At 52.5% G+C, this 53062-nt stretch overlaps 2 protein-coding genes across 2 annotated transcripts; one reads left to right on the forward strand and one right to left on the reverse strand.

Moving 5' to 3' along the window:
• Nucleotides 1-10092: 10092 nt before the first annotated feature.
• Nucleotides 10093-32430, reverse strand: SPMIP7 (sperm microtubule inner protein 7; the record flags this gene model as incomplete). The annotated part of the gene is made up of 9 exons (XM_081102280.1): nt 10093-10239; nt 12353-12460; nt 19987-20094; nt 20811-20852; nt 21587-21654; nt 24085-24223; nt 24750-24826; nt 26005-26102; nt 31872-32430. The coding sequence occupies 9 exons, from the start codon at nt 32428-32430 to the stop codon at nt 10119-10121; spliced, it is 1320 nt and encodes a 439-aa protein (XP_080958406.1). The 3' UTR covers nt 10093-10118.
• A 1100-nt stretch (nt 32431-33530) lies between these two features.
• ZPBP (zona pellucida binding protein) lies at nt 33531-48359 on the forward strand (the record flags this gene model as incomplete). The annotated part of the gene is made up of 8 exons (XM_081101670.1): nt 33531-33672; nt 37069-37149; nt 40519-40644; nt 42732-42881; nt 43335-43553; nt 43888-43964; nt 45834-46011; nt 48265-48359. Exons 1-8 carry the CDS (start codon nt 33552-33554, stop codon nt 48357-48359), a joined length of 1047 nt encoding a protein of 348 aa, XP_080957796.1. The 5' UTR covers nt 33531-33551.
• Between the last annotated feature and the right edge of the window lie 4703 nt (nt 48360-53062).

Genomic DNA, 53062 nt, shown 5'->3' on the forward strand with positions numbered 1-53062 from the left:
TCTCTCTCTCTCTCTCTCTCCCTTCCACTCTCTAAACATTAATGGGAAAATATCCTTGGTTGAGGATGAACAACAGCAGCAAGAACGATACACAGTCTGTGTTTTAACAAGTGAAATCAGTTAAGATTTATCTCCGACCAGAAAACAAACCAACCTCAGGAATGACCCCACCACGGCACAGGAGCCCCGACTCAGGTGAAGTTGTCCATGTGGCCGAGATGTGTGTGTGTGGCACCCGGGACCGGGGGCAGCTCTCTGTGGGCAGTGCCCCCTGCATGTCCACACCCTGTACCGGGGAGGGGTCGGGGGGAGGGGGTGAGGGCAGGCAAGTGTGTGATGGGCGGGCATCCGGGACAACACAGGCCACACGCTGTGGCCGTGGCCGGCTCCCAGACCCGCTCTGACAGTGACGAGCTGGGTACTTTTGGGCAAAAGTACTCAAGTCCATGAAGCTCCTTCTCCTCTGAAATTTTAGCAAAAAACTACCGGCCGGCGTGGCTCAGGGGTTGAGTGTCGACCTATGAACCAGGAGGACACAGCTCAATTCCCAGTCTTGGCACAGGCCAGGGTTGTGGACTCCACCCCCAGTGGGGGGCGTGCAGGAGGCGGCCGATCCATGATCCTCTCATCATGGATGTTCCTCTGTCTCTCCCTTCCTCTCTGACATCAATAACAAAAAGTGAAAAGAAAATGCCGCCGTGTCTCCCGGGGTGGCTCCTGGTGGTCACTGGAGGCAGCTTCTGGAAATCTCCTTCGCTCCCAAATCCCCAAAGCCCACCGCTGCTGGTCACTCTGGGGTTGGAGGCGGCTTCCTTTGCCGTGCGGGCCGCTCCCGCTGCAGGGGAGCTGCGTGGCCCACTCCCGCGTCGTGTGAGTGTGTAGTTGGGGGGCCAGGGCGGGCGGCCCTTCCCCTGGTCCTTCTGCTGTGGACGGAGCTTGGGGCGAGCCCACCGCTGCAGCTCTGCTGGCGTCGGCTGAGCCTGATGGTACTCAGCCTGGACGGCAGCCAGGTGGCCCGAGGACCCTGGCAACGACAGGGTTAACGCCCGCCCAAGCTGCTTCCAGGGGCCGAAGTCAGGAGCCGCAGCCTGGGAAGCGCCTGCAGGAAAGAGGAAGCTCTGGCTGTGCTTGAGGTCGGGAGGGGCGGGGACGGGGAAGGAGCGGCTCCAGGGACTCATCACAGCTTCACCCAAAGAGAGAGCATGGAGCCTGGCCCTGGCCCCGCAGCCGGGTCTGGTCTCGGGCAGGAGCGCGAGGGCTGCCCTGAGGGCGGTTCCCTCTGCCTCCCTGCGGTGCTGGCCTCTGGGGCGCATGGCCTCTGGGGCGCATGGCCTCCGGCACGCAGCCCGGGCTGGACGCGGTGCACCAGGCCTGGCCGAGTGGGATGACTGAACAGGCAGAACCCTGACCGGGACACAGCCACGTCCGTCCTCCAGGCCGTGGGCAGATGGCGGTGGCCTGGCCTGGGTGCCCCGGTCTCCCCTGCACAGCCCCGTGGTGCAGACCTTGGCACAGACCCAGCCTCCTGGGTGCAGACCCAGCCAGGCCGCTGGTTGCGGGAGACACAGTGTCACTAAACTCTCAGCGCAGGTTCCGCGCGAGTGAGCTGACATCCCCTCGGCCACCACAGCTCTGCTGTGACATCGCGGAGCAGTAACGGTGCCATAGCAGCACACTGTGCACGTGTGAGCGTGTGTGTGTGCCAGTGTGTGTGCCCACGTGCTGTGCATGTGTGTGTGTGAATATGTGTGGGAGAGTGTGCCCATGTGTGCATGTGTGTGTGCATGTGTAGAGAGTATGCATGTGAGTGTGCATGTGTGCATGTGTGTGTGTGAATGTGTGGAGTGTGTGTACGTGCATGTGTGTATTAATATGGTGTGTGCGCGCGTGCGCATGCATGTGTGGAGAGCATGGATGTGCATTTGTGCGTGCATGTGTGTGTGTGGAGTGTGTGTGTGGAGTGTGTTTGTATGTGTGCATGTGAGTGTGTGAATGTGTGGAGAGTGTGTACGTGCGTGCGTGTGCATGTGTGGAGTATGTGTGCATGTGTGGAGATTGTGTGTGCATTTGTGCATGTGTGTGGAGTGTGCGTGCGTGCGTGTGCGTGTGTACATGTGTGTGCATGTGAGGGTGTGAATGTATGGAGTGTAAATGCATGTGTGTGCATGTGTGGAGTGTTTGTGTGCATGTGTGGAGAGTATGTGTGTATGTGTGTGCGTGCATGTGTGTGTGTGGAGAGTGTGTGCGTGTGCGTGCGAGTGTGTGAAAGTGTGGAGAGTGTGTGTACATGCATGTGTGTGCGTGTGTGGAGAGTGTATGTGTGTGTGAGTTGTGGAGTGTGTGTGTGTGTGTGTGTGTGTGTGGAGAGTGTGTGTGTGTGTGAGTGAGTGTGCAGTCATTTTGTGGGAGATGCGTGGCACCACCTTGCACAGCGCCTGGTCTCCCGTCCCGTGACCAGAGGTGGGCGTTGGCGCTCACGTTCCCGCGTAGGGAATGGCTCCATGGGACCGCCACGTCTCTGATGAAATATCACATTTTTTCTGGGAATCGGTGCCTCTGGAACACCAGTGTCCGCCCTGCGATGGGGAGGGAGGGCAGGCAGCGGCCTGGTACATTCCAGAAGCCCCCTGGGCGGGACCACCACGGAGGTCAGCCAGCCCAGCTTCCTCCGCGAGGGACTGGGGGACTTTTCAGTCGGGACCCTTGGGCAATCCCCTGGCTGTTAGCAAACGGTCACAGGACCGGCGGGCGAGGGGGGCGGCTCTGAAAGCCTCCAAGGGGAAACGGGCGCCGAGGTGCTGGAGAGGGAACTGCTGCGCCCGCCTCGTCCAGAAATTTCCTGTGGGTGTTTCACTTCGCGTTTAGGAAGGATTGAGGAACTCTCGGGAATCCGGTGCACGGGGGTGCGCTCCGTGGACAGAGCCGCAGCCAGGCCTCGGGCCTCGGGACTCGGCTCGCCCAGGGCAGGGCAGCCGCCGGCCCCCTCCTCCCCTCCCCCGGTGCTGGCCCGGAGCGGGCACGTGGCACTGCCTGCCTTCTTTTCTCTCCGGGTCTGAAACAAAGAAAGAGAAAGAGGAAAAGAGGAAACACTGACAGGCCGCCTCTCAGAGCTCGTCCCGGGCGGCACAAAAGGCGGGAACTGGCCCCAGGGCCTCCGCCGCCACCAGCAGCAGTAAAACCAGGCAGGCCAGCCATCACTGCATCAGCACCGCGCCCATCACTGCGTCAGCGCCACGCCCATCACTGCATCAGCGTCCCGCCCATCACTGCGTCAGCACTGCGCCCATCACTGCATCAGCGTCACGCCCATCACTGCGTCAGCGCCGCGCCCATCACTGCGTCAGCGCCGCGCCCATCACTGCGTCAGCGCCGCGCCCATCACTGCTTCACGCCCATCACTGCATCAGCGCCGCGCCCATCACTGCGTCAGCGCCGCGCCCATCACTGCGTCAGCGCCGCGCCCATCACTGCTTCACGCCCATCACTGCATCAGCGCCGCGCCCATCACTGCGTCAGCGCCGCGCCCATCACTGCGTCAGCGCCGCGCCCATCACTGCATCAGCGCCGCGCCCATCACTGCGTCAGCGCCGCGCCCATCACTGCGTCAGCGCCGCGCCCATCACTGCTTCACGCCCATCACTGCATCAGCATCACGCCCATCACTGCATCAGCACCACGCCCATCACTGCATCAGCATCACGCCCATCACTGCATCAGCACCGCACCCATCACTGCGTCAGCATCACGCCCATCACTGCATCGCGCCCATCACTGCTTCACGCCCATCACTGCATCAGCATCACGCCCGTCACTGCGTCAGCGCCGCGCCCATCACAGCATCGGGGAGGCGCCTCCTGGCAGGGATCTCGGCTGCTCTGCAGGCTTTGAGCATGGGTTTGGGAAGACGGGAGAAGGGAGGCCGCGGGATTCCCTTTCATTTCATGGATCCTTAACCCGCACTGAAGGCGGCTCTGGGTTTTAGACACAGCCGGTGCGCCAGTAATTATTTCAGACACTTAAAAAAGCTAGTTAATGATGTTCAACATAAGTAATCATGTTAAATAGTAAAATTTAATTTCTTAAAAACTTAAATCCTCCTATCTCCTGGAACGCATTGTTCGGCGGGATGTCTGCGTAAATTAAATTCTCTCCGCGCTACAGCATCAGTTCCGTATGGTAATTACCTGCAGATTGGATCTGTCAGCGGCCGGGAAGCACGCCTGACATTATACCCTCTTCACAAAAACGATTACAAAAAATTAAGACGAATGAGGAAAATTACGCCGCGGCCGGTGAGCCCCCACAAAGCCCTCATGGATCACGGGACGGAGCAGCTTTGTGTGGGGCTGAGCTTTAATGACTCGCCGGATAATCAGCGCGTCCATTACAGGCGGCAGAAGCCAGCGATCGCGGAGATAAGGGCCAAAGTGATTTTCCGCCAAGTGGAAGCAATTTATTAGACACAAAACCCCTTTCTAACGGCGGCCGGGAGAGCAGGGACTTGGGGAAGTTGGACAAAGCGGTCAGGTCGGGTCCCGGGATGGCCTTGGCCTCCGGCCTCCCTCTCGGGCTGCTGGCTCGGCAGCCGGCCCCACGGTGTCCTGGGGGGCTGCTGGGACAATCCGCTCCGGGGCAGGGGTCTCCCGCTGCTCCTTGGCGCCTGGGCGAGTCCCAGGCACTGCTCACCTGGGCGGCGGGGGCCTGGCCACGGTGGCGCCGTCGGGCGTGGTGAGCAGGGCGGCCAGGCGCTGGGCGGGTGGGGAGGGCTGTGGGCTGCGCAGAGGCCACACGCCTGGGCGGGGAGCCTGGGTCTGACCCCAGGCAGGTGACTCAGCAGCAGCGGTGGTTCTGCGTGGATCGTTGTCATGTGGCCGGGACTGCGTGCTCTCTCCTCATCGCGGGCCTGCGTGGGATGCCCGGCTCCCATCCGAGGCGCAGGGGCGCCTCCGTGGCTCTGGGGCCAAGAGCTGAGCTCCCGGCACAGAAGATCAGAGCCGCCCAGGCCGGCCAGTGTCCTCGCGACACGGAGTCGTCCGTGTGCCGCAGGGGGTCCCACGTGGAAGTGGCCCCAGACAGCCCCTTGGGGACAGAGGGAGGCCCAGGTCCCCTCCAACGCTCCCGCAGGAGCCGCTGGCTGTCATCGGGCCGGTGAGGCTGGTCACCGGGCCACGCCTGCTGGGCCACCGCTGGCCCGTCCCGGTTCTCAGGGGCCCCGGGAAGCCCGACCCTGTGTGCTCCCACTGCTCCGGGGACGGGATGAGGCCGGCTCCGGGCCTGGGCCTGCGGCTGGTCAGTTCTGCAGGAGGCAACTCGGGGAGAGACACAGTCCACTGGGCCGCCGCCTCCCCACCACACTCTGCGCCGCCGCACACTGCCTCCCCCACCCCTCCACCCCGCGCACTGCCCTCCCACACACTGCCCTCCCACACACTGCCCTCCCACACACTGCCTCCCCCACCCCTCCACCCCGCGCACTGCCTCCCCCACCCCTCCACCCCCCGCACTGCCTCCCCCACCCCTCCACCCCGCGCACTGCCTCCCCCACCCCTCCACCCCCCGCACTGCCTCCCCCACCCCTCCACCCCGCGCACTGCCTCCCCCACCCCTCCACCCCCCGCACTGCCTCCCCCACCCCTCCACCCCGCGCACTGCCTCCCCCACCCCTCCACCCCCCGCACTGCCTCCCCCACCCCTCCACCCCGCGCACTGCCTCCCCCACCCCTCCACCCCCCGCACTGCCTCCCCCACCCCTCCACCCCACGCACTGCCTCCCCCACCCCTCCACCCCGCGCACTGCCTCCCCCCCCTCCCCCGCACACTGCCCCACTGAGGCTCTGCCCGCCGCTCTAACGTGTATTAATAGTCTGTGACCTTTACCAGGTGGCAGCTGACACGTCCCTTTAAACAGCAAAACCATGAAGCCGGAACCTGGGACGCATGTCGCACCGCAGTCAGGGGCAACTCGGAAGAGGCAGCTGGGGCAGGGTCTGCGGAGAGCGGTCCTCCCTGATCCCAGTCTCACAGACGGTTCAGACCCATGTCTGCTGCGCCATAGCGAGTACCCCCTCCCCTCCAATCCCCACTCTCAGGTTGCCAGGGCGACACAGCTGGCATATCTGACCACAGGTCAGGGAGCAGACACACCTGGCAGGGCACCCGCGTTGGTCTCGTGGTCTGGGGGGGGGGGGCACGCTCCCCGCAGGGCCTGCCTGCTTGTGCAGACGTGACCCTCCCCGCTCACCTGCTGGCACTATGCGTGGAGGTCGGCGCGGGTGGACACGCAGCCTGACCCTGGGTCCGAGTGAGGCCAGTGAGTCCTGGGAACAGAGGGGCCAAGGGCCAGGGTTTCCTGACACCGGGCTGGCCCCCAGCGTGGGAGGTGGCTGTGGACTGGGAAACTCAGCGTGGACTGGGAAACTCAGCGTGGCCTCGGAACCGGCGCCATCACTTGCAGGGGCCTCCTGACATCCCGGCGAGCACGCAGGACAGCCACTCACAGCTGTGACTCCGAGGACCCTCAGGGAGATGTGTTGCTGTATGCCCTCAGGTGACCGAGTACAGAGGGGGTGGCCCTGACCCGCTACTGCAGGGGGCGCACACCCAGCGTGTCGAGTGGGGTTTGGAAATGCCCCCTTCCCTGCAGAAACAAACTAGTACCCAGGTCGCTCAGCGGCTCTGGCTACCCCCAACCCAGAGTCCCATTGTCTCTCCTCGAGGCTACTCTCCCAGCACCTGCCCCTCCGGCCACCTGGAGACCTGGCCTGCAGCTCCGCACTGGGGCTCCCTCCACACAGACCCTCCCGGACTCTCCAGGCTGAGTTCCCCGCCCGCCTTCTGTCTGCCCTCAGCACACTGCCCACGGACACGCCCCCTCAGCCCAGGCTCAGTCTGCAGAGCGCGAGAGCCAGGAAGTCAGGCTGCTCCGTCCACAGGTGACAAGTGGGACCACTCGGGCGGCCGCGGGCAGGCGGCTTGGCACAGCCCCTTCCTGGGCCTGGGGACGCAGGAGCAGTGGCCTGGCTGGTCGGCCTGCAGCCGGGCAGCTGTCTGTCGGGGACATGGAACCGCTGTGAGGACAGCAGCTGTGCGTCCACTCAAAACCAGGCGTGAGCGAGACAGACAAGCGCCTGAGCAGCAGCCACCACAGCCTCGGTGTGTGCCCGCCCGGAGCCCACAGCCTCTGGTGCTGGGACCTCCGACAGCGGAGCTGCCGGCCAGGGCTCGCGGGGCCTTCCTAGTACAGGTGCTGCGCCTCTGCACACGGTGCAGCAGTGGGCTCCTTCCTCCTGATGAGCACTCGCTCCCCTCCCTCTCGGCCGTAAGGCCTGTGCCTCTGCTTCTTTAAGCAAACACACGTGCTCCCTGGGGAGGCTGCTTGCTTGGTGAAACCCTGGAAGTCAAGTTGCGAAGTCTGAACGCGCGCTCCTGGCAGAGTGCAGGACACGTCGGCGTGACCCTGGGGCAGGAGTGGCGTCTGTGGGGATGAAGCCGGCCCTGCTCCGGCCCCACCACGGGGCAGGCTTTGCTCCACGGCTCCTGAGGTGCAGCAATGCTGCTCGCCATTCCTGTTATCTATAAAGGTGGTTGTGGGTATCCTTTGCCTTGTTTCTGTTGGTGCTGTTTTTTAAATCATGGGCTGTTTTTGTAATAAACACTAGAGGCCCGGTGCACGAATTCGTGCACGGGTGGGGTCCCTCATCCTGGCCGGCAATCAGAGCCGATTGGGACCATCTCGCCCAGTCCCGATTGGAGCCAATGGGGGCCAGCCGGCCGGGGGAGGGTCCGCAGGAGATTGGCTGACTGTGGGAGGTTGGCTGTGGGAGCGCATTCCTGCACTGAGCAGCTGCCCCCCTGGGGGTCAGGGCACGTCATAGCTATTGGCTGATCGTCCAGTTGTAACAGTTGCTTAGGCTTTTATATATATACTAGAGGCCCGGTGCAGGAAGATTCCTGCAAGAATAGGGCTTCCTGCAGCCGGAGCAAAGCAGAGAAGGGAGCAAAACCCCCCGAGGCAGGCTTCACTCCCGCCTCTGCCGCCCTGCTTGCTTTTCCGCAGCTTCACTCCCTTCTGCAGCACTTGGCTTCCTTCTATGTTGTCTTCAGTCTTCACTCCCTGCCTGCATATGCAAATTAACCACCATCTTTATTGGGTTAATTTGCATACTCATCTGATTGGCTGGTGGCATAGCGGAGTGACACCAATTTGCATGTTTCTCTTTTATTAGTGTAGATAGATATGAATCTTTTGTCTGATATACTTTCCCAACAGCTTTGTCTTAAAATTTGGGTGGTATATTTTTTATGTTAACAATATATTTTTTCTTCATGATTTCTTGCTTCCTTGGAAAATGTTCTACTCGCACCTATAAACAGATTCTCCTGAATTTCCAGGTAACCTACGGAAAATTCTCCACTAAAGCTGTGTCTCAGGAGCAGTGTACTTTTGTTGTCCGAGGGAGGCCAGCATCTGCCTTTCTGTTTATTTCCAAGTAGTTGTCTCCATATTATCTATTGAAAAAGATCAATACTGTGCTTGGAGGTTTAAATGATCTCTGTATCTGCTCAGTTCCTCCTCCCTTCTATCACGGGGAGTGTGCTGTCATATTGTTGCACATGCGCCATACTGCTGAACAGATACCGTGAAACCCTTTGTTGCTAGAATGCACTTGTGAGCTTGCACTTTCTTGCCGGGGTCCAACCCCAGCAGGTCCAGGGGTTCCCAAAGGTGTAGATGGAGTCAGCGAAGAAGGAATGACACGGAGACAGCGTTCAGTTGATCAGCAGCCTACCAGGATCTCCAGCCAGGATCTCCAGCCAAGTTCTGGTCTGGATCTCCAGAGAGGTTCTGCTTTGGATCTCCAGCCAGGTTCTGTAGCCATGTTCCCTCGCTAGGTTCTCCAGCCAGGTTCTGTCCAGGTTCTCCAGCCAGGTTCAGTCATCAGGTTCTAATCAGGTTCTCTTGCCAATTTCTGTAGTCAGGTTCAGTCCAGGATCTTTTGCCATGTTCTCTCCAGCGAAGTTCTTCTGTCTCTAGGTTCTGTGTAGGTTCTGTCTTCTAAGTTCTGTGTGTAGGTTCTGTCTTCTAAGTTCTGTGTGTAGGTTCTGTCTTCTAAGTTCTGTCTTCTAAGTTCTGTCTCCAGCTTCTGTCTCTAGCTGTCTTGTTACATCTGTATTTATACCAGTTGATTCAATCCTATCAATCTCTATTATAAAGGTTAGGGCGTTTCTTATCTCCATTCCAGGGAGTAAAGATTATGTAGCTTAAGCATGATTGTTCGTAGTTAAAGTGATTAATTACCCGCCTGGCACTTAGTTGAGGGGTTTTATTCCCTCCCTAACTTCAGGGGAAAATCCCTACCTGGGGAAACAACCTTTCTCAGAGAGGAGACCTTGGTTAAAACACATAGTGCCAAGAAGGTGAGCAAACATATTAAGAACAGTATGCCATATATGCCAGGTCCTTTGAAACAGCAAGGATGGACCGGCTCCTGGCACTTTCTCTCCCAGGTGCTGGTACTCCCTGACACGGCCTGATTCTGTGTCATCCTGGAGGCACACGTGGAGAGGAGAGAGCAACGAGTGGGGAGACTGCGCGGGGGAGGGCCGAGGGCAGGAGGCGGGCGTGCGGGTGCTGCTGGAGCAAGTCTCAGCCAGGCCACTGGCTGATGCCACAGTGGACGTGCCTGGCATTTCTGCGTGGCCTCCATGGAGCCTGAGGGCCTGGCCAGGGAGGCTCGTCCTTCCTCAGGGCCTGTCCCCGCGATGCGGCACCATCGCGGCAGGAAGAGCACTGCTTCCCTCTCGGTCAATAGTGACAACAGTTGACAATAGTGGACTCTGGTCTGGACACTGTGCCTTCACGACCACCCATGATCTCTGCCGTCTAAAACCCACATTCACCGGTCAGGACAGGACCCTGGAGGCTGGGCAGCCCCACGCGAAAAGGACTCTCCTTACACAGAGCTTGGCCGCCCACGGCCTCCGTCCCGACCCTCTGCCCGGTCAGAGAAGGGCATCAGACCTCACTTGCCGTCAGAGCGCACGCGGTCTTTTATTCCCAGCAGGGCCCAGCACAGCCCTCCCACGGCCGAGGGGGAGTCTCCCTGGACGGCAGCTCTTCAGTAGCCTATAGTCTGCTTCCTGTTGTTGAAGGGGTTGTAGGGCTTCACCGTTGAGACCATCCGGGACAGCGGTGCCTGGCGACGGAAGAGGGTGACGGCCATGTCTCTCCTCAAGACGCTGAAACACACGGAGGAGAAAGAAAACGAACACATCAACAAGCATAATGGACACAACCTCGTCTCTCTCAACTACAGGTGCCCACGTACCAGAGAGAGGATGTCGAGAAAGAGAAAGTAGGAGTTATTAGTCATTGTGTGCATTGTTTTGTTAATTTTGTTTATTGCATTTTTCCATTTATCACATTACATGCATTATATTGCAATCAGTTTTGTTTTTCTAATATTATTTCTATTGATGTCAGAGAGGAAGGGAGGAGAGAGAGAGAGAGAAACATCAATGATGCGAGGGAATCCTCCATCGGCTGCCTCCTGCACGCCCCACAATGGGGATGGAGCCTGAAACCCGGGCATGTGCCCTGACCGGGAATTGAACCATGACCTCCTGGTTCATAGGTCAGCACTCAACCACTGAGCCACACTGGCCGAGCTGCAATCAGTTGTACTGATTGAGGATCTGTGTCTAGATTTACAGTAGGTGCTAAGAATACAGAAAACCCAGCTAAAAGGAGGGGAGGCTGTCGAGAGGCAGCGGAACAGCCCTGGGATTCCCCGTCTCTGTGGGGGGCTGAGGGTGGGAAGAACTCAGAGGGGTCACCTCTCTGGGCCTGGCGTCCATCCTGTCTCATGTGGACGTGTGTCATGCTGACTCCCTTCAACCACTGCACCCACCTCAACAGCCATGCCCTCGGCCGAGGCCGTGCTCGGCAGGGACAGTGACCAGGTGCCCACGCACTGTGGCACCGGGGCTGCAGGGCTGACAGTGTCCTCCAGAGACCCATGGTTTGGCCACAAGCACCCAGAGGTGGGCTCCCTGGAGCCAGGATGCCCTGTCCATGGGCAGCCCGGCCCCGCACAAGTGAGACCACGGCCAGCCCCAGAGTTCCTGTGGGAGCCCCTCCCCTGAGGCCTCCTGGGCCCTTACAGAATCGACCTCATCTGCAGTGGGAGGTGCCCTCACGGGGCTGCGTCGGTGCTGGAGGAGCACAGACTCCGTGAGCCTGGCGGCAGGAAGCACTCGGCAAGGGAGGTGGCGGCCAGGCTAGCATTCACCGTCCCCTCCTGCAGATGCTTACTGCTTGCTCCCTGTTGGGCTGTGAGCTCCTTGCAAACTGGGTCTGGCTCCTGTGAATTCCCAGCCGCAGTCGACGCTGGCTGACCCGTGGAAGAGTGTGAGGATTAGCCAGCGAATGCCTGAGCCCATGAGAGTGAGAGCCGTGTGGCCCGCACCCGGCCCAGCACCCCGCCCGCCGCTGCCTTTCTGAGGGTCCCAGGAGCCCCTGGGCGGCGCTCGGACTCTGCGGCCCCGCTAACCCGCACCGGCCCCTCCAGGGGCTCCATGGCATCGCCGGCTCCAGCACCACAGAGGCTCCAGGGACTGTGCCCTCCCAGCCGTCTGTCTTCCCATCAGGCTCAGCTCCGGGGAGGCGGGACTGTTTCTGCTCAGCCCATGGGCTCAGTGCCCAGAGCGTGCCCGGCCCAGAGTGGACGCTCCTGAGTGACGGACGGACAAAGGACTGGTCTGCCTAAAGGAGCAGAGGCCCCTGTGCCGGAGAACTGCCGTCCTGTGGACACACACACCCAGCGCCCGAGAGTCCCTCTGGCCGCCGGGCCGCAGCTGCCCTGGTGAGGACGCATCTGCGTTTTCCAAGCCGTGTCGTCTCGGGGCGAGGCCGTCACCGACGCTCAGATGCGGTTTAACGAGTGACCATGAGCTGCTTCTCCAGCAGCCTGAACAACAGGGTTGGTGGCCCTCCCCTCCTGTCTCGTGTTTGCAGTTGGCAGAATGTCTGAAATGTAGGGCTTTGACCAGAGCCCCCCTCCCGCTGGCAACGCGGGTGCCACCCCAAGGAGCGGAGCGCAGTGTCCGCAGCTTGCAGTGTCCGCAGACCAGGGTGTGCAGCGCGGAGCCCAGGGGCGGACACCCGCTGCGAGCGCTTGGAGCTCCCGGCTGCTCCCGGCACAGCCGTGGGGACGAGCTCTCCGTGCCTGGGGACTGGCACCCCATTCTTTACACCACGTGACTCGCCTGTTAGCAGCTAATTGCTCTGTAATGGCAGAGCCATCGCGAGGCGCCCTGGGACCCGGCACATTGACGGATGGGCCATACTCACCGGTGCACCTCCGAGTCCAGCGAGGGGACGGCGGCGGGAACGCGGGTGTTTGCCGGGTGGGTGGCTGTGAAATGGACCTTCCCCGTGTACCCCGGGATGTTGGCAGAGCTGCAGGCAGGTTGAGGGGGGGGGAGCGAGAAGGAAGATGGTGGTGAGTGGCGCACCGTGGCACCAGCACGCGCGCTCGGAATGCAAAGGCGGAGGCCGTCTGAGGCGCCGTCTTCGGGAAGGGGCAGGCGTCTCGCCGGGACTGAGACGCGTACCTCAGGTCCAGGTTTCCTTAGCACCGTGGAACCTGTTTCTCGAACTTAGTTCCTCCCAGAAGGCTGTTCGAGAAGCGATTTGTTCGAAACAGAATCATTTTTCCCCGATAGAAATAATGTAAATTGAATTAATCTGTGCCAGACCCCAAGCGATTCCTGCTCCACCGCGCTGATCTGCCGCGCATGCGCCCTGTGCTGTTTCACCGGCAGATAAGCACTTGGCTCAAGTTGGTGGAACCGCCCCTGCTCGCGCTAAAGGCTCCTCCAGGTGCCACCGCCCTGGGCCCGGGGCTGCCCGCCTCTCCTCGTGCAAATCAACAGCCCTCTCCTCCCTCTGCAATGGCCGCACTGGTCCACAGCCCTTCCCGCCCCAGCAGCGCCAGCTCCGCCTCTCCCCGCGGTGAAGCTGCTCCCCTCTCGCCCCCTCCCCCTCCCCCACCTCCTCCCCCCTCACCCCCTCACCTCCCCCCTCCCCCCACCCTTCCGCCCTCCTCCCTCCCCCCTCCACCCCGTGGCCAGCGGCCTGCCCAGTGCCCTCCGTCCTGTGAGGCATCAACATGAAAGGTTGTCAGGTCGGAAACTGAAGTTCCGGTCGACACCCGAGACAGTTTTTTCTGTGAACGACTCGGTCCAGAACCGAGGGGAGGCCTTCGAGAAATGAGGTGGGCGGCATTTGCGAGTTGGCAGTTACGTGGCTCCGATTCCCAGTGAAGGCAGCTGGTTCCTTCAGAGCAGCCGCCGCCACGGCCTGGTCCTGCCCCACTAGCCGCGGGCACACACCTGCCTCTAAGTGACGCCTCTCTCGTCACCATGAATGCTCTGCACCACGGCTTTCCCTGATTTCCTGAAACCGCACACCTGTAGCCTGTACAGCCCCCTCCTCTGCTTCCCCCCATCCCGCCAGCCGGGGGTGGGGGGGGACGAGCAGAGCACGTGCGGAACCCCCTCTCCAAGCCTCCCCTGCGCCCAGGGGCACAGCCTGTGCCCTGCAGAGGCTTCTGCACCTCTAGGGCATGTCCTGGGGAGGCGGCTCGGGGCCCAGTGCTGCCCCAGACGGGGGTGGGGGGGCTCCCCTCCAGGGCCGGGGAACGCGCTCCAAGAGGCAGGAACGCACAGCGATTGGGCATGAGCGTCCCTCCCACACGGCACCCCCTGCACTCAGTCCACATCCTCGGGGCTAGGCCTCCGCCTCTGGGGGCTGCTCTGGGGGACGCTGCACCCCCCACCCCCAGCATCAGCCTCCGGCAGAGCACTGGGCGTGTGCAGGGCCAGAGGTCAGAGAAGAACGGGTCCCTGACAGGCCTCATGTGTCTCCTCCCAGGGGGCACTGTGACTACTCGCTGACCTCCCTGCTGGCAGGGACACGGCAGGAGCACCAGCGCTCACAGGAGGGAGCTCGCACCCGGGGCAAGAGCAGAACACACAGAACCAGCCAGTGGATCTCACGAGGCCGCAACAGGGAGCTGAAGGGCAGGGCCCCCACAGGAGCCGGCCCCCCCCAGCCCTAGGCAACGCCCTGAGCAGCTGGGAGGCTACTGTGCGGGCAGCCCATGGGCCTCACTCAGCCTGGGCTCTCGGGAGCGCCAGTGGCAGTGGCCACAGGGACTTTGTACTTTGGTGCTCAACTACCTTCAGTGGAAACACACAGTATTAAAGAAATCAGAGATGCACAGAGAGCCCAGCCCAGAGGGGGAGGGGAGGGGAGGGGAGGGGAAGGGAGAGGAGGGGGAGAGTGCAGACAGCTGTCCAGATGTGGAGACGTGCTGCCAAATGCTGGGCACACTGCACTTCGGGGCTTCGGGAGGCCCTGTGATCCCAACCCCCGTGGCCTGGGCTCCCCGTGGGCGGTGTAGTGGGGAGCTGTGGAGAGCCACAGTCTCGGGTGGGCTGGCAGCACCTGGTGCAGAACCGGCACCGCCGATTCCGGGCCGTGCCCCTCGGGGCTTCTTGGAATCTTCTTGAACAAGCTCAGGAATGTCAGAGAAGTACCCCAGAGCGAAATGCTTCCTGTGTGTCTCCCCAAACACGCACGCTTCCATGCGGTCGCAGGAACCCGCCTCTGTGACGGGCTTTCCCCCCCACAAACACCTGCAGAGCCGGGCCCTGGAGGGTCAGCAGAGCCGGGCCCGGAGGGGAGAGCGGTGGGGAGCCGGGCAGCCGGCTGTGTCCTGGGAGGGGCCGGGTGAACAGCGGCACCCAGCTCCCTGGGGGACAGCTCCCCGTGAGCACAGCACAGGGCTGCCCACGACATCATGGACGCGCTATATCCCACTGCGTCGTCTCTGATGATAAGCCAGGAGCAAGGAGGCCGAATGGAAGACCAGCTGTGGGCTCGAGGGACGGATTCAGTCCCACAGGGAACTGACGTCGTCTGGAAGGGCCAGTTGTCCCCGTGCGGCTGCTCCTCCGACCGCTGGACCCTCAGGGTCCGCAGGGCAGGCTCCGTCCACCCCGGGCATCGCAGGCCGGGCGCAGCTCTCCAATGGGGGGAACTGAGACCACCCCCTTGAAGGCGGACTTCAGGGGAGGGGCGCCGTCAGAGCCCCAGCTCAGGAAAGCAGAGAAGAGTCCGCATTTTCCTCTCTCAGTTGTCAGTTCTTTGAACACCGCCTGTAACCAGTTCCAAAAATACACCCGGACTTCTCACTACCAGGTAAACTGGCAGGAGTCACTGCCTAAGTCAGTGGTTCTCAACTTGGCTGCACATTAGAACCACCTGGGAATCTTTGTAAAATCCTGATTTCTGGGCCTCATCCTCCAGACATTCTATTTCTTTGTTGTGGGGCGGGGCCACAACATTAGCAACAAAGAAACAGAATTTCCGGAGGGTGAGGCCCAGAAGTCAGGATTTTACGAAGATTCCCAGGTGGTTCTGATGTGCAGCCAAGTTGAGAACCGCTGACCTAAGTGTACACCCAGCTGGTTTGTTCAGCAACGCAGAGCAAGCTGGAAGCTACTCACTGGGAGGTAAGGCAGTGTGGTGAGCGGGAAGGAGAGCACAGGTGTGTGCACTTCAAGGCCAACCAGGCTGCAGAGAACACGGAACAAGCATGCTACCTGGGGAACGCAGGCATGTCACACGGTCAGAGCCCCGGTGAGCACACGCCTCTGGATACACGTGTGACTGATATCGCAGGGAGGGCCGCGCCCAGGCACCTCTAAAGGCGCCCGTGAATCGCCTGTTTAACCCTCACGTGTGCCGTGTCGCTGTGGGTCTGGGGTCAGGCCCCTTTCACAGACGTGGGCCTGGGGCGTCAGAGCGTCTAAGTGCTGTGCCCAGAGCTAACTCGGCGCAAGTGGCAGGACGGACCCCAGGCAGAGGCCAGGGCGGGAGCACGTGCACCGGCCCCCGGGCTGAGCCAGGAGAGCCGTCCGGGGACAGCGCCGCGCGGGGGTGGGTGCGAGTCCAGTCACCTGGCCTGTCCATGGAGCGCCGCTGGCAGGTGCAGAGCAGGCGGAGGGCGGGCGGGCTCCTGATGGCCTCCAGCTCAGGACTGCAAATGCCCACGTGGGGCTTAAAGAGCCCCAGGGGCCAGAGACACGCACGCAAAGTTAGAGGGTGAGAGCCACAAAGGGGCGTGGGCCCGGGCCCGGGCCCAGGGCAGCTGCATGTACCTGCAGGGCCGCCCTGCCAGCTGCGTGCCCTCACACAGGGCTGGAGGCTCTGAGGTCCTCTGGGAGCCATGCCACCCAGGTGCAGAGCTGGTGCAGGGCACGCTGGGGGGTGGGGAGCAGTGGGAGGGGCACCCCACGAGGTCCAGGCTGGCTTCGGGAGGCCTGGGGTGGGGCGCAGCAAAAGGGAGGAGAAGGGAGGCCATGAGTTGTGGCTCCTCTGCTGCCACCGTTGCTGGAAACCCGGGCAAGGCGAGCACCGTATGGTCCCCGACTGTCTCTCTGGATGAGAGCGACGCAGGCCTCAGGGCAGTCAGGAGCCGACCCGCCGATTCTTCCCTCCTGTTCTGGGGACCTGCAGCTGCCCTGGCAGCAGGGGCACCCCATACCGGGAGGGGGAGGAGGCTGGGAGCAGGGTGAGGGAGGAGTGTGCTGGCCTGGCCCGGCTCTCCCGCCTCAGCGCCCTCACCCAGGCGCCCCTCACACAGGCGCCCCTCACACAGGAGCCCCTCACCCAGGCGCCCCTCACACAGGCGCCCCTCACACAGGCGCCCCTCACACAGGAGCCCCTCACCCAGGCGCCCCTCACCCAGGCGCCCCTCACACAGGCGCCCATCACCCAGGCGCCCCTCACACAGGCGCCCCTCACACAGGAGCCCCTCACACAGGCGCCCATCACCCAGGCGCCCCTCACACAGGCACCCCTCACACAGGCACCCCCTCAGAAAGCCTGGATGAGACCGAGAGGAAGAGCCGTGCTCCCCCCAGCAGGACGGAGCCCCCTGCACTCAGCTCCCCAGCTTGCCGGCCCCAGGACCGGACTGATGCAGCTGCCATCGCGGGCGCTGCTGTTAGCTCCATGTGGTTTAGAGAAGCAGCACGTTCTGTTTAGAGACCCCCATCCATGCACTGAAGTCACCAAGAGGGCGAGCAGGGCAGGCGCAGTCCGGTGGAGATGGCGTCCGTGGGAAGGGACTGGTGAGGCGGTCGGGAGGAGCGCAGGTGGTTAGAGACATTCCTGAGGTGCTCCCTCTCTAGGGAGAGGGGCGGGGGCGGGGGACAGCGCTTGCTTGTTACTCTACTTCACACGGAGCAGGGAGCATGTTTGTATCCGTATTTCCTAATGAAATCGGAAGCACTTCTTTGTGAAATGAGGGACATCCACAAAACAACAATAAAGATAAATTTTTTAAAAAGGTTAAGAATATGTTCAGGTGGAAACCTAATCTAAGGAAGAAGCTCTGCACCTCGCGGGCCCTCTAGTGCCCAACCTGGGTAACTGCAGTTAACGTCCTGATCCCTCGCTGATCTCCGGGGCAAGGGAAACCACACACACACACACACACACACACACACACACGCACACACACACACGCACACGCACACCGTGACGTCACACCACACAGGCTGTGCCCAGGAGGAGAGCACCAGCAGCCGGAGACACGGCCGAGGGGGAGGACGCCCCCCGAACCACCGGACAAGGGCCCAACACCCGAAGTTTATAAAGAGCTTAACACCACTCAACACCAACACACACCAAACCATGCAACTCAGAAATGGGCAGAGGCCTGGACAGACGCTTCTCCCAGAGGACACACCGACGGCCAGCAGACACCCGAGAATAGAAGCTCAGTGTCACCGACCGTCAGAGAGAAGCCACTTAAGCCAGGTGGCATCACCGCACACCCGTCAGCAAGGCCGCGGTGAACACACCAGCAAACAGCGCGGGCGAGGACGCGGAAGAGAGGTCCCCTGTGCGCTGCTGCTGGGCTGCAGGCTGGTGCAGCCGCCGTGGGGGACAGCGTGGCGTTTCTGGAGAAGACTGGACACGGAACTGCCTTATGACCCACGGTCCCACTTCTGGGAATTTATCCAAAAACCCGGAAACACTAACTGGAAAGCACATGCGCCCCTATGGTCACTGCAGTGTTGCCCACAACAGCCTCGCTGCGGAAGCGCCCAGTGCCCTCGGCGACAAGGGACGAAGAAGCCGGGGCTGCGTGCATGGAGCCCCTCGGCCACAGGAACAGGGACAGCTGACCACGTGTGACAGCATGGAGGGGCCTGGAGGGCGTTACGCTCAGTGAGGTCCGTCAGTCAGAGGAAGACAAGTACCCTGACTTCACATACATGTGGAAGCTGGAGAACAGTATCAGCAACAAACCAAATGGAAACAGACTCACAGATGCAGAGAACAGATGCAGAGAACAGACTCAAGCGGGGGGGGGGGGGGGGTTGGGGGAGGGGTGAAGGGACTGAGAAGCACAGCTGGGAAGTCCCCCCACAGTCACGGGGGCGTGATATAGCACAGGAAACAGCCAGGAAGATGGTGACACGACGCCCGGGCCAGGTGGGCACTGGGAATAGCGAGGGGAGCCCTGTGTCAAGAACACGATTGTCTGGCCACTCAGCTGTCACCCGAAACCAATACATAATAACAATAAAAAAGCAGAATTAACAGCAAAATGGAGCAGAACGGCCGCTCCCTAATGTGTCCAAGGGAAACCGTGAATTCACACCGAGTGTCAGACATGCTGCCCGGCTGCTCTTCTCTCTTTGAAGGTGACCCAAGGGGATGTTCCCATTTTTGGTAGCAAAATGCTTCATAAAACTATTCACAATGCAAACGTGCACCTCAAAGGAGAACATTATTAAGTTTTATGCCTGTTGAATATTTTTAATTGCTTTGTCCCATATCCTTCCTTTAAAATTTTAGAATGATTCTGTTTAAAGGCATTTCCTTTCAGAACTTACTAGAGGCCAGTGCACAAATTCATGCACCAGTGGGGTCCCTCGGCCTGGCCTGCGGATGGGGCTGAAACCAGCTGCAAGAGGGCGCAGGCCAGGCCGAGGGACCCCACCGGGGCCAGGGAGAGACGCGGGAGGTGGACCAGCCAGGGAGGGACCGCGGGAGACTGACCAGCCAGGGAGGGACCGCGGGAGGCTGACCAGCCAGGGAGGGACCGCGGGAGGCTGACCAGCCAGGGAGAGACGCAGGAGGTGGGCCAGCCAGGAGGACCGCGGGAGGCTGACCAGCCAGGGAGAGACGCAGGAGGTTGACCAGCCAGGAGGGACCGCGGGCAGCTGACCAGCCAGGGAGGGACCGCGGGAGGCTGACCAGCCAGGAGGGACCGCGGGCAGCTGACCAGCCAGGGAGGGACCGCGGGAGGTTGACCAGCCAGGAGGGACCGCGGGCAGCTGACCAGCCAGGGAGGGACCGCGGGAGGCTGACCAGCCAGGAGGGACCGCGGGAGGCTGACCAGCCAGGAGGGACCGCGGGAGGCTGACCAGCCAGGAGGGACCGCGGGAGGCTGACCAGCCAGGAGGGACCGCGGGAGGGCTCCAGGGCGTGTCCGGCCGGTCTCGCTCAGTCCTGATCAGCCGGACCCCAGCAGCACGCTCACCTATCGGTCGGAGCATCCGCCCCTGGTGGTCAGTGCACGTCATAGTGACTGGTTGAGTGGCATTAGCATATCATTAGCATATTACGCTTTGAGTGGTTGAACAGCCAACCGGTCAACCAGACACTTAGCATATGGTTTTATTCTACAGGATGGGAGAGTCCCTCCTCTGGACTCGGCCCCATGTCGAGGGCTGAGGGGAGTCTTGGCAACACGTAACCTCCTTTGACCATCAGTCACTCAGCAAAGTCACCTTTCTCCTCAACCCACGCTCAGAGCTTCTTCCTTCCCTTACAGTAACACCCATCACCACGCTTCCTCCTTAACAAAAAGCCCGGGCAGTTACGAGGGGACTCACCAGCCTGTCTGTGAGTGAAGGATTTTGGAGCTCCGAGGCTTGGCCAGAGATGTGATGTCTCCGGAGGGGTTGTCAATGTCGTCAGCGTTGGTGGCCTGCACGTGGCCGCTGGGAGCAGGAAAAGAAAGGACAGCACAGGTTTCTTTCTAAGAAATCGGAAGGAACAAATAAACAGTGTCCTACCTCCCCCAGATTATTTGCCAAAACAGATCAAAAATTGACAATGCGAAAGGAAGGAAGGAAGGAAGGAAGGAAGGAAGGAAGGAAGGAAGAAAGGGAAGGAGGGAGGGAGGGAGGAAGGGAGAGAGAGGGGGGAGGGAGGGAGGGACGGAGGGAGGGAGGGAGGGAAGGAAGGGCATGATGATGGAACAATTTGCCTAAAAAATAGGGAGAGGTTTTCTTTCTCAGAATAGGAGTTGCCAGGCTCTTGTGAATGTAAGTTTGGACCAGAGTGAGAGGAATGGCTGCCTGTGCTTCCGAGCACAGAAAGGCTGTTTCTGCAAAACTGACAGCCCATCTGTGGCCCTGCACTGAGGCCCTGGGATGACCATCTGTGGACCCCGGGAGGCGGCCCGGGCAAGGCAGGGGTGGGACCTGCAGAGCTAGCAGGGTCCCAGGAGATGGAACCCGGGCCACTAGCAATGCGCCTTTCTGTGCTGAAACCTGTGACAGGGCTCTGAGGAAAGTCCTGACACTGAGCAGGCGCTAGGAAAGTGCTAGGAAAGTGTTAGCATCTGTGACTAGGCATATGCTGCCGAAAGGAGTGAGGCACAAATGTTTAGATGTGAATCCAGCCATTTTAAAACATTGGGAACATTACTTACGTGTAGAGAGGAATGTATTTGCTTCTAGAACTTGGACTCACACTTAGGAAAAGAGAAAATACGGGCAGTTGAGTTCTTGATATTAACTTACAAAACCTCCACTTGTTATAGTATTTATTTTCCAAATAAAAACTGAGCTTTCAGAGCCATCGCATAGGAAGTGGCCTCTACAAGTTTCTAATGTTAAACAGGAATCACGTAAAGTTGTTGTTGTAAGTGAAAATCAAACACCGAACAAACTGGCTCCCAGCTCTCAGGGACACGTGTTTGCTGACGCAATGACCTCGCGCCAGCGTGCATCTTCCCACGTGTCTTCCTTCTGCTCTGCACTCCCTTAGTGATCACACGTGGGCTGTGGGTTGTAGTGAGAACCAAAATAAAGGGACTTTCAAAAGCAGAAGTGCCATTTTTTAGACTAAATGAAAAAAATACCTATGTGGAAGGATCTGTAACAAACCCATCACTCTTAGTGTTAGTAGAACCCTAAAGAAGGAGAGGACACGAAGTCTGATAAAAATAATTTCTCCTCCCCGAAGCCCACAGCTGCCACCTGGGAACACCTGGTGTCCCTGGGGGCGCTCGGGTGCTGCGCTGTGCCACCTGAGCAGTCCAGCCGTTAGCGGGTAAGAGGCAGGGCGAGGAGGCAGCGGCCTGAGCACCCGCAGGGGATGGGGTCTGCGGCCTCCGGGAAGCCCTCCCACAGGGGCTGGGGCATCAACTCCTGATCAGCATGCGATGGGGAGGCCTGGGGGAAGCACGTTAGGGATGCAACTTACAAATTGACTGGTTTTGCCGGAACCAAGAAGGATCTCGTCTGAAATCTGTCCCAGAGTCCACCGACCATCTAGAACCATCAGAACGGGCGACAGACACTTAAAGAGCAAGTCACTGTGAGGCAGGCACAGGCTCCACCTGCTGCTCCTCAGACGCCAGCCCAGGGTCCTCACTGCCCCGTCACCCCAGAGGCAAGCCCAGGCTCCCCAGGAAAAGCATCCCAGTTTCCCTCACAACTCGCCGGCTCCAGAGCCACTCCTGGCCTCGGCCCCTTAACGCCAGCTGTGCTCTCACAGCTGGAACCGGCCACATCCCCCTCCTTCAGGACGAAGCCCCGGGAAGGTCTGGCTGTGGTTTTCACCCGAGACTGTGCTGACATGGATCCACCTTCGTGCCCGCTGCAGCCCCAGCCGGGTCTCCTGTTCCCTGACAGCCCCCCCCCCCGCCCTCCCCTCGAACCGCCTCATGCGGGAAGGACTTTGGATAGCAGCATAATTTAATACCATTATCTGTAATAATATGACCAAGATGTAATACTTTCATGTAGCTGAGAAATCCTTAAAAAAAATAGCGATAAGTCAGACACTTCCTTTTGTCCTTTAATTGAATTTCGATATGAAAATCCCCTGCTGAGACCATATTAAAGCCGTTTTCCTCACTTATTATCATTTCCCCTGGAAAAGCTGAAGAAGTTTTGCAGGCTAACGTGGGCTGCTGGACCGCTTAGGGTCCACGGTGAGGATGGACTGCAGTGTCGCCGGGTCCTTTGCAGACCGGTGGGCTTTATGTGCGCACATTAAAACTCCACGGTGGGCACAGGCCCAGGGCCTGCCCGGCTCCTGAGAAGTGAGGAGGGCAGGGAGGTGAGGGCACCCGTGGGAGCAGATCTGCCAGCGCAGAGCAGGGCTGCTGGGAGGCCGAAGTGAGGTCTGAGGTGCTAAAACCTGGTGGGTTCTTGGGACTCAGCCTGGAAGAAACAGCGATGAAGGCGGTGGAATACCATTTGCAACAGACAAGGCCTGAGGAGGAGCGTGGGCCTGACGCCGGCCAGGGCAGCACAGGCTGCACTGATGGGTGACGGAGGGCGCGTGGGGGCCGGGCGGGCGGAGGATGAGGAAGAGCAGGAGAGACGGGCTGGGGGGCCTGTGCCGGTCGGGGGGGCCTGTGCCGGTCGGGGGGGGCCTGTGCAGGTCGGGGAGGCCTGTGCCGGTCGGGGGGCCTGTGCCGGTCAGGGGGGCCTGTGCCGGTCGGGGGGCCTGTGCCGGTCGGGGGGGCCTGTGCCGGTCAGGGGGGTCTGTGCCGGTCAGGGGGGCCTGTGCCGGTCGGGGGGGCCTGTGCCGGTCGGGGGGCCTGTGCCGGTCAGGGGGGCCTGTGCCGGTCGGGGGGCCTGTGCCGGTCGGGGGGGCCTGTGCCGGTCGGGGGGGCCTGTGCCGGTCGGGGGGGGGCCTGTGCCGGTCGGGGGGGCCTGTGCCGGTCAGGGGGGCCTGTGCCGGTCGGGGGGGGGGGCCTGTGCCGGTCAGGGGGGCCTGTGCCGGTCAGTGGGGTCTGTGCCGGTCGGGGGGCCTGTGCCGGTCAGAGGGGCCTGTGCCGGTCAGGGGGGCCTGTGCCGGTCGGGGGGCCTGTGCCGGTCAGGGGGGCCTGTGCCGGTCGGCGGGGCCTGTGCCGGTCGGGGGGCCTGTGCCGGTCAGGGGGGCCTGTGCCGGTCGGGGGGGCCTTTGCCGGTCGGGGGGGCCTGTGCCGGTCAGGGGGGCCTGTGCCGGTCGGGGGGCCTGTGCCGGTCAGGGGGGCCTGTGCCGGTCGGGGGGCCTGTGCCGGTCGGGGGGCCTGTGCCGGTCAGTGGGGTCTGTGCCGGTCGGGGGGCCTGTGCCGGTCGGGGGGGCCTGTGCCGGTCGGGGGGGCCTGTGCCGGTCGGGGGGCCTGTGCCGGTCAGTGGGGTCTGTGCCGGTCGGGGGGCCTGTGCCGGTCGGGGGGCCTGTGCCGGTCGGGGGACAGGCTCACTGTGCAAAGTGCGCTGCCCCGAGGCGTGGCGGAGAGGGCCTGTGGGAGCAGCTCCGGGCTTGGCGTGGCCACCACAGCCCGAGACGAATCCGGTGTTGAGAAATGGAAAGAACCGGAGGCGGCTCTGTTTCCCAGACCCAGGCCGTCCCTTTCTGCCTCAAAAGCTCAGCGCCAGCCCCGTCGGGGAGCACGTCCTCCGCACAGGTCTCGGGGCCGTGCCACCCTGGCCCTCCCCGTGCACCCCTGCTCTTCAGTGTGGGCAGTGAGCAGGCAGTGCAATGCCTTCTGGGAAAGCGGCGCCTTACACACACGCCTGAAGTACAACAGATCATGTTACAGTATGGAGCTGACTGATGACCTTTATGATGATGGCACTGCCCACCAGACGTGCACAGATTCCCTCGTTCTTTCCGCAATTCTTAGCAATAAAATAAGTCTTACTGTTGCGCAGTTTGGGAGTTCGGGTCAGTAAGTGAGACGCTGCGCCCGGGCGGCCCCTGACCTGAGTTACTGCCGGGACCCTCTCGTATCTTTTCTGTGTGAAGCACTGTGAGACGGGGTCGGCAGCTCTTTCCACTGTGGTCTCCTCTGGGTCGAGTTTTGGCGCCAGCATCTTGTCCCAGGGAACGCTTTCGTAAGCTCTGGAAAGTGTTACATGATCGCCTTTTATGGAAACACATGTTCAGTTCTAGTTCACCACAATATCTTACACTGAACCAGGCAGAATTCTAAGGTGCCCCCCCATCTCTGCCCCCCCATATATGCCATGGACAATCACCTCCCCTCAGGTGTGGGCGGGGCAAGTGGGTGTGGGAGACTATCACGCTCATGATACTCTGTATGGCAACTGCATATGGCAAAGGGATTGTGCACATGCAATGAGGTCCCTAATCAGCTCCTGTTTTCTCTGATACTGCACTCACCTCCTCTCTCTCTCTCTCTCTGAGCATTTCCGTTCTATTTTGGTTTTCCTTTTTTAGTAAACATAGGTTTTTTTAGATTCTTCCTTGACCTGTTTATGTTAGCAATAACATAAGTAACTAAATATCTCTATCTGATGTTTTCTGAATTTCTCATAGGACTCAGGATAATGGAGACACAAAGGGGCTATATCATTAAGTATAAAATAAAATTTTAAATCAAAATTCTATTTGAAAAAGTTCTTACCTTTGTGTCGAGGACATATAAAACAAGTCCTTCGCATCACGTTTCTTGTTTGGCTGTGCAGGGAGCTCTCTCTCCTCCTAGAAGGCATGAAAAAAAGACCAGCCGTAAGCGGGGATGGACGATGCCTCGAGTCAGCCTGCTCCCTCTCCCTTTCTTCCCTTTTCTTCTTCGACAGCATCTGTGGGGTCACCTAGTATATGCTTCCCGGCTTTCCTCTGCTGCCTGGGAAATTCACATTTTGCATATATTCTCCTAATGATTAAGTTAAAATTCACAAAGATGTATATCAAAGTTAACATAAAGTCAGATTTTTATGAGAAAGCCCTTGAATATTTAATGTTGACAAATAGCGTTTAATTCCATAAAATTGCAACATTTAAAAAAACCTTCTGTCTTGTCTAATAACACAAGCACATTAGTTCTGAAATATTACCCTCTTCCTCTCTTTCATCTCATTTTATCGACACTAATTCACTGTCAATGTGGCCGCTGTGGTGCCGCCGCCGATGGCCCCTTGTTCACATTCAGCTCCACGCTGCCAGCCCCCAGCCGCTCTGGCCCCTGGTGTCCTCCTTGGCTTTTCCCACCGCGGCCCTTGGTCCTGGTCTTCTCACTCAAGGTCAGTGTTCAGTAATTCTCTCACGGGTGCGAACTTCTCTGGCCCTCTTTTTTAACTCATCCTCACGTCTGAATGATGTTCTAGACGGGCTAGAGGTCTAGTTTATGGTTAGGATTATTTAATAACAAATACGTCTCATTGTCTTTGGACTGCACCGAGTTTAATTGCTTGCAGGTGTTCTGTGAGCTCCCGCCCCTCCGCCCTCAGGTTATAGTTAGGGTATCTGTATTGGTTTTTCTACAGTTCCAAGATAATTTGTTTAGGAGAGGCTATATCTCTGTCATCTGTTTTCAGACTTGTGATGCTTCTTCAGTCTGTGAATTCATGTCCTCTGAGCTGGTGGCTGTCAGCCATGGGCGTCCGTCAGTCCCTGCTGCTGGAGGAGGTGCACTTGCCAGCGATGGGGGTCTGGATTGGGCCCTACCACCTCTACTACTCAGTCCTCCCCTGCAGTAAAGCTGTCAGGGAGGCACAAGATAATGCAAGACACACAATGACTGTGAAGGTCTGCAGGGTGCCTGGCACATAAGGCATATTTTAAAGTGGCAGCTCTTTCGGCTCACATTATAAACACCACAGACAATGAACTAATTTAATTACAAACACTGTATCACACTCCCCGGAAAGGAGCCTTACTTCACAGGCCGCTTCCTCACCGAACGCGTACGTGTGAGTGACTGAGCACGCTTCATGCCGAGGCTGGGGAGGAGCGACTCTCACTGGGCTGGTCCAGCCTGCAAACAAACAGGACACCTTTCCATTAGCCTGCAGCGAACACCCCTTCCACCAGAACTTCCTATGAGAAAGCTGAAATGCATGCTGGGAATTAACTTTTCGGTGGGTTATCCAACAATTTTTCTGATCAGTGAGGACAGGATAGCTCTGAAATTTACATGTTAGATTGTTGTAATAGTGTAGAATTGCTTGTTATTTATTCCTCATTATTGGGAAATTAGGAATTATATTGAGACAAATGAAAACACACAACATAACAAAAGTCATGGCATTTAGCAAAAGTAGCACTGACAGAAATTCATAGGTATAAACCCTTATATTATAGAAGATAGCTCTCAAACCAACAACCTTCATTTACACCTTATGGAGTTAGAAAAAACAACAAACCAAACTCAAAGCTAGCAGAAGGAAGGAAATAATGAAGATTAGAGTGTAGATACAAAATAGAGAAAATTCATGAAAGCAAAGGTTGGTTCTTTGAAAAGAATAGCTAGATTGATAAGAGAGAAAGAAGACTCAAGTAAAATCACAAATAAGCAAATATTACAACTGATTTTACAGAAATAAAAATAATTATAAGAAACTAGAGGCCTGGTGCATGAAATTCGTGCAGAGGTGTGGTCCCTAGGCCTGGCCAGTGATTGAAGTGTGAGCATCTGCCATGGAAGGGCAGGTCCCAGCTGACCTCTGGGCCCTGGGCAGCACCTGGGCCCCCGAGCCCCCATGCACCTCCCTCCACTTAAATCACAGGTGCCCAAGTCCTCACTCGGAGATGCGGTGAGCACGGCTGGACGCTGCAGGCCGAGGTGCAGCGTGGGCCTCTGGGCTGCCCAGCGGCACCACACAGAAGCCAGGTGGGCAGTGCACTCTCTCCCAGCCGGCCTTGCAGACCGGCTCCAGTGCAAACCCACGGGAAGCCCAACCGGCCCCTGTGGCTGCATCCTGGCTCACCCAGAAGAGGTTGCGTGGGTGCAGGGCAGGCTCCTTATGGGCGCCCGGCACCTGAGCATAGAGGCTTCCCTGGCGCACAAGCCCTGGCATCCCGGGGGAGGGTAGCAGAGGGAGTGAGAGTTAGCTCAGCAGACACCCCACATTCTCATCACACATCCATCCCCATCACTCCCACCCCCAGGTAGCCAGCTAGAGGTTGCAGTGCATCGCCAACACCTGCCATGTTCCACACCGCCCCGTGGTGGTCAGCACATGTCATAGCGAGCAGTCAAACTCCTGGTCGAGGGGACAATTTGCACATTAGGCTTTTATTATATAGGATTAGTATGAAGAAAATAATTATATGAAATTACTGTACACCAAGAAATTGTATAACCTAAATGAAATGGACAAATTACTAGGACCACACAACCTACCTAGTCTGAATCATGAAGAAACAAAATATGAACAGACCTATAACTTCTAAGGAAATTGACTCAGTAATCAAATACCTACCCTAAAGCAAAGCTCAGGACCAGACAGCTTCACTGCTGAATTCTGAAAAATGTTTGAAGAAGAATTAATACTAGTCCTCCCCAGGCTCTTCTAAAAAAAAAAAAAATGAATGAGGAGGGAATACTTCCAAACTCATTCTATGAAGCCATCATTACAGGGATGCAAAAGCCAGACCATATCCTACTAAACACTGATGCAAAATCCTCTCCAGAATACTATGGAAGAGACTTTACGTGCACACCAAGAGGATTATTCACCATGACCAAGTGGGTTTTATTCCTTGAATGCAGGAAACTGGGATTCTGCACTATTGGTGGGATTGTATAATGTGGCAGCTGCTGTGATGAACCGGGTGGAAGTTCCTAAAAAAAACAAACATAGAATCACCATAGGATTGAGCAACTCCACTCCTGGGTACATATTTAAAGAATTGAAAGCAGGTTCTTGAAGAAATATTTGTACATGTGTGTGCATAGCAGCATCATTCACAATAGCCCAAAGGTGAAGCAACCCAAGTGTCCATTGATGGATGAATGGAAAAAAAAGTAGTGCATGCCTAAAATGGAAAAGTACTCAGCTTTACAAGGGAAGACGATTCTGACACATGCTAATACATGGACATTGTTGTCCATGATGACACTATGCTAAGGGAAACATGCCAGTCACAGAAAGACAAACATTCTGTGATTTTACTTATACGATGTATTCAGGGGAGTCAAATTCATTGAGACAGAAAGCAAAACTGGTTTCCAGGGGAGGAGGAGGGGGGAACTAGGGAGTCAGGGTTCAATGGGTAAGAGAGTTTCCGTTTTGCAAGATGGAAAAAGTTATGGAGATGTATTGTGGTAATGGTTGCACAATGCTGTACTTAATACCAATGAACTATATGCACTTAAAAATGGCTGAGAGCTGTGATGGAGCAAATGTTTTTGTATCCCCAAAATTTACATATTGAAGGACTGACCCAAAATGTGATGGTATTTGGAGGTTAGGCCCCTGGGAAGTAATTAGGTTTAGATGAGGTCGTGAGGGTGGGGCTCCCATGATAGGATTAGTGTCTTTCTAAGAGGAGAAAGGGATACCGGAGCTCGCTCTCTCTCTGCCATATGAGAAAACAACGGAAGGTTAGCCTCCTGCAAGCCAGAAGGAGGGCTCTCAACAAGAACTAACTTGATCTTGGACTTCCCAGCCTTTGGAACTGTGAGAAACAGGGACCTGTTGTTTAAGCCACCCAGTCAATGGTATGTTCTTATAGCAGCTCAAGCTGAGACGATGATTTTAAAAAGGTCGGAAGACATACAAAGAGTTACATATATTGCTATTAGGATGCTGAAGGTAGGAAAACCAGAGGTCGCAAGAGGCAACATCTTTTTCTGTCTCTGACAAGGGTGACTGTGTCACCCGTTGCAATGAGAACAAAGAGCAAGCAATAAAGGGTTTGAATGTAATTAGGATAAGTCTGGGACACTTGATCGGTGCACAAGAAAGAAAGCCAACTCTGCGCAACACAGAACTGCCGCATCAGTTAAATGTCTGACAAGCTTGGAATTGGGCAAGAAGCCAGTCATCCAATCGTTTATGACTTGGCTTTGGTATTTATGAAAACCCACTGGAAAGCATACTGGGCTGTGACACGATTAATTCTGAGAAGATGTGCTTCCTTATCAGAATGTCTTAGGAATCACATGGATTCAGGTTTGCTAAAAACTGAAGTTCTTATTTATAAATAACGACTATTTCCAGGATCTACAAAGTCACTGAAAGCCTAGGACAAATTATATTGCAACCAATCCCTGAACTCCTGGCATTATTCTTTGAAAATGTTAATAGCTAATAATAATAAATGCTATTAACTGAATGCTTTACCAGGTTCCAGAAATTATGCTAAGTATTTTACATGTTAACTCATTATTTCTTACACTTTATAAGAAAAGGAGTAATATTGCCAATTTAAGTGTAAAGTGACTGGAAACTCTAGACTTTGCTTAACTTTGTAATATCTAACACTTATTGGTTCATGGTTCATTCCTTAATGTCAGATATGTTTACATGAATTACACTAAATGGCCCTCACTATAATATCATGAAGTAGTTTTACTAGCATGTGAACTTATTTTACAAATAAGGATACATGGACATAGAGAGATTAGTAACCAGCCCAAGGTCATAGTGAAAGTAAGCTTTGTGCCTGGATCTAAGCCCAGACTGTCTGACCCTAGAGCCTATCTTCTGAATTCTGTTTTACTGATCCCGGTAGCACAATATGGAGGCTGGATAAACTCTGTACTCAGTTCTGAGTTGCTGGTACAACCTCTGTTAACCCTAGTTTAGTGGGAAATTAGCTTTAATTTCCTAAACTTGTAATTTGTTGGAAAACAGTTCTTAGGAAAACTTACAGAAACAGCCCAACCTGAGGCTGGGGTTGTCTGCCTACAAGAAAAGTGGCCTACGTGCCTACAGTGGGAGCACTAGGAAAAGTGAATTCTGTTCTCTAAGGAAGAGTCCTCGCCAACGAATGCTGTTATACACTAAAACGTTAGCAAGAGACAGAGCTCCTGGCCTTTGCTGACAGGCTAGAAAAGTAGCTGCTAGTTCAGAATCAGGGCAATGTGCTGTCTGAGATGGACCTGAACTCACCAATGGTCCCCTCATGCACTTACCTAAGACAATTCTGCACCTTAGATAGTATTTGATTCTTGGTAATACTGTTTTTCCCTAAGTAGTATTTCCAATGGATTGTAAAATAATTATTTCTTAAAAACTGGTAGTTGAACTTTATTTACACTCTTCATATGAAAATTCCAAACGAAGGTATTTCCCTAAGCCCTCTGTTAAGTCAACAACTGGAGTGCATATTAAAAGCATAATTCTTATCCTATGCTTACTAGTATATGTCCCCAAATTGCTCTTTCTAGTTCAAAAGCGGGTACCTGGAGGGTAGGGCTCAGAAGCGTGATATTGTGGCGTTATTTCATTCCCTTTACCTTTTTTCTTCCCCCTTTTTCTAGTCTCAGTTACCTATGGCTTCTCTCCATGCAGTGGCAGGAACCACGACTCCCCACTGCTCCACCATATGCTGCTGCCACCGCCCCTCCCCCACTGCCTGCTTAGGCCTCTGGTCTGGGCTGGGTGTGGAGGAGAAGCAGTGCTAGAGGAAGCTCAGCATCTCTTGGCGCCGTGTTTGGCCTTTTCCCTTCCACATGCTCAAACATGTTAGTCTCTTTGCACTTCCCGTCCACCAGACACACTCCCATACAGGAATATTTCTCGTGATTTTCCTTTGCAAGTGTCAGCACTGCTGGCCAGGCTGGCGACATTCTCTGGGAGTGCCGACATAAGGTACAGCTTGTCAGGAGGTTCATCAATTGTGCCTTCAGAGCTGTGTGAAGCTATTTCTGCAGGGGTTGCTTCTCAGCTCCTGTTCTTACCAGACACCAAATTTCACTTTCAACTACTTCCCCATTTCAGCCCCTTAACCTAACTCTCACATAACCATCAGATTTACTTCTTCCAGAGAGATAATGCGGCATGCTACACAATTATCAGCAGCAAATAGAATTTGGCTTGTGGTACAATTAGGTTATCTATCCTATATAACAAAAGCCTAATATGCTAGGTGTCTGACCGTTCAACCAGTCACTATGACACACACTGACCACCAGGGGGCAGATACTCCAACCAGTAGGCTAGCTTGCTGCTGGGGTCTGCTTGATTGGGACTGGGAAAAACAGGCCGGACATGCCCTGGTCCCCTCCTGTGGTCCCTCCCCAGCCCCAATCGTGCACTGGTGGGGTCCCTCGGCCTGCCCTGCACCCTCTCAGAATCTGGGACCCCTCGGGGAATGTCAGAGAGCTGGTTTCAGCCCGATCCCTGCAGGCCAGGCAAAAGGACCCCACTGGTGCACGAATCCATGCACTGGGCCTCTAGTATTTATATAATAAACTAGAAGCCTGATGTACGAAATTCGTGCAAGGGGCTTGGCCCTTGCAACCCCAGCTTCCTCTGGAAGGATGTCCGGAAGGTGGTTTGGTCTAATTAGCATATTATGTTTTTATTAATATAGATTACCCAACATGTAATTTGTGTTGGTCACTTATACTAATGAATGCACTTTTAAACACCAAATATTATTTTACAGATAGATTTATAAAAGGTTTATCATTTTTACTTTTTCCTTACAATTTATAATTTGAAAAGATTTTCTTATTTGGTTCTTTACAACTTTATGTTAAATTATCTACTGAATAATGAATCTTATATCCATGCTCCTTCTCCCTGGTTTCAATATTTAAAAATTATAAAGCCAATGTCACTTTATTTACCTCCAAGTCTTGCTCTGATGGCAGTATCTGAAGTTGCCCTGGAATTCCACTTTCTGTCTTGTTTTAGTTCTTCTAATAAAATTTTTTGCCTTTTTAGCGTTGTTTGAAATCCCGTATCTGGCCTGGGAACTCGTTGTTGAGGTTTCACGTCACTCAAATCCACCAGACTTGGGATGGTTCTGCCAATGCCAGGCTTTAAATCAGCGTCACCACCAGGACTCATGAACCCCGAACAGGGATCACCTAAGGGTACATCATCACGGAGTGGAAATAATGGGTAATCTGGCCCATATGGTGGGGGATAAGGATAGTGTAAATGATAGTTTGGTACGAATGAAGGGGGGTAAGGGTGAAATTTAAGAAAAGCAGGGTTGCATTTCTTTTCCGTTCTCTCACAGTCGTGTCTGTCCTCAATTCCTTTCACAAAAGGCATGTTCATTTTTCTTAAGAGATTATAGTAGTGTGGGTAATCTGCATTCTCAACCGCCTTTGCTCCTGAAAGAATGGACCGTTCAGAGATACTTATCTTCCCAGGTGTGTGCTGTGAATGTATATCCATAGCTTTTCTTGGAAAATTGGGTGACTGCAAATAAAGTGTTTCTGATGACTCCTTTCTCTTTAACAATAAAACATATACTTCCAATAGTTGAGAACTGGTTAGTTTATCGTAACAGTATTGACGTGGCTTTCTAAATGTCGACAAGGTAGGGCTTTTGCTTTTTTCTTTCCGAAGGTAGGTATTTTCTCTTGACCAAAGGACGCACAGGGTGGCAACAAACCGGGGCAGGAAACACAAACAGAACAAAGCCCTTGTTGCTTAGCAACAGCTAGAACGCGGGCACCCTGGGTCCCTCATTTCTTCCTCTGAGAGGTGACAATACACACTGTCGTTGGGCATTTTGTCTTCAGTTGCTGGAGGCTTCCTTCTTGAATGCATTTGCACCAACCGAATAAAATGTTATTTCTAGCGACTCTGTTCTGATTGAGTTGACCCTCCCAGTTGCAGAAAGCAGAGCCATCATTCTCTCGCACGTCCCGGCTATAAATGTCCTTTTAGGCTGATGGGTGGCTCCATTGACACTGTGAGCTCCGGCGGGAAAGCCTCCCTCCCAGGCCGGTGCTGCGTGGAAACCATGTCCGGTCGGGGCAGCCGCTCTTCCTCCCGCGGCCTCCTCCCGGGGGGGGGGGGGGGGGGGGGTCAGGTCTGCTTGCGGTCCCACCGTGTGTGCATCACACTGGCCTCCCCATAAGCTCCAGGGAAGCACCGCGGCTGCCATCCCGGGGCCCGCCGTTACCTGTGGTGCAGGCCCCGCTGTGGGGCTCCGGCAGCCATCAGCCATCAGCCCCGGGAGCATCCGGGGGCCCAGCAATGGCCGCAGCGGGAAAGCGGCTGCAGGCGGGGCTGCTCCCTCGGCTCCGGAACCTGCTGGGGCTGCGTGTGCCGGGGCCACGGTGGCCTGGTGGTCAGGGCCCCTGCACGGCCAGCGTACCGAGGCCCAGGCGCCATGTTAGCCCGGCCCCACCCCCACCCGCCGGAAGTGGCAACCCGCACTTCCGGCCGCCATTGTTCTGCGGGCCTCCATTCCAGTTCGCCGCTGGCGGGCAAGCAAGCGCGGGCTGGCTAACGACCGCCGGGGTCCGCGGAGTCCACGGTCGGCAGGTGGCGGGCGGCGGGTGCGGATGGAGGCCTGGGCCCCGGGCCTGGCGCGGCGGGGCCGGCGGCGGGCCTCGGGCTCCCCGCTCCCCCGGGCCGCCCTGGTCCTCCTGCTCTCGGCCTTCCTCCTGCGGGCGCCCCCGGCAGGTGAGGGGGCGGGGCTCCGGCGTTTGGGTCACGTGCCCCCCAGGCCAAGGCCGGCGCGCAGGGCGGGCCTGGGGTGTGTGCGCAGGGCCCCTCTCTTCTCTGCGGCGGCGGCGAGGCTCCCCAGGCCCATGGCCGCCCCGCGCTCCTGCAGCGCCACCTGTGGGCGGGCGGTGCGGGCCCAGGGAGGACAGGGGTGCGGTCTCCCGCTTGGAAGCCCCAGAGGCCAAATGCCGGCCTCAGCTCCGGTCCCCCTCCAGCAGAGGTGCTGGGGGCTCGCTAGGAAGCGTTGGCTGGTCCTGCGGTGTCCAGGCGGCAGGGTGCTTTTAAAGTGAAAAGTATCCCCCAGCCCGGGAGCGACTTGTTTGAAATGCGCAGACTTGCCCCCTCGGGGAGGGCAGGGGAGGGCGTGGGAAGGAGCCCCGCCCGGACACGCATGGAGACAGCTGTGGAGGTGTGGGGGGGGGGGGGGGACAGGGGTGACGAGGGCAGGGGCCCCAGGACCCGGGACCGTCCTCCTGGGGAAGGTGGGACCAGCCGGTCACTGCTCATTGCCCGGTAGGAGCAGGCCCTTTGCGGCCCTGGCTGACCCAGATCCACCATGTCTTACTCAAGGGGTGATGGGGTGATGGGGGGCATGGCTACCCAGATCGGCCATGTCTTACTCTAGGGGTGATGGGGGCATGGCTGACCCAGATCCACCATGTCTTACTCTAGGGGTGATGGGGGGGGGTGCCTCCTTTTAATCCAATAAGGTCAGACCACAGGGCGTCAGAAGGGCGATGAGCAGGCAATGTCTAACCTGGACGCTATGGACAGTAAAGACTGCTACTGCTACAGCATTTTACAGCTTAGACAATCGTCCATTCAAACCCTGCTGCAACTCCAGAAATCTGGAACTTAGCCTCTTTTGCAGATGAGAAGACTGAAACTCCTAGAGTTTACAGTGACTTTCCTAAGGCCAACCAGTGGCAGCTACGATTTAAACTTGGTCCTCTGACTTGGAGGACCGTTTTATTTTTCCCTTACTCCCTTTCTGTTAAACGTAATTTGGGGAATGCTTTGGAGCAGGGGTGGGCAAACGCTGGCACGCGTGCCAAACATGGCACACTAGTAACTTTTGCTGGCACGTGAAACCCTCTCTTATAATCCATTTACAATTTTTGTCAACATTTGAATGACTTAAATGTTAAATTACAAGGAACTGGCAAGACACTTGATGTGTTTGGTTACATAAAGGCTTTTGAAAAGAAACTGGAAGTCTTTAAGAGGGATGTGGATGGTGAGAGATTTCGATATTTCCCAAACCTCAAGAGGCACATCAGAGACCTCCCAAAAGATGACAGAACAGACTGTCAAAGCCTTCAAAAGCTGTTTTTTAAACATCATCGAGTCAACTATTGAGCAGTTCTTCTCAAGATTTGCGAAATTCAGACAACTAGAAGAGATAGCAAAATTCATGAGGTTTTGCCAAAACCGGTTTGGCTCAGTGGATAGAGCGTCGGCCTGCGGACTCAAGGGTCCCGGGTTCGATTCCGGTCAAGGGCATGTGCCTGGGTTGCGGGCACATCCCCAGTGGGAGATGTGCAGGAGGCAGCTGGTCGATGTTTCTCTCTCATCGATGTTTCTAACTCTCTATCTCTCTTCCTTCCTCTCTGTAAAAAAATCAATAAAATATATTTAAAAAAAAAAAAAAAAAAAATTCATGAGGTTTCCAGACAGCATGAAACTGGAGGAACTAAACTTACAAATGTTTTCATGGATAGACATGGCTGACTTTGAAATGCAGTTGATTAAATTTCAGAGTAGCTCAATTTGGAAGCAAAAATTTGTTGACCTTAGAGTTGACTTGGAAAACATTGAAAAAAAGCGATTAGAGACAGGAGTACCAGAGAGAAGTGTCAAAAACGAACTATTGAGGACTTGGAATGCCATTCCAGAAAATTTTTTCTGTTTAAAAAACTTAGCAACAGCATTACTTTCCATGTTTTCATCCACATAAACTTGTGAATCTTTGTTCTCAGTGATGAATTTTGTTAAGTCTCATCTGTAGCCTGACGGATGAAAGTAGTAGCTCGTGCATATCTCTGAAGGTCACGAAATATAAACCTGATGTAAAATCTCTGTCATCAGTGATGCAGCAGCAAAAGTCCCACTGATAATATCAAATGGAGTCATAAAGTTTTCTGTCGGACTATCATGTACATGTATACATTAAAAAATAAATGTATTTTTCATCATCATATACTGTATTATTGTTGCTCGAATGAATTTTATTATTTCTTCAAGGTTCTTCACATACGTACACCTTAAGAGATATCAAGTAGGCATAACATGTTCTCAAAAAATTAGGGTTGGCATGCAGAAGAATTTTGAGTCAGAGATTTTGCTGGTTATGGCACGCACTCACAAAAAGGTTGCCCACCCCTGCTTTAGAGCATTTTTATACTGTTCCTCCCACTAGTTCTTGCACACAATTATGTCCATCTCATTTGCTCATTTCACAATGACTGGAGAGTATCAGGATATATTTCACACTCATTTAATATTTGCTAAGTGCAAGATACAGTACTTTATACAGATTTTTGATAAGTTGACACAAATACTGATCCTATTAGAAGTGGAGCTTGTAATCTAAGAAGGAAAATTACATATGTGCACACAGAACTGTGGTAGGATGCGGAGTGGGTGTTGTCAGAAGGGTGCTGATGGTGTACTATGGGAGGTTAGAAGTGACACAAACCGAAGGTCTGAAGGAGGAGAGACATGTGGCCTGCGCCTTGAGGATGCCAGATTTGGACTCTTACAAATGAGGAATGTATGCGAAGTGGATGCAGTGAAAGCCAAGGCAAGATGCACTAGGGGCAGCAGCGGACACATTCATTTTATTGGAGCATGTAAGGGGAGAAGACTTGATGGGTGCCAGGTGTTCTTGCCCCTTCAACCAAGATCAAGTATCCTATATAATAAAAGCCTAATATGCAAATCGACTGAATGGCAGAATGACCAGTTGGCGGGGGCAGGGCTGGCGATAGGGCGGCACCAGGCCAGCCAAGGCAGGTGCCAGCGGGCAGAGGGAGGGGATGGTGATCGGGGCGGGGGACGGTGGTGGTGGAGTGATGGGGAGGGGCCGGCCACTTGCTGGCCGGTGCTGTCCCCCTATCGGCCCGCAGGTTGCCTCCCGCAGAGGGAGGCCAGACTGCAGCTTAGGCCCGCTCCCTGCGTCAGACATCCCCCAAGGGCTCCTGGTCTGCAAGAGGGTGCAGGCTGGACTGAGGGACGCCCCCATTGCACGAATTTCCATGCACTGGGCCTTTAGTACTATGATAAAGTACTATTTGAATATGTTGGAATTTCTCAGGAAGATTATTGCTCATTTCTTTTCTTTTTTTTTGATAGTTGGATATTTGATTCGATTACCAAGAGGTTTTAGCTTGACCCAAGATTCACTGAAAATAGTGGGATCACCAAATTATCCAGGTATTAATAGATAGATATTCAGTAATTTTTAGAAAGTAATTAGCATTTGTTTAAATTTTATCAATCTTGTCCAAAAGGCTAATGTTCTTCAATGATCCTAGTCTCCGAAGGCCCTTTTCCTTCTGGGACGATGGATTATAGTTGTTTCCATATAGTTAGACTCACCCAAGTCTAATTATGTAACTGCTTAAGTGTGCAAAAAATAGTTCTTTCTAAAAGTTATGTAATTAAAGTTGCCTATAGTGTTTTCTTGTTATTATACAATAACTCCCATATTACTAAGTGTATATAGTTCAAATATAGTAAAGCTTTTTTCAAATGAGATCTATATATCGTAAAGATTTTGGATTCATAATATTTTGCAGTAGCCACGTAAGGTATAGCAAGTAAAATTTTTTGTATATTTTCTTATTGAGGTAAACTCACATGCCTTAAAATTCCTCCTTTAAAGCATACAGTGCAGTGGTTTTTAGTATATTAACAAGTTTGTGCAACCATGGACACTATGTAATCTCACATTTCATTGTCCCATAAAGAAATGCCACACCCATTCAGTGACCACATTCCAGCCCCTTTCAAGCACTGACCCGCCTTCTGTCGCCGTGAATGTGCCCGCTCTGCACATTTCATACGAGTGGGCTGACACACCAGGTGGCATGGGGTGCCTGGCTTCGTTCACAGTACAGTGATTTCCAGGTCCGTTCATACTATGGAATGTGTCGGTCCTTCATTCCTTTCTGCGGCTGTGAGATCCCATGTGGGATATGCCACTTGCAGTGTCCCCTGTGGATACGTGGGTGGCTTCCCCTCACTGGCTGTGAGGAATGATGCTGTGACGAACGTCCTGGGCCAGCTTCTCTGTGAGCATCTGCTTCCAGTTCCCTGAGTCTGTATGGGATGGATTCTCATTGTTGTTTGGATTTGCATTTCCCTGGTGACGATGACCTTGAGCTTCTCAGTGCTTATTGGCCATTTGCATACCTTCTTTGTAGTCATGCTTCTTCAGTTCTTTGCCCATTTCTAATTGGGTTAGCGTTTTCATTATTGAGTTGGAAGATTTTTCCAATACATTTTGGATACTAGACTCTTATCAGATATTTGACTTGTAAATATTGTCTTCCATTCTGTGGATTGTGTTTCCATTTTTAAAATAGTGTCCTTTAAAGCACACACCTGAAACTTTGATAAAGTCTGATTTTTATTTTTAATTTGGTGCTGGTGCTTTAGGTGTCATGTCTTCAACACTTTGTAATCAACAGTCACAAAGTCTTTTATAAGAGTTTTATAGGTTTAGCTATTATAACTAGGTCATTAACCTCTCTGAATCAATTTTGCATATGGTGTGAGGAAGTGGTCAGCTCCTCCTCCTCCTTCTCTTCCTCCTCCTCTTCCTCTCCCTCCTCCTCCTCCTCCTCCTCCTCCTCCTTCTCCTCTTTCTCCTCCTCCTCCTCCTCCTCCTCCATGTAGATATCCAGTTGTTCTAATTCCAGTTGTGGAAGGGCCTTCTCATTCTTGATTGAACTGTCTTGATGCTCTTGTTGGAAAGCAGCTTACCATAGATGTGTGCTTTGTTGTTGTTTTTCTAAATTCTATTCCATTTATCTATGTCTATTTTTAGGCCAGGACTACTCTCTCTCCATTACTCTTGCTTTATAGTAAGTTTCAAAATCATTAAGGTTGGTTCCTTCAAATTTGTTACTTTTTTTTTTTAATATATTTTTTATTGATTTTTTACAGAGAGGAAGGGAGAGAGATAGAGAGTTAGAAACAGCGATGAGAGAGAAACATCGATCAGCCGCCTCCTGCACATCTCCTACTGGGGATGTGCCCGCAACCCAGGTACATGCCCTTGACCGGAATCGAACCTGGGACCTTTCAGTCCGCAGGCCGTCGCTCTATCCACTGAGCCAAACCGGTTTCGGCTAAATTTGTTACTTTTAAGATTGTTTTGACTATTCTGGATCCCTTGCAAGTTGATATTAGTTCTAGAATTAACTTGTCAATTTATGCAAAAAAAGACCATTGGGATTTTAATAGGGGTTGCATTAATATGTAGATCAACTTTGGGAGTATTACCACTTAACAGGTGGTAAGTCTTCCAGTTCATAAACATGGATTATTTTTCCATTTATTTAGGTCTTCTTTAATTTCCCTCACTGATATTATGGTTGTCCGTGTACAAGTCTTATACTTCTTTTGTTAAATCTATTCCTAAACATTTTGTTTTTTGATGCTATTTTAAATGGAATGGTTTTCTTAATTTACTTTTTGGATTCGTCATTCCTATTGTATAGATATACAATTGAGTTCTGCAAACTAATGTTGCATCCTGTCATCGTGCCACGTTGCTGAATCACTTATTAGCTTTATTTTTTTAGTGTAGGTGTGTGTGGGTGGAGTTAATCTTTAGGATTTTCTGTATATAAAACACCACATCATTTGCAAATAGAGGTAGTTTTATTTCTTCCTTCCCAATCTGGATGTGTTTCTTCTTGTTTCAGTTGCTCCAGCTAAAACTTCCTCCAGTTCAGTATTGAAGATATTAGATGCCTTAATCCCATCCCTAATCTTAGGGGGAGGGAAAGACTGAAGTCTTTCACTCCTGAGTACAGTGTTGGCTATGAGCTCTTTGTAGATGCCCTTGTCAGACTTAGACAAGTTCCCTCTGTCCCTCGTTTGTTAACTGCATAAAGCATTCCTGTGAAAGGGTGTTGCGTTTTGTCACATCCTTGTTTTGCATATATTGAGATGATAGTGGAGTTTGGTCCTTTATTCTACTGATGTGACATGGTATTGAATGATTTTTGTATTTTGATGTAACCTTGCATTCCTGGGGTAAAACGCAATTGATGGAGATGTATAATCCCTTTCTATGTTGCTGGATCTGATTGCTAACATTTTAAGGATTTTTATGTCTATATTCATGAGGGAAATGTATAGTTTTCTTGTGTAGTATTAGTCTGATCTTAGGGTAATAGTGACTTTATTAGGTGGGATGTGTTCCTTCCTAATCTATTTTTTTGGAAGAGTTTAAACAACAGGGATGGGCTGCCTCGCAGGTGTGGGGACTGGGAGTCCCGTCATGCAGGCAGGGCTGGCTCTGCTGGGCTGTCTTCACAAAAAGACCAAGCGCAGACACAGAATCATCTTCACACTTTGTAGTAGGACCCGGGCATATGCTCAGATTGAGATACCCATACACAAGTAATGCACGTGTACGTTTTCAGTGCTAGTTACCTGGAATGCAGTGAAATCCAGTCCTTACTAAGTAATAGCAATAATCCAAACAAAACTTATGAAAACATGTAATCCAAACTGCAAATACGAAAGCACGAAATGTTATTGGAACATTTTAATATTGTATTTCAGTGAAGGTATATGTTATGGTCCATCAAAAAAGTCCACACGTGTTATGTGTAACCCAGAGGCTGCGGAATACCGAGCTGATCGACCCCTCGTTCCAGTGGCACGGGCCCAAGGGGAAGATTATCTCAGGTAGGCTTTGGTTTCTGCTGGTGACATTGAACCTACATGTCTGAGATACACAAGAGCAAAAGAACATCTGTATCTCATATTCATTTATCTGTTTCCGCACTTCTTTTTCCTGTGGTTTCCTTTGGGAGTTGTGACCCAATAGTGTGGACGGTGTGCCCACCTTTCCCAGGCCTTAAATTTAGATACAGACATAACTGTTGGGGAAGTTCTCTAAGCATCTATATTCCAAAAGGCGTTCCTTTATTTTAAAGTTCATAAAATCATTTGGTTACCTCAGCCAGACTCATGTTAGTAACTCATAGTCTGTATGCAGAAGCAAATAGGATTCGGGTTTTTGTTAAAAATACAAATGAACACTTTGAGCCATAGACTTAGTTGTAAGTATGATTTTGCTTGTTGTCTATGGCCCCACACTGGGGCAATTCAGGACTTTAATAGTAGTTACAATTTTATACCTTTGATTTTATATTTCCTTCTGACCAAAATCCTGACAATATGGATATTTGATTTTAATTTAAATATTATTATCAAATATTTTTTAAATGACTAAATTTAACATTGAATATATTATATCAAAAATATGCTTTTAAATATGCTGCATGGTTTGGTAGTGGTTGTGTATTAGTATATTATTTGTGCTTATAAGAGAGTCACTTAGCATTTGCATATAGATCCAGAGGAAAAAGTGGGCTCAAGACACACCTGAATGGTAGCCTTGCATTTTTCACGTTTTTGAGAAACAAGATCTTATTCTCATGCAGGTACTTTTCCCATGGGGCAGTTACTGTTGGTATGACTGATTCATCCACATTTTCTCCATTCAACTTCTTATTTAGTGATTTTGAAATGCAGATCTTATTTTTATTCTAATGTTTCATTTGCTAAAAGCCAATTTATTTTTGCAGTGCAATTCAAACGTGTAGATGAGCGTAGCTCTGTTCTTTTCAGCCTTGAAAATTCAGATGAATGAATTTTCATCTTGAAGGTCTGTTCAGTGAAGCACTTAATCATTTTTGCACATCTCCTGAAGAAGTTTTTCTTTATTGCTCTGTCCCCTTCATTCCTTCTTTCTCCCTCCCTCCCTCCCTCCCACCCTCCCTCCCTCTTTTCCTTCCTTCCTTCACCTTATTAGTATATTGATATGGTGCTTGTGGATGAAAACGCACAGGTTTACGTTGTCACCTTGGATGGAGGAAGGAGGAACATATTCATACAAAGACTTGCTAAAGAAACAGTCTTGGGAAATGTTTGTTTTGTAGCATGTTTTAATATTTTATATAGTTGAATGATCTCAGCTGTGCCTTACTATGAAGCATCTGATATATACATGTGTTTATAAGATGCATGCAAGTTATGAAGCATGACAAAACAAACACATATGAGCCTGCTGTGCAAGCAAGACTTACAGTCTGAAGCTCTTAATAAGTGGCTTCAAAAATTCCCTTGGTCTTTTCCCATCCCCTCTATCAAGTAAACACTACCCTGAACTTTTACAATATTGCTTCTTAGCTTTTCTCTGTGCATTTACCACATATACACTAGTAAAGGCACATATTCAAATACATATTATGTATAAATATATGTGTACGTATTTTGCAAGAGTATGTTCTCACATTTTTATTTTGAGTTTATAAAAATTATAGACATACTGTATTTGCCATGTGCTAGCTGCAGGTCTAAGCAGTTTGCACATGACGAATCACTTAGTTTTGCAGCAGCCTTTGCAGTAGGCACAGCCATAGTCTTCCCTTCACACCTGGAAACAGCTGCAGGTACATACATCTGAACAGGTATCTGAGAATGCCCAGCCCTGGTGACCAGTTAGAAACTGGTCCTTGTAGAATTTGTCTCTTGCCACTCAGGCAGCCACACAGCTGATGGGCTGAGGTTAGTGACATTTTGACACCACGGTCACCCTGGCACCTGCCGTCAACAAACACCAGATGCTACCACAGGTTCTGCCCTCGACTCCTTTGAATGATCCTGCAGATAAATGGTGATGGCTTTACTTTGTTTAGAAAATATGTGGTTATTTTATCTTAATCTCATGTAATTTAAGAAACGACTGCATCTCATTTCTTTGTTAGAAAACAGCACCACACACATAACCACCACAGGGAGCCTGGTGTTCCAGGACTTCGAGGAGAGTATGACTGGCGCTTACACGTGCTTCCTGGAGTACAGACCTACGGTGGAGGAGGCGGTTCAAAACGTCCAGCTCAAGTTCATTGTGTACGGTAAGGAGGGCGCCCGCACGCGTGCTATCACATCTTTGTGTTTTCAAGTATTTAACTACTGTAACATGTTTGTGTTAAAGGGATGTGTTACTTTTACTCTTTCAGTTCAAGAGGAATTACTGCCTGCCTCTCTTTCACAGAGTCCTGTGCGAGGAGGTCACGGGGAGGGCAGATATTTCTTCAGGGCTGTTTGCGTAGACAGTCTATTTATCCCTAAATTTCTCAAGATGAAAGTAAAAATAATTCCAATCTTAAATGATGTTAGGAAATTTAAATGAGTTACTATTTGTAAAGTGCCTATTATAGCATTTGTCAGTGATGTTTAGATAAATTGCTTATTAAATTGATATATATAATGGCTTTATTCCATGCAATGATTGCTCTTGAGTTGTTGCAATATATTGGAATTGCGTCAGTAACTATTGTGTGTTGCTCTCTGTTCATTTTCCGCAGCATATCGGGAGCCTCGCTTTTATTACCAGTTCACAGCGCGATACCACTCGGCTCCTTGCAATAGCATCTATAACATTTCTTTTGAGAATAAACTTCTCCAGATTTTAAGCAAACTGGTTCATGACATTAAGTGTGAAGTTTCCTTACAGAAGTCGGAATGCCATCATGTTAAAATGCAAAAAGCTGGTTTTCAAAATGAATTGTTTTTTAAATTTGCAGGTAAGGACATACAATTCTCTAAAGGATACAGCTTGAGAACAGGAAGCCAGTGCTGGGACCTGTGAATTACCAGCCGTGTTCTCACATGTAGATGCTAGAATCTGACTATGTTCCTGTTCTTACTTTGACTTGGTTCTAAGAGCCCCCAAATAATCATCTCCTGATTTATGTACTTAGTGAAAAGTTAGAGCTCACATAACTGAAACTTGCTACGATATTTTACTTTAGGATGGAATTTAGTATAAGGAATGTCTATTATGACATTTAGCTACAAGCTGGAAATATTATGATATAATATATTAGATCCATGATCAAATGTACTGTGTTTTCTCAGTTTCATGTATAGATACTGAAAAGGAACCCAAGCCATGTGACGACAATACTTGTGACTATTCCAGAAGGCTGTCTAAGGTATGTGTGAGGCTGGAAATAAGCAAAGAAATGAGCATGCCCAGTGTGCAAGGTGCAAGCAAGCATCTTAGCTACTCGTAAAGCAAATCCGTCCCCACACACACTGAGGAATTCAACAGTGATAGTAAAACTTCATGAAGTAGTAAATGCTAAGAGTTTGCAACATTTTGATGACATACTTTGAAATTTAACATTCTGATTATATTAAGATGATTCCCATTTATTTAGCTTAAGATGAAAATTACACTTTAACTCCCAGCAGCAATTTAATTTACTTGTTTCTTTTACATTATACTCAATACGTTGTCATGCTCAGTAAACTTATGGTGATATTTTCCTATCTCTAAGTATTCTAAATGACCATATATACTTTATAAAACTATTTTTAAATATTTGGAATATTAAATTATTTATATTATGATGATTGTAAAACTTTCCAATTTAAGGTGTAGGTATCGCACTTGAAAAGGTGATGATTTCTTTTTAGTGATTTATTTTTTAAAGTATATGTTTCTTATTGAGTATATTGGGGTGACATTGGTTAATAAAATAACAGGCTTCAGGTGCACAATTCTATAATCTATCATCTGTATATTGAATTGTTGTTCACCCCAAGTCAAGTCTCCTTCCATCACCATTTACCTCCCCTATACCTTCTTGTACCTCTCCCCCCCTTCCATCTATATTCTGTCCTTACTCTTTTTCTAGAGGGAACATAAGAAATAGGCATCTGGTTTACGTGGTCTTTTTAATTCCCATCGGGTTTTGCGAGGTTTGTTTCATTGATATTTACTATTTACTTACTGGATGCAGAGTTAGGAAGCTAAGTGTTTCCTGACACTTTTAATCGAGTTTGGCAATTAAACATAGTTAATTAGATACCATATTTCTATCTCTAATTAATTCTTAAGCACTTTCTTAAATAAAATTTATGTTTGACCAAATAAGTATCAACAAATTCACCTGAATTTATTAAAAGTTCAAGAAAACCACTTAAACTATAAAAAGATAATAACTGAGTAATGGAATTAGAATTATATATGGGTTGAAAGAAGTATATGGAAAGCATTTTAATAATTGCTTACAGACATTTGTATGGAAGGAATATACCTTGTGTGGTGTTTGAGGTGCACCGTTAGTGGCTGTAGGCTAGCGAGAGCCTGTTCACCCATGCTCCTGACTAGGTCAGAGGGGAAGCTAGCTGGTGAGAACCCAGCAGAAGCCGCCGGCTCGTAGAGGGTTTGCCTCCATGGCCACACCCCTTTCTTCAACAGGTAAAATGGCCAGTCATTGAAGAGCATATGCCTCTTGTTAATTTTATTAGTCAATCCAGAATAATTATTACAGACAAAAATGTAATTAATTATGGGTTACAATGATGCGGTGATTATCTTGTAAATTTAATTTTTGGGGTCACAGAACTGGAAGTTGTGACATGTTTAAACCTAGTTTTTGCTGGTGGAGTGTGGAGGGGCTGCGTCAGGACATACCCTCTTTAGACTCTTAAAGCCTTTGCTTGCAGTGCGTTGGGTTGTTTGAGTGCATTTCCTGGAGGACATTTAATTTCATAGAAAAGTCTTGATTTCGCTCATAGGCCCATCCACATATCATTCAAAACCCCAAGCTACCAAAATGTGTGGGTGTATGTCCAGTGGCTTCTCTGGGTTGTGTTCGAAGGGCGTTTGGAAGTAGCTGAGGTCTGCAGTTGACATTCTTCAATTTTCACGTATTATCTACATCCTATGAATGCAGAGAAAAGAGAGAACCTCAAGAATGTGGGCTCCCCTGCTTCTAAATACACAGCAGCCTTATGTATCTAAATCACACTTATTTATGAAATAATTTTTTCACGTTGTATTTCCATTTTAGGCTAAAAATCTCATAGAGAGATTTTTTAGTCAACAAGTAGAAGTTCTCGGCCGACGTGCCAGCCCATTGCCTCAGATATACTACATTGAAGATACCCTGCAGATGGTGTGGATCAACCGCTGCTTTCCCGGCTATGGAATCAGTGCTGCGAAGCATCCCAAATGCCCCGAGTGCTGCGGTAGGTCCTGGCCCGTGCTCCCGGCTTTGCGTTCATGAGCAGGTGCTTCTGTTCCTTATGCCTAAGTGACCACCTAGCATGCGTTTTCCACACGCAATCATTTCTTAGTTTATCGGAAACAGTGTTTGAAAAGACTGTGAGTCTGAGGATATAAAAGAGAAAAGGCTGGATTTCCGCCGAGGGGTTAATACAGCAAAGAGGGTGAGGCGTGCTGGGCAGTGGGGGGTGGGGGGTGGGGGGTAGGGGGTGGGGGGCGGGGAGTGGGGGGTGGGGGAACAGTAGTTACGAGCCAGAGTTCTTTACCCGCACAAGAGTCCAGTCACCTTTCCTTTGGCATCCACTCCTGATGAGCGCGTGGGCTGGAGTAGGGACCGTGCCCCTTCTCCCTGGAAGAAGCACGGAGCGGCTTCGTTTCCGGCTGTTCTGATTGGCTCCTGGCGCCAGAGGGTCTGAGCCGCTCTGGCCGCTGTACATTTTTGGGTTTTGGACAGATGTCCAGTGACATGATCCTCCATCAGAGTGTCACCCAGGAGCTTCACCCGGATCCTCCCATTGTCCCCCTCCGCGTCCCCTCACCACCGACGACCTACGGCCTCCCTGGCTCTGCTCCACAGAACATCATGGGAACCGTGCTGTGCGCAGCCTTTCAGATGGGCCTCTTCCACTGATTTGGTGCTTTAATAACATTTTAGTATTTTCCTCAACCGCTGAAAAGAGGACAGAGTGCGTTAGGCTGTTCACATGGAGAGAGAGCCATTCGCATCTGCAGCCCCTCCCCCCCGCCCCCCTGCGGTGCTATTATATTACATGGACCGTCTTAGGCAGTTTCCTCCGCTCTGAAAGCAGTCAGCACACAGCTGATAGAGGAGCCGCTGTCCCGGTGCCGCCCTCCCGTGGCGCTCGGGAAACGTGCCCCTCTCGGTGCGCACCGACTCCACACGCAGGGCCGCGGCCAGCGTTTCCACGTGCGTGTGAGAAGGCGGGCCGTGGCACAGGCCTTCGGAAGCATGACATGACAGCAGTAGAGTTTACCACATGTGTGGCCACCTCAGCACCCTTATTACTGCAGGAAATAAATCTAGCTAACTGTTCAACCAGTATTTTTTCCATCTGAAGTATTAGTCCCCAAATAAAATGTCTGTTAATACTTGAAGAACTCCGTGGAACCGAGAATGGGAAATTATTTCTCTGAATAACAGTTTAAATATTTTGCAGTTTGAAAAAATATGTTAAAAAGAAAGCTATGAGGTTAAAAAATAGCATCTGGCCCAGATCCAAACAATGCCGTGCATTTTCGCATCATGGTGCGGGGAAGGGTCTTCTCTGAGGCCAGGATCCCGGCCTCCAGGCCTTGGCGAGCCCTGGTGGCCGCAGGTGCAGGGGCAGAAGGAGGGCTCGGATCAGACCCGCCAGTCAGGGGGCGGGCGTCACATGACTGCCGCCGCCTCCGCCCAGTGGGAGGAGTGGGCAGTGAGCGGTTAGTGACACCGGATGCTTTCCGGTCTAAGTCCTTGGTTTTTCTACCTTCTTTACTTTCTGTTATGCAGAGTAGCTGGTAACACATTCACGATATGATATATGTTATTCTTATGTAGGGGATGATACAACTCCAGTTCGGCTAAGTAATTTTTTTTCCAAAATTACACATTTAGCAATTGTTAAATAGGCTTGAATTGAGATACTGTTAGAAATGCGGTACATATCCTTCCATATTGGCTGTCTTTAACCTCTAAGTCATGGCTGTTGTGGGCGATACCAGTCACATTCGGTCCACCCACGGTTTTAACCTCCGTGGCTGCTGCTGTAACTTACAGGACGGCCCAGTCAACCTTTAAACTCACATTATGTGACCAGTAAGACTTGTAGCTCACAGTCAGTCTCAGCCGGATCGGAGTAAACAGTTAAGACTTTTCACTTGTATGAGGTCTTTCGAGTGGTCAGACTTCACAGAAACAAGGAGCAGAATGGGGGCTGCAGAGCTGGGGAGGGGAGGGGGGAGTGTGAGGGGCAGGAGCTGCAGCTTGTCCCCAGTGGAAACATCTGGAGATAGTTGTGCAGCAGGGCGAGGTCCTTAACACTACTGGCCACACACTTAAGAATGGCCAGATGGCACATCGTATGTTGCGTGCCATCGTGTGTTACCACAGTTAAAAACCAATGACATGTTCAAGTACAAGGCATCTTAGGAAGTGCCCCTCGTGCACAGTTGGCTGGCGTGGCGGGGACACGCTCTCATCCTTGTTCTCTCCGCAGTGATCTGCAGCCCTGGCTCCTACAACCCCAGCGACGGGACGCACTGCCTGCACTGCAACAGCAGCCTGCTCTTCGGGGCCAAAACCTGCCTGTAGGCGCCCGTGGCTCGCTCACATGGATGGATAGTTTTGAAATATTAACACATAATAAATCACTATTATGCAAAATTAAATGTATCAGATTTTACCAAAAAATGGTGTCATCATTTCACTTGCAGCCCTCTGTGCCCACATGTTTCATGAGGGGAGCATCCAGGACTCCGTGCTCATTCGTGTGAGTCCAGAATACCTCCTGGGCCATCGCTTTTCAAAAATAGTCGCAAAACTGCATCAGGCTGGTGGGGCTCTTCCAGAAAGGGCTCAGCTCCCTGCACTGCCGACTGCCTCCGGCCACCGGCTCCACCGTTGTAACTGCATTGCTTCCCGCAACCATGGGATTTGATTTCTGTTAGTTTGACCTTTCATAGTTCAAAGTCACTTTTTAAAAAGACTGTTAGTCTTATTATTGCAGTTTTTAGCCACTTGTGTAAGGTCTCATGCCAACAACACAATGGGTGGCAGTCTTTAAGTTTTTATTTTAAAGTCCTTTAAATTACCTTCTTGACATTTTCAAATGGAGTAATAGTGTGTGCCTAAAGGAAGGTATGACTTCCACAAGGAGGTGACAGAGAGAAACAATTTCCCCCAGAATGCCTCTGGGGAATGGATGGGCAATAGCAATAAAGTTTAACAAACAAAAACCGTGATCACCCTCTGCATTTCTGAGCTGTGAAAGGTATAAGGACAGGGCCTCCGCCACCTCACACTTCCTGCTCACACTGCAAAGCTCTGTCAGAATATGAAAACTACCAGGAATTGTAAAGATTAAGCACCAGGAAAATACATGAGTAGCTTACGAAACCCGTGGTTGCTCAGCTTTCTAATCGAGTGGCCGCCCATCACCCAGGCCCAGTGCCCCTGCGGCCGGCCGCGTCAGTGCCCCCAGCAGGCGGGTGGGGCTCTTTAATGGAGAGGGAAGTATGGGCCCCAGGGGCCAGCTGCTCTCCCTGCACTTGGTGGGGGAATGTGAAGTTGGGCCTGAGACCCGGAAGCAAAGCACCTGCCCACCACCTGAGGCGTTTCCCATGTGAGAGGTGGGGCATCACTCGGGAAAGAGACTGGGCCCTTCCATGAGGACATGGGAGCTGAGCCGGACTCCCACCACCTCCTGGGCTGCTTGTGTCGAGAGGCAGCCGCCTGTCCGAGGAGAGGAGGCTCTCCCTCCCACAGTCGTCTTGCCTTTGCTTCTCAGCTTAGACCTGACCTGAGTCCTGGCAGTTGCAGGGTATCTCATACCCCGTAACCTACCCTGCACGTCAAAGGCCTTGTGGTGTCTGGGCAGTTTAGATCAGACGTCTGGGGCGCACAGGCCATGCCAGACACACTGACGGACCATCCCCTGAGTTCTGTTCTGGAGAACCCTCTCCCCTGAGTGAGGGTAGAACCTGTGACTGGACCGAAACAGGTCCAGGTGAGAGAGTCACGTGTACAATTGCATGACACTGAGCCGGGAAGTGGGGTGTGCACAGCAGCTCCGTGAGCCCCGGGGGAGCCTGGTGTGTACGGAGCTGGGCTCAGGTGGGTCCTGACGGCAGAGTGCGGTCCATGAGCAAGTGGCTCAGGGTCTCACGGCTCCTCCTCGCACCTCCTTCCTTCCGCCTGTGTTGTCTAACAAGTCGTGGGGACTTCTCTGCGACACATTCAGGGGGAGATGTTGGAGCAGACTTCCAGCTGGCTGACAGCGCCCCCCAGTGGACAGCCTCGGGGCTGAGGGGCACCTTGCACAGGCGGAATCTGGAGCCGTGCACCTGCTTCCCCACCGGGGGAATGAGAGCTGATGGTGTGGAGCTGCAGACATTTGTAAACAAGTCCATGGTCGGGGCTTGGAAGAACAAGAGTGGGAATTTGGTACCGAGGTGCTGGGAGGAAACAGACCTGCACGGAGAGCGAACGCCCTGCGAAACTGGAGGACCTGCTCAGCCAACGGACAAGACGGCCGTTCTTCAGCCCATGGGCAGCTCCTCGTCCTTGTCTTGGGGACAGAGATGGACGTTCTGCCGGGCTACCAGGTGCCATCTGACCAAGCCCCTCTGGGCGCCCGTGTTCCCACGCAGTCAGAGCCTAACAAGGAGCCCGCCAGCGCCGGGCAGCAGGCGGCTCCCCTGGCCAGCTTCCCCGCGAAGGGCCAGCGCTCCGTTCCCACTGGAGCTGGAGTGGACTTGCTCTCCAGAATTCCTGCCACTCCACTGTCTGTGAACGTACTGCATGCTTCCTATCGCTGTCGTCATGCTTATCACAACACTGCAGCTGAGCGGGCGCTCACTGGACAGGAAATGAGCTCTGCAGTGGGCTTCCACTCGCGTCATTTACTGGTAACTCCACGGACCCCATGTCCTGGAGCAGCTGGACTGCGGGCTGTGGGGAGCCCGTCAGACTCTGATGGTCCCAGCCGAGTGGCAGCGCTGAGTAGGGAGGCACTGTCCTCCAGGGTACGAGTTCCGCTCTAAATCGCCAAGTGATGGCAGCTGGCCACGTGTCCCTCATTGATTTTATGTCTGTGGAGCGACGGTGGTGGCTGTAAGAAGGGCCTGGTGGAAGCCCCTGGCACTTTCCCCACCTGTGTGACAGGGATGGTTGGCGGTGCTGCTTCTATAGCTAAACTCATGGGTCCCAGAACTGTGCGTGTGTTGGAGGGAGGGCGGTAGGAGTGGCTTCTCACAATTACGCCGTGTTGAGTAGCAAAGCATGTCTCGTCTCTGCAGTTTGGGACAAGGCAAGCTCAGAGGTACTGTGTGAGGGAGGAACGCTTCTATTAAATTGCAACCCAGAACGTCCACCTCGTGCTGCTGAACCAGCGGTCAGAAGGAGGGGACTGTACAAGGGCTGACCCCCAACATCCGGGGGAACCTGCATGCCATGCCGTGGCACCTGGGACGGAGGAGTGCCACCCATCCTCTGAGTGTCCTGAGGCTGCAGCACCCACTGTAGGAGGCGCTGGGGATGGCAGGGAGTGAAGGTGTCACAGCTCTGACAAGCGCCTGTCTTCCTGTGTGAGGAGCAAGGGGACTGGTGACCCGCTGTTGCCTCCACAGCCACCGCCGCGAGCTCTGACGCCATGTCTGCAGCGACGCCTCCCCTTCCATTCCCGACACTGGCTTCTCGTGCCTGCCCTCTTGTTTTGTTCATGATCAAGGGCATTAGGGTTACGGTTTTTATTGTGGCATCTCCTTTGTCCCAGGGACATTTAGAATTCTATTTCTTAATTTGCAACATAGGAAGAGCTTTTGTTTGGCTTTTCTCACGACGTATCATCTCACTGAACTGGTGTCAGGATTTACAGTCTGTGTGGTGTCAGTTCTTTATAATGTACCATGGCTCGGCATAAAGTCTTTGTTTATAAGTTTTCCACGTATACTTTTAAAAATATGTGTCCCATAATTTTTTCAAGAAGAATTATGTACCTGTCCACTAGGTCAACTTTGTTAATTATAATATTCAGGTCTTCTATATCTTTTATTATTATTTTGTCTCCTTTTCATTCCACCGGTTAAATGTAAAAATATTACCCTATAAATTATAGCGTACATCCTTATCAAGATCAAATAATTGTTGGTCCTTCACCATTTTCTAACCTTGCCCTTTAAGAATGCAGTCAACATAAAGATATTTTCAATCGAGTAATAGCTGAAAAATACTACCACTACTAGAAATTCATTTCAAAATATACCAAAAAATATTCTTCAGGCAGAAGAAAATAATCTGCAATAAAAAGTGAAAGAAGGAACCAAATCACAAATATGGGGATATAGCTAAATCAATAGTGGCTATTAGAAAAATAAAAGTAAAGACTTGTCAGATTTAAAATACACCTAAACAACAGATGTGTAAAAAAGAGGCCAAGGGAGTAAAACTATACTTGACTTTCACACTGTTTGTAAAAACGATGGAAGCCTCCACATTAGACTTGAGGGGCACCTGTGGGTACTGTAGTGATCTATAGGTGCTATTTCTGTGTCTAGAATTCTACATTAGCAGTTATTTTCCTTCTGCACATTGAAAATATCCAACTGTCTCCAGAATTCCATGGTTCCTTTGGATACCATATCATTATAATTGTTTGTGAATGGAATCAGTACTTGTCTTCTGGCTGCTTGGGATTTTCATTTCCCTTATTTCACTGTAGTGGTGCTACTCTGGAACTCTTCACTGCACGTGGTCTATCAGCAATTACCTGTTCAGTGTTGCTTCTGCTCCATTCTCTCCCTCTGTAGCTTTAAAAGCTCACCACATTCTTTACTCTCTTGTGCTTCCTTATGCGTTTTCTACATGTGCTTCTTGTTGGTGCTCTGTCTTCAAGTTCACCATTTTCTCTTAAATTATGTCTAATATGTTGTTAAACTCATTCAACTGAATGTTTAATCTTAGTTATTATATTGTTCAGTTCCAAATTCTTTTTTTTAATATATATTTTTATTGATTTTCCACAGAGAGGAGGAGAGGGACAGAGAGCTAGAAACATCGATGAGAGAGAAACATCGACCAGCTGCCTCCTGCACACCTCCTACTGGGGATGTGCCCGCAATCAAGGTACATGCCCTTGACTGGAATTGAACCTGGGACCCTTCAGTCCGCAGGCTGATGCTCTATTCACCGAGCCAAACCGGTTTGGGCTCAGTTCCAAATTCTTATTTGGTTCTTTTCCATTTGACTGGCCCGTTAGGTTTCTAAGACTCTGCTGAGATTTGCATTTTTATCCTGTA

Source organism: Myotis nattereri (assembly GCF_964212035.1).
Source record: "Myotis nattereri genome assembly, chromosome: 11".
Taxonomy (NCBI): domain Eukaryota; kingdom Metazoa; phylum Chordata; class Mammalia; order Chiroptera; family Vespertilionidae; genus Myotis; species Myotis nattereri.